At 42.0% G+C, this 72,089-nt stretch overlaps 1 protein-coding gene across 1 annotated transcript; it reads right to left on the bottom strand.

Moving 5' to 3' along the window:
• Positions 1-1,834: 1,834 nt before the first annotated feature.
• Positions 1,835-28,565, bottom strand: ISX (intestine specific homeobox). The gene is made up of 5 exons (XM_048048292.2): positions 28,230-28,565; positions 21,239-21,481; positions 7,855-8,006; positions 3,438-3,554; positions 1,835-2,764 (listed from the first exon to the last, which is right to left on the bottom strand). The coding sequence occupies exons 1-5, from the start codon at positions 28,396-28,398 to the stop codon at positions 2,519-2,521; spliced, it is 927 nt and encodes a 308-aa protein (XP_047904249.1). The 5' UTR covers positions 28,399-28,565; the 3' UTR covers positions 1,835-2,518.
• Positions 28,566-72,089: the final 43,524 nt, after the last annotated feature.

A 72,089-nucleotide genomic window follows, 5' to 3' on the forward strand; every position in this document is an offset into this window, starting at 1 on the left:
ACAAGTGGAGATGCCACACATTTCCTGAAACCTAGATTTGATGTTGGGTGGGAAATTCTGAAACTTCATAAATAAATAAGAAAGCCCAAGCAAAATTGTACTACATCAAAACAAAATCTCCAACTATTGGCACTGCAAGCAAAAGAAGGAATTCCAAGGCTTTGATTTTTCAAGATGAAGCTGATGTAGTTTGCTCAGTAGCTCTGCTTCTCACCCCTCTGTCCCAAAACAGGGCTTCCTTATGACCTCAGAGACACGAAGCAGAGCTTCCAAATTTTGGGCAGTCATCCTGCTGTGTAGGAACCCTGGCAGTGGGGCTATCAGACATATGGAGTGGTCAGAAAGTAAACAACAGTCTAGAAAAGCTGCTTGGTTTCTATTACAAGACTGGTGAAATTGAAACACTCCATATCCTAACAAAGATAAATTGACACATTATGATCATCCCCAAATCGTCCTCTATTCTACACAAATTAACCCCCAGGAGAAGCTGTTCCAGTGCTGGGGCTGGCTTGCAGGCCTGGTCCACTTGTGTGGAGAGTCATGCCCATATAGTCTTAGCTTTATATGACTACAATGCCAACTTCTATATTTAAGACAACCATTGAATAGGAACGATATGGAATAGGGAAACTGCAGTAATGCACAGTCTTCACCCAACTTAGAAGCCTAAGTGTGAGCACTTTTCCTTCCGTAAAGTGAGACCAGGGTGCTTAATTCAGGTGTATGTGGCTGCAATGCAGTCACCTAAAGTTGCATGAGGTGAATAGCACAGCTAATTCATGTACATTTAAATCAGTTAGGTAGGTAAACCCCTTTGTGGTTCTGAACTGTATCTGACTTGGCTTCTTTCAGATGGTAGATGAGATACCATGGATGAAGAAGATATAAAAACCCTAGCAAACCCTAGCAGGTGTAGAAAAAAGGTCTTGTGTAAGACCTGTAGGAGGTAAGACAGGGTATCTGATTTCTGCTGAATAGTTGTGGCCTGGAGAAATGAAGCCCGTATAGGGCAGGGTTTTGCTCAATTATTTTTTCACCCTGTAACAATCAGCTACTCACTAGTTTACAGTTCCCTCAAACAGTACGGGGATAGCTGGTACAGGGACAGCTGGTACCAGCCAGACTACAAGAAAGCTATTGATTCACTGTGATCTGCTATGTAACTAACAATTAGTGGCTAGGAGAAGGCTGAAGACCTGGCAGCTGCAGTCTGGCCAGAGGGATTTCTTAAGTAAGCAACCTATACAGTCATTAACCTACCTGCACTCCCGTGTGCACAGGACAGCCTCCCCAGCAAGCCTTTGGGTCACGATTTGCTTTGCATTTGGACTTTGTCACAAATGGCCACCCTTGCAAGTGATATGTCTAGGAGGGAGACCGCATTTTAATGGCTTTGCTCAGTGTGCAATGTGTGCTTTCCCTGTCAGTGTGCAATGTGTGCTGTGGCTGCAGGACAGAGGATGGTGCAACCCTTTGAAGAATGCTTTCCAACAGTGCTTCCCGTGAAAACCAGTGGAGGCCTCAGCAGAAGGAGGATTGGACCCTGAACAAGCAGAGGAAAACAGCCATATGTTGGAAGGAGATGAATACTATGTAAATAATAGGGCATACAGACATTTTGTAAGTGGGCAGGCCAACCTCATTATTGATCTACAATTAAGCCAAACTGTGGGGTCATACCATCCTATTATATCTAGTAGATTAAACTCAGTTAGGCTGTCTCTTTTTTGTTATTGTTTCTGAAGTATCTTTAGAGCTTTCTTAATTCAGGTCAAAAAATGAGAGGCTTCCTCATAAGCATTTTAATTAACCAGCTGAAGAACTCTTTTGCCCCCGGAGACCCACAGTACCAAATCCAGAGCTTAGCACTGCTACCCCTCTCAGAGTGCCATAAGTAAGCTCAAACTGTGTTTGCATCCCTTTATATATTCAACTCAAAAACACAGCCAGCAAATCAAACCCACACCCTTCCCTCACCAAATCCTTGGAAAAAACAGTATCTTAAAAATCTGATTTTTGACCTAAACATGTTCTTTGCCCCCTCCCAACATGACAACCAGCATGTCCAAGGAAAGAAACCAAAATTTACAGAGGAAAACCCTTTTGGCTGGACCTCAGGGCTACACACTCATCACAGGCATCTTCCCTGCTGCAAGGCATCGGTGCAATTGGGTCATCCTGTGTTATCAGGGCTGAGTAAAACCCCAGTCCTTTTTGCAGGACCACTCAGCTTGATGCACTGTCCTCTCAGGGAGAAGCTCTTGGCTGAGTGGTTTGGTTTCTACACAGCACGCTCCTTAGGTCAACAGGAATCTCCTTCCACGTCCATGGTGGCTCTTGCCCACGTTCACTAGGCTGCAGCTTCTTGTGGTGGCACTCATGCAGCAAGCTGGCCTCACGCCACAGGCTATTCATCGTCCCAGCATGCTTGTTTGAGGAGAGCACCTGCCCCCTGCAAGCAGTCACGGGCGATAACAGCATGCACCCCAAGTCCCCTGCTCCTCCATATCCTCCTCTATGTGGAGCTGGCGCAGATACTGCTCTGTTCCAACTTGTGGGGCAGCGGCGTGCTGTAGGTGCCATAGGCGGGGAGGACATTGAAAAGTAAATACGGTTTGGGGAATGGCAGCAGCTCCAGGTGGTGAGGGATGAAGGAGAGCATGCTGGGCAGCCAAGCAGTTGTCAGTTGCCCTTGCAGTGGTGAGTAGTATCCCACAGCAGGGACAGTAGCGGCGAGCTTTCTCGGCATCAAGCTAGGAGCCTTTCAAGAATAAAAACAAAGTCTCAGGTAAATCAATACTGACTTTTACTTAGATACAATTTGCAATCAACCTTGGCTGTTTCCCTGGTGCGCAGTAATTAAGAAGAAAAGTTTAGAAGAATAGACTCCCTAAAACCCAGTGATGTGCTGTCAGCCGGGGAGCAAGGCAAAATACTTTTTGTTCTAGCTATGGAAACACTCCTGTCAGGGAAATAGCCTGTGTGCCAGCCTAGATTAACTGCCCTGGAGTTAGCAAGGGTACGGGGCAAGGGCAAAAAACACTGATGACCCTAAGTAGGCTGGACATTGTAAAAAGATCTTGACTGCCTAAAGAAACACATCTTTGTGGTTACAAATGTCATATTTTTTCCTGTTCAGGACATTGCTGGTGGTTAAGATGTTTTGATCCAAAGCACGATTTACAAGCATATGATTTAGAAGTAAAATAGGGTAGGATGACCCTCATGGCATATTTACAAAATAGGTTTAGGAATAATACACATTTTAAAAAATAAATTTTATTTGACCATATTTGTTGGGATTTAACTTGATCATATCACCTTTTTGTCCTTTCCAGTCCTTCCTCTCTGGGATAGTCCCATGTGAAGAGGTAACCTGGTGAAGGATAGCTTTCTCCCCCTCACTGGTTTTATACATAGCCTCCAATACTTACTGTGATATCTGCCTTGGGAGCAGGAATGAAATCAACTTCTGTCAGATGCTGAAGGCCACCAAAGTTGCCATATTTTTCATGTTTCCTCCACTTGGCTCGCTGGTTCTGGAACCAGATCTAGATACAGGCAGAAATGAAAGGGCACAGAAATGAGCAGCAGATAAAGAAGGAACTACTCACATTCAATTAATTTTCCTGCTCATTAAATGACCTCAGCAAAACCAGAGGCTGAACCTAAAGGAAAACATGGGGTTTGACACAACACCTTTTGCATTTTGCATAACATGTGGGATCTCTGCACGATCATGACAGCCACTTTTCTCTCACAGAATCACAGCTGTTATTGAGCATTTGGTTTTGTTTCACTCAAAACTTTTAATAAAGATTATATATCATTTGATGTTGTAGCAGAGCCCTGTTTCTGTAGTAATGGTCTAGGTCCATCCCCCTCTTCAAGGAAAGACAGTAGGACAGTGTGCAACAGGTCTTCCAGGGATCTCCTTGGAAAGTAAATCCTTTCATGGTCAAAGCTTCACAGCAGTCAAGAGATATGGCATTATGATTTCCTTAGGAGGTACAACTTATTGCATGGCAGGACTTTGTCAACCTGCTCTCAAATGAATAGACTGGGAAAAGACCCACCTAGATGTTTGCTGGACTGCAATAAGCGTGTGTCACCCATGGAGCTATAGTAACAGGGTTCTTCTTGTATTTAGCTTGTAACATTCTGAAATTCATGTAAGGATCCTAAGCAAAAGACCCATGGGGATGCCACCTTCTGAGTCACTCAGCACTCTGTTATCTGCCATCTCTTTTGCTCTGGACAACAGACAACTAATTTTCTCGAGGGAGAGCTTCTTTGTCTTTCAGCTGGTTTGACTTGTCTGGCTTCTGGCTGAGGCATGCAAGCATTTACTGTGCAGCCACAGTAGTACATCTTGTTGCATTGCTGTGAAAGTTGAATTCCCCTTCCATTATAGACTAGCTGGCTTTGGAACTTGCTGTTTGAATGTAAACATTTCTTTCTTGGCAAGAGATTTAGATGAACACAAGGTGTTAGGGATCAAAACCATATGCTGCTGGTTGTAAATATATATGCATTTTAAATCCAATAATGAACAGCTCAATTATTTCTGCATCTCTTGCCCAGCAAGTAATGGGAACGTCAGGAGACCTCTGCCATATTGCTGATAGAAGTATCCGAGGTTACTGAAAGGACAGACCTTTTTTGCTGGGTTTGTATGTGTTTGACAACTGCTCAGTGTGTATGAACTATAACATTCCCTTTCTACCAGGTAGGAGTTATATAGTGAAACAAAACCATGAAATGAGTCCTCTTTATCATCGATTAAGTGATTGAAAATAGAGGGAGGTGCCAAAGCCAAAAATTCAACCTTTTAAGTGCTTCTTCCAGAGTCTGCATGTAGGATAAAGTCCTCACTTCATAGATTTTTATTTTTATTTTTTTTTAATATAGGCATAGCTGTGTTCAGAGCCTAAACTGCCTTTTCTGCCCAGCTGCTCCAAAAAACCCCCCTCCCCAGAATGATTTCTAAACCTGCACCCTGACTTCTCTTTACTGGGATTTAATCCTATTCCTCCCTGCTCCATCCACCACAGATAGCAACCTACTGATACCATTTTTTTTTTTCCTGCATGTTAGTAACCTTAAATTTTCCAGTGTTCCTGAGCTGTGGCACTGAGACAGAGAACAACATTCCCATGGGTGCTCATGAAAGTCACACTGGTGCTAAAGCCAGGGTCAATTGCTTCCTTAATCTTGCCTGAGATTTCACAAAAGACTCATTTGCCCATCACAGCTGTAGCATTAGCCAGGAGCAGAATGAGGGCGGGTTCTCAGCAAGTTGTATGAAGAAACAGGGGCTAAAACAGAGCACAGAGGGAGGGTGGTGTTCCCCGTGTTGTAGGAATGGCTTCTGTCTGTTGCTCTGTGATTGTCCCTGTGTTGTTCTCTTGCAGACACATAACCAATGACCTAGGGCACGCTAAAGAACAAGCCTTTTCCTTATTTACCAGTCCTTTATCTTCTTACCATTTCATAACTCTATCATTAAAGATTTTACTGATTATGCAGTTCACATTGACCTCTGTGTCAGCAAATGGTTCCTATGAGAGGCCTCCTTTGAAATGTCCTCATTTGCAATTGAACACCTGCTTCTTGTGTACTAGAACATGACATCTTGATCTGTTCTGCTGTCTTAATCCAAGAAGGATGTAAGACCAAGGCAAGGTCCTTACAGTGACATCCCATCAATGTTATTACCTCTATCAACCAAGTATATAATTAATCAAAAAAAAGATGAATTTGACAACATCTGTTTTCCATAAGCCAGTGTTGATCAGAATTAAATATATTACCATTTCTTTAATTCTTCGTGAGTAGGGACTCATATAAGCTTTATCACCATTTTGCCGAAATCAGTGTTTGGCTCACAGGTCAGTCATTATGTCGTTGTTCTCTTTACCCTTCTGAATACCAACACAACATTAACTTTCTGACAGGTCCCCAGAACTTCCACTGTGCTACAGGACTGATTGAATATCAAAACTGATGATCGAAAGTGTGTCTCAAGCAGCTTTTTAAGAACTACTAGAAGCAAGTCACTGAGATTCTGGATTTAAAAACGTAAGTCTGTAGCTGCTATTCAATATTGTCCTGATGGAAAGTGTCTCATCACCATCATGTGATACTGCCACCTTACCTGACATATTTCCAAGGACAGAGCAGAAATTATGACTGAGCATCTCTGCCATTTCTGCACTCTCCTTGACTATTCCACTATTTCTGTAGAGTATAAGATCAATGAAATTGTTCACTTTTTTCTTCTTAATGTACTTTTATTGAGTTTCTGATGATCCTTTGTTTTTCTGACCACATATTTGGCCTGTATACTTTAGCTTTGCTTATTCCTTCTTTTTATAACTTTCTGTTTCTAATGTTTACTCATCCAGCATTCTTCATTTTGAGTTGGATGTAGGCATGCATACATGCAAGGATATAATTCCATCTGTCCACTTAAATTGTTTTGTAGGAAACATAGCTTTGTTTCTTGATTGGGGGACACAAGCTTTTCACACAGTTGTGAAATGTTTCACATGGTTACCCCAATAGCTGCGCACTTTTTTGTTGTTGCTGTTGTTAAATTCTCTCTCTGAAGTCGTTTGACTTATAGCTGATTTTGGTTCTATGATTCTCTGATTTCAAAAATACCTAAGTTATTGCTATTTTTGAGTTATGTGACCAGTTTATCAGCCAATACAGAGGCAAATGCAGAACCTCTGTGTCAAGTGTAACAGTCTGGATAGGGAATTTGCTATCTGAAATTCAGACACGATGGGTTTTTTCTTCCTTGCACATCTCAGGTTGATGTTTCCCATGATAATTCCGTTTCTTTCGTTTCTTCTTTTTTTTTTTTTTCCCTAGAGATTAAAAATTATTTTTTACACAGAAGATGGTCCTGTTCTTTCATGTGGTTTGGCGCTCTGTCAGGAACACTGACTAGTAGCCCAGCTTGCGCTCCATGCTATCAGAAATACATTTTGCGTGCACTGATATTGCTAATGAGCACATTACATTTATGCTGCTCCAATTCTCCCTGTCATCTAACTATGAAGCAATATCACCACAGTTAGTCAATAGTCCCAGGCATGTCATAGTCAATAAACTGATCAGTGTTGAACTTTGATTGTTAGAGTGGGACATGTACATGGAAGTACACTGATGACTCCAGCATTATGGTGAGTACAGGAACTGTAAAAATCATCACAGCAGTGCCTGATAACACCAAATTCCAATACACAGTGGTATGTATATTTCACTGTAGCAGTTTTCATATGCATTGAACACATGGGGTCAATTTTGAGCTCTGTTAGCAAGGCTACATTATAGCTGGGGGAAACAGGGTTAGTTTCCATGCACTGAAATTACAGCCAGGGCATTTATAGTCCGTGATATCAAATTACAGAACAGTAAGAAAACATTTTCATTTGGGCAGTTATTTTAACTTTTTTGTGAACTTGTAGAAGAAGGATGTGGGTGAGAGTTTGCACTGAATTACAATGTCCTATAAAAGGTTGATAGATGATTAATAAATATTTTCATAAATGGCCATTCTGTTGCTACAAAGTCCAACAAGATGCTTATAACCATCTGCAACTCCTATTTGCTGTGCATTTAAGATGCTTAGAGCACCTGTTAACCCTTTGATTAATCCCATTTGGCTAATCCCAACTGGGTGACAAATACTTTTTTCCCTGTTTGTAAAAGGCCTCCTCCGTAAGGTAAGAAAGAGATCACATATTTCATTAGCATTGTCATTCATACATAAACTATTATGAACATACCCTGAATAAGGAACTGGTGCAATGAGTTTAGCCTTTTGGAGGCAGAACATACCTGAACCCTGGCTTCTGGGAGGTTAATCTTTGCTGCCAGTTGATTGCGAATATGGATATCCGGGTAGTGAGTCACTTGGAAAATCTTCTCCAGTTCCTGGAGCTGTTCAGCTGTGAATGTTGTCCGGATTCTCCGTTTCCCTTTCCTCTCAACTGTGCAAACAAGGAAAGGTGTATTGAATTTCATAGCAAATGACCACATGACCACAAGGAGATTCAGAGATGCAGCAGTTTCTGCAAATTGCTGTGCAGCTGGGATGGCATCTCCAACTCCTTCTAGAGATGTACTTACAGTAGGTGTACTTACAATAGGTGACTGTCTCTTGACCCAACAGTGAATGTGGACTTTAGCATTGAAGTAGAGAGTCAACAGTGTCTATTTGCAGTGCTAATTCCACTGATTCATTACATATGAGCAACTACAGAAACCTATGTATTTTAATCACAAAACCTTATGTATTTTAGCCACACTAACCCTGCAATGGTTTTGTCATCAACATCCTCTAGTGTTGCATGAAACTTTGACCTTTGTTGCTCATCTGTCACATGCACACAACATCTGTTGCTCATTTATAATCCATTATTAGCTATTTGTGAACAAATCCTTAATGTAAAGGCAATGAATGAGTGGATACTTTGTTTTGTCTTGGTGCTGTTCTCATGACTGTAACAAATCACCATTTTTCTTTCAGCTTATAAATTTTCCATGCCTATCTTTTCCTGTCATACTGGTTTTGCTAAGCTTTCCCCAAGCTCTGAGGAATAACACCCTCAGAAGAGTGGTTTGAATATCCAAGGTCATCTGCAGATATTTATTAAATAAAATAGAAATCTGTATTTTCCTTAGACTTAACATGAACTTTTCCACAGTCAGGAGGCTGTGAATCTTGTTGGGCAGTGGGGGAACAATGAGTAAATGGAGTAACTTTTGTCCATAGACAAACTGTGTCAGGTCTGCTTCTTCATCTTAGAACAAGATCCTTGTTGGTGTAAGCTCAGTTCTTTAGCATATTTGTATTTCTTGCAAAGTTGCTTGGGTTTACTACAGAGTCTGCAGCCTATTCGTTGTTTCCTTGTGCTCTCTTCCTCTGTTTGCATTAACTTGTTCATTCTTGCCTTAAAAGTTGAATCTGAGTTATTTCGGATAGGTACTGACTCTTTATGAGATTGAGATGAGTGATATGGTGGCTTTTAGATCACTGTTAGCTTCAAGCAGAAAAGCACTGCTGGACCTCTTGAGAGTGAACCACCTTACAATCAACAAACCCAACTTCTCCTCACCCCAGGGCAGCAGTAACTACTCTCCCATGTCACCTTGTCACCAGACATCTCCAGCTATTTCTTACCCAATAAGATTCTTTGACAACACTGCACCCATTCCACCCTACTGCCACACCCAAGCCAGTTGCTCCACCCCTACACTATACCCAACCTGATCTTGAATGTTGGAATGATTCATGGATGGAGAACAAGACAATTAGAAGAGTCAGCTTCAGAAGACATGTCGTACACAAGTTCAGATAAGATGAGAAATTACAAATATAAGTGAATTTGCTTGGTCTGAATTTGATCTTACCCCTAGATTTTATTCCACTGGCACTCCATTGATTTTGATTAATTTACTCCTCCCAGATGCCAGCAAGATCAAAGAGTACCCAAAGTGGGTGAACATTGTGAAAAGAACTAAACCACTCCAGACTAACTGATCTCCACTCTCTTTCCATACCATTCCTTTAGCAGTATTTAGGGATAGTCAGCAACTTCACTGACATGTAACAATTGCATTAAAAATACTACCTTACAAAGAAAAGTCACAGTATTCTTCAGACTACATTGTTGTGGTGTGGGAAATCTCTAAACACGTTTGTGCTTAAGAACTATAAGGCCTTAAAACCCACAGAACTGTGTATGGGGACCTTTTGGTGGTATGAATTCCTGAGAGGACTCTGTGACTGCTCTACTCCTTCAGCTGCTGCAGTGTGACGACACAGACTTTTCCATCAGCACCTACACTGATTTGAAAATGCCCTCCTACACTAAGGTATTTTATTCAGACCATGAACTATGTAACACTTGGTGCAAATTAGAATAAGGTCTGGGTTGATCTGAAATGATGCTGAAGGGTTGATGTCTTGCAGAGAGGAGGAGAAGGGAGTGGCAGAAATAAGTTGTAAGGCGACTGATCTGCAAAACATGGATTTCAGCCACATCTCAAGGCTGGAATCCTCTCTGATGCACAAATGGAAAATCTTCCAGATGACATTGGATGAACAGCACAAAATGTTATGCCCCAAGTTACATTGTTTGTTTGTTTGTTTGTTTTTCTACTGAGCTTGTAAAACTGCAGCCTGATAGGAATGTAAAATTCCAAATCCCTCCTGAAGTATTTGGCACTGACGCCATGTTGCTGACAAAAACGAACATTTTGAATAATTGCTTTTGGTCTTCTATGGTCTGATGACAGCTACAATACATACCACGTACCTAGATGCATACACTTCCTAATGGAAACAGTTACCCAGAGGTGGTTAGCTTAATCCCTCAAAGAGACTTTACACCTCTTCCCCCTGTAGTATTAGCATAAAGTATTCCTTGTTGGGGCTAAAACTGTGAAAAAGGTAACTAAGCACCTTAACCGGTGGAAATTGGGCTCTGCCCCAACCAGAAAATGACATCTTTCATTCTGTAATGGAAACTTAATTTTGACCCTGGTGACACAGAAAATAAGGAATAAAAAATTCTGCTCATTGATTTGGTAGGAAGATGTCTAGGAGACAATATATGGGAACCAGTAAGTTAATATATTCTGTTGTGAATATTTCCTCTTTTTTAAACACTTCAGATACTTTGAAAAGGAGACCAGCCATGCAAGAGTAACTGAGAAGCGTCATTTATCATAAACAGTGTCAATACTCTCATATCTCAGAAGCAACCTAATAAAGCTCATGTCCAACAGAGTTAAATCCATATCATTAGACTTTTCACTGGTTTATCAAAGTACTACTCATTAGACTGCAGCCCTAGCTTCAGCCCCAAGGGAAAAATGTCATTTAAATTGAATCTTGCTGACACCACTGGGGCAAAGATTTGAAATGAGAAATATTTTTGTGCATATATACTGGAGATAGCAATGGGCATCCTCTCCTTGAAGCTCTGATTACAAAGTTGCATCAACTTGAACCTTCACAAAATACGTCTATAAGAAAAGGGGCGTTTATTGCTGTATGGATTAAAAAGGGAAATATGGACTATCATTACTAAGAATATGAATCCCAAGACACTATGTCCCCTGTGGATATGATAGCGCTAACTTAGTTCATAGTGTCTCTTGTCTGGAAGATTTTCACCTCACACCTCTCTGTGGCGGTTGGCTTCCATATCCTCCTGGGAGATATTTTAGACAGGTAAGATTGAGTACCAAGGTGATATTTTGTCAAGTACATCATACCCTGTCATACAGTAATGAATATCTCTGCTATATTTGTATCATTACAACATATGGTATTCATATTTCTCTTTCACAGGGCAATTCATATAGCATGTCCAGACAAGTGAATTCTGCCCTGACCTTGCTCATGGTCTCAGAAATTGGAGGCGTCCTGTGATGTCCCACATATCTCACTGAATACTGAGCTGAGCTCCTGCCTCTTGCCAGAGTGGGAGACTGCTCCCCAAAGCTGGAAGAAGCTGCACTCTACCCCCAACATTAACAGAGTAGAGGAATTAACCTAATCTCAACTGTGACCACCTCCTTGTTCTTATAGTCCCAACTGTACATAAATACCTGGGATGCTGGCAGGGTTCATGTCCTGCCAGGTTTTGTATGTCAAGGCAGTCTATGTAACTTCTAGCAACCAGAAAGCCTTCAGAAGAAAGAGAACAGACCACACTACCTCCTGGAAGATTTCTGAAGAAGCAAAAAAAGACCCATGTATTTTTTTAATGTTTTATATTAGTGAACTGAAATATAATTTCACAACTATGCAAAGAAAGAAAATGTCTACATTTCAAAATCTGGGATGTCACATCAAATAAAAAAAAGCATTTTTTAGTATTCCATCAGAATACAGCAAATAATGATTTAGTCCAGTGTAAACCCTTCTGTCTCATACATTGACCAGACTCTCTAGAATTAAGATGACTGAGGCGGACCGTGATAGGAATGAAACGAATGCCAAAGGCCAGCTGGGTCTGACCCCATCACAGTGGGTACCATACAAACAGTAATCAGTATTTTTTGCCTGTAAATACAGAACATGACAGCCATCATCTGTATAATATGGAATAAAACCTAAAGGCAAGACTTTTAGTGCCCAAATCAGAGAATACTACCTGAGCTAAAAAGGAGTGGTTTACATTATCAGACCATACTAGCTGCAGGACTTCTCCATAGAAAGCATGTTCATACAAACTACAGACCGAGATGATAATGTAGATATTTATACTTGGCTACCAGCTTAAGAATTTCTGGATGCTGGAAGGACACTTGGTGCAGAGTTTGTTGAATTAATCAGCCTACATTGACTCAAGAAAACATCTCTAACGATCAACGTAATACTATCTCTACAGGGATGGGGTATAGAACAAACTCATTAGTAAAGATCATGAGTCTAGAAGGATCTGGAAAGACCACCCTACAAAGAATATATGAGAATGAGAAGACAAAGTCTATGCACAGCTGGTGTAAGTGTGAGAAGAAACTTTGGGCAGACGGGACATCTTATGGTACCTGAAGGACCGACATATTGCTTTTTGAAACATACAGTATTAAAAATTATGCTATAGATGGGATTGGGAATAGATCTGCCAGATCATCTGTCCCACCCAAAGGTGTCCAGGACTGGACAACACAGTTTAAGAGAGAATAGGCTCATGAGTTTCTGGTGTCTCCTTTCAGCATCTTTTGTATGAAAATAACCCACATAGCTCGGTGACAGGCAAAAGAAACTTGCTGTCAGTGTGCTCTTACATCTTCCACATTTTTCCTTCTTGGAAGGGCATGGTGAGCTGTTTTGTAGATAAGACTGTTATGTAAGGGAAGAATCTACACAGTGCTCAGAAGTGCCACTTCTACTGAAACCAGATCTTTCAAAGTTGGAACACATCAGATTAAACAAAATAAAATAACATGAGGTCAGGTACGGGGCCAGTAGAGACTGAAGGACAGGCTTTGATTTCAACTGGAAATGAAATTAAATTGCTAACAAAATAGACTCCTGTGACCTAATCAAGGCTTTTGCCCGTAGGAAATCTAGAAGAGTGCATTTTTTCTATAAGTAATCAGTCATTCTATTTTTGTTTCAAAAAAGAAAAAAGAAATCCAACCCACAAAACACTATGAAAAAAAGAAAGAATCTGGGACTGTATGTTAACATTTTGCCTTGCAAGATGAAACTTTCTCTGACTGTAGCTTTGATACTTTCCTTTGCCTTGGGACCTTAGCTTAGAGATCCCATAGCAAACAACAGCATTCAGAATTACAGTCTAATAAAGAATGTGGGTGGAAGATATAAGACTAGAAAGTGTTGGAAGTGTAACATTGGCTTTACAAACGTGGCTGTAGAGTCTCTGGGGAAATAAGACTCTCTGAGTTTCCTGAGCTATTTTCTATGTAAAAGCTGGGGATATTCAAGTGTGCTTTTATGCTCTGTGAAAGTCATTTGCAGGTTAGCTGACTGCTGAAACCAAGCCTGAAAATACCAGGCAGCTAGATATGTCAGCATTTGTAGATTCTTAGAGATACAGCTGTCTATACATTGCCTTATTGTTGACATTGGAAGGGCTAGATTCTTCACACTGATAAAGCAGTATAACTTCTTTAAATTCAGAAACAGGCACATTTGTCCTTTGCAGATCTGGCTTTATTACTAGGTCAGACCTAGAGCAAGTTGAAACGTTTGAACTTTGTTGAAATACTGATTCTTCTTAAAGGTGTGCAGTTAAAGGACGAGAACAATGAGTACAAATTACAGCAAATAAAATTCTGATTAGATAATAGGAAAAAATATTTTCACCATGAAGGTAGTTTGACACTGGAACATAGTCCTGGAGAGATTCAGAAGTCTCCAGCCTTGGAGATATTCAGAACTTGACAGGACAAATCCTATGCAACCTGATCTAAGCTGGTCCTGCTTAGAGTTGGGGTTGGACAAGTTGGTCTCTAGAGGTTCCACCCAATGTACTGTATTGTGTGATCTCTGATCTCCAAATATTCACGTGGACTAAAGTGTAGCAATGCTCCCCCCTGCCCCCCCTTAAAAAAAAGGAGGCAATTTAAAGCTTTAATACTACTCGTAGCTTAAGGAGTCTGATCTCTTGTTTATACCATGTTAGCTAAGCTTATTTTCACCACCCTCCATAACAGAGCTGCGAGGTATTAGAGGCATAAGTGAATCAATACTGAAGACTAGTACTTGTACCTGCATTTGCTAAGTAAAAGCTGTGCATCTGCAGCAACGCTGTGCTTTGGCAAATTCATTCTGGCCTGTAGCAGGCAAATAGCCTACACCTTAGGCTGCTGTGCCTCAGCTGCCCTGTGTGCCTGAACTAGCTAAATATATGCTACTTTGTGAAGATCTCTGCAATGCTGCAATTGCACCTCCGATTTGCACTTAGCCCATTAGCAGGCCAAGACTGTATGAAGCCTACTTGGTCTCAATATGAGGGGCATGTGCTGGAGGGATAAGGAACCAAAACCCCAAGAGAAGGGCTGGAAGTCAGTGCTGACACATCTCTGCTTTGAAGTATGTAATCTAGGTAGGTGAAAACTTGTGGGATCAGTTTATCTTTCTGCAATCCTCTTTGTCACTTCTGGACAGACACCCTCGCACAGCATCTGATAGCCAGATCCAAAGATTTTGCTGCTTCTTTGTCAAGAAGACAGAAAGCACTTACATAAGCAAGCAGTGGCTTTAGCTTCATATGCTCAAAAATATATTTTTCTCTGTGTAACAAAGATGACTGTACCATTTGTTTCTCAGAGAGAAACTCAGGAGCCTTGACAATGATCCTCATTATATCTGGCTGGGTTGTGTTTTTTTCCTTTTAGCCTTTTTAAAAGAAGTAACTCTCTCTCTTCTTTTTGATTCAACCAATTATAGATATTTGAGTCTCCCAGCTGGTTTCTTCCAGTGACTTTTCTGAGCATTGTTCTTCTCTGGTGACATTCTGCTTATGATGGTCAAGCCCATAGCAAAAACAATTGCAACTCTATAAAAGAGCTATTACAGCATGCTGATGGCATCAGGACAAAATGTGCTTGTCTGTGTACAGAGATGTGCCCGTGGCAGTCCCTCTCCTAGTTAAAGAGGTGGCTCATGGCTTTCAAAAGAGCTTGTGCTGCATTATTTACGTGGGAGTATAGCAGCGTGGCTAATCTTTATTAAAATGTGTTTTTTTTTTTTTTTTTCAGCCACTTTCAAGAGGAACTGGCATAGCCAGTGAGACTGATCTGAATTGTACATGTACAATATGTTCTGCCTAGAGCCTCTTGCTAGTGAAACGTAGCATTTAGCATCCAGCTGCTGGCCACTGAGGCATAGCAGAAGTCAAGGCAGAGCAGCAGGATTCAAACTGTTAAAGGCTCAACTTCCTTCTCCTCAGTCCGCAACTCTTTGACGAAGAGCTGTGTTCACCCTGGCGCAGAGTACAGTGCCTAATCACCTGACAGCAAGGCTGAAATGCAGAGAGGTGCAGACTTAGGCAGTGTGGGTTGGAATGGTAAAAATGACAGGCCAGAAACCCCTTTAAGCAAGCTGTACGGTGGTGGCTGCGGGAATTTCTTAGCCTGCTTTTCAGAGGAGCTGGCAGGGAGCAGAAGGCACACATGAAACAATTCACATGGGCAGTTTGTTGCAGAGGATGGTGCTCATCATCAGCCTGAGCCCCTGGTGAATATAACCCTTCTCAATCATCAGCAAAGAGCTGATGGTGTTTACAAATGATGCTGTCCTGTTGTGCATAAGTCTGGCACAGCCAGTGGTCTGTGAAAAGTCTGGAGGGAGCACACAGACTGTGGCTTGAGGGACCTCAACTGACAGGAGTGCGTGGTATTTTCCACCACCTGGTATCAGTTCTGTTCCCAGGCTAAATGACCTCCATGTTCATGAACTCCTTCAGGTCAAAGTGAATTTGGGGCAGGTATATATGTACTTTTCCCCACTCACCTACATCTCAGGTTTAAAACATACTTTCTGAGATTGCTCTGCCATTGCCAAAATTCACCTTAAAGATGCTCACAATCAGTGAACAATGAGAAAGCAGTGACCTGACTAATCCAATAATGGTTTTCATTGTGAAATACAGAAATACAGGTTCCCCATTGCTCTCCCCACACTCTCTGGTCAACCACCTTTGTCAGAAAGCTGAGCTTATTACAGGTTGCGCAGACAGGTGTTTTGTTTTTCTTTTTCTTTTTTTTTTTTTTTTTTTTTTCCCTGCTTTATTTCAGCTCCTTGTGATTACCTGCAAACCTCTAAACATGAATCAGGCATGCTTGTTTACATCCCAGCCTCAGAGTCTGCTCCCCCTCCAATAAAACATAATTCCATCATTATTTTTGTACATAGTCTCTGATGTTTCTAATTTCAGCATAAAGCATTTACTAATACAGTAAGTAAAAGGCTTGCCATCAATTTTAATGAACAGTAATTAAAAGCACTGGATCCTGGGGATGTAATGAAAAGTTCTCAGACAATTCCAGAGAAGTCAATAAGTACTTGCAAGACCTTTGAAGTAAACTTATCAAGATGTGCCATCAACTTTACAAGTGGTCACATTACATAGATTTGACTAGCAGGAACAAATTAACCTCTGGCTCCTGTGTAATATACCCTTCGGATCTAAAATTCCCAGGAAAGAAGGAGCTCTTGAAGAAAAGCATTGCATGCTAACATTCACTTTAACCAACCAACAAAACACAAAACAAAACAAAAAAAACAAACAAACAAAAAAGCACAAATAGAATTTATGATAGTCCTCAACTGCAAGACAACTTTTCTTGCTTCAGTGCTTACTTGTATAAGTCAGACTACTGTGTGAACGTAGTCTGAAGGGCAAGAGTAAAGGATTCAGGTTTAATGCCTTTCATTTAATATCCAGGGTGTGACTAAAAACAGTTAGTCTTCAAAGAGGGAGAAAAACAAAGAACTAGCCTTCAACAATGCTTCAGGTAAACCCACTAAATCAAGGTCAATGGTTCGCTGCATTTCTCAGTGTGTATAGGAATACTGCACTTCAGAGACACAGGACTGCAGGGACTATTCACATTAACAAACAGAAGACTGGTAAGACAGCTGATGGCAGCAGAATTATGTATATAGGAATTTATTTTTTTCCCCCCTGCTTTTCCTTTTCCTTTAGAATTGCTTCCTTTTTTGTTCAGGACAATGGGATGCTTTTGCCCTTTTTCTCAGTCCCATTGGTGTATTCTGGGCAGCCGATATTTATCTGGAATTGTGATTATACAGTGCTTCATTGTCTCTTGGGTGTTTTATAAATGCATTAAGTCAGCATATTGGGGAAAAGACTGTTCTGCAAGTGATAAACCATGCCATTTCACAGGGGTACATGGATTTGACCATATCATCCGCAAATGAACAGAACAAATGAATTTATGGCTTCAGAGAAAACATAAACACTAAGCTAAAGATGCCTGCAATTGGCATCAATGCAGAAGAGACATGACTTATACTGGAAGTTCTCCAGGACTGGGCTCATCTCCATATTTTCCATTGTCTTTATGATAATTGACAGCAGAATTTGTCAATATGCTTTGGGATCAAAGATACTATCATAATAATAAAACTATAAGAGTAGTTAAAAGACCCCAGTTAGCAATGAGCAGAGGATTTCTGCTATAGAAATATTTGACTGACGTTGACTCACTATGGCACACTCCTCTACAGTGAATAATGAAGATATGAGCTGCAGGAAATAACATTGTGCAGTTGTTCCCAGGCCCTGAAACCCCCAGTTCCCAGTGAAATTAGGAGCAAGCCCCATTTGTGGAAGCCTGATCTACCTTGTACTTGAATTATTGCCCAGAGAAGAAGTCCCAGAAGACTGGGCATCTGCCAGGATATTAAGCTGATGATGCTATCTGGTTTCTCCAAGGTACTGACTGCTCCCTGGCTGGAGCAAAGGACTGGAACCATTACCCATGCTTAACAGCCTAATAATAAAATGAAATAATTGCATTGATGGGCACACTCATCCACTGCCTTTGGAAGTAAAAAGTAAGAGCAGACACACACACAGATATGTATACAGCCAGACCCAGCACATGTAAAAGAATTGCCCATGACGATCTGAACTAGTATCATGGCAATCTCCATCAGGAGCTGCCACAGATCTGGCCAGCATGGAGCATGTCCTCCTCTCATGCTTTGCTGCTCAGCCGTGATGAACTGGTCAAGTCGCAAGAGTTTCACACAGAGCAGAGAGAAGGAACTAAAAGGAAAGTGGGGGCTCAGTATTTAACTCGGGCATTTACGTGGACATGTTGCTGTGATGCTGACCGATGGCCACAAGAGTTTGCCCTGTTTGTAAGTCACAGGTGAAAGTGTTCACATGCAGAATGAAGGCTTCCAAATTCAAATGGGAGCTTTGCAGAATTAAATGGCACCACAAGCATATCTCTAGCATACAAGGGCTTTTCTCTTTTTTATTTTTGCTTACAATGCAGCCTCTAAGTTCAAAGTGCAAGAGGCATTGCTTCCTGTAAATAGGTTGTGATAAGGGCATAAATCTATTTAGTTTAAATGACCCTGCATTTCTATACCACTTAGTCGCATAAGCCATCTTCTGGGAAAAACAAGTTTTTAGGAACACTGTAATGTTATAGGCTTGCCTGGAAGCATGCTCCAAATCCATGCTCAGGGTTCACGGTTGGGGTGCTCTTGCTGTCTTGAACCTCTTGCCCATGAAGGGTGTATAGTCATGACCTCCTCCTCGTCTTTCTCATCCTATCCAAAAAGCACCGAACACCAGCTTTCCTCCCTTCAAAGTGATATTGTTTCTTCTTGTTTTCTTCACTTGATTTATTTTGTTCCCTGAAAACTGTACACGTGTATGCTTACCCAGAGCCTAGTGCCCTCTGTCTCAATTCATGTATGTGCTTTATCCAGATAGAAGGGTGAGGGACTGATGTCCCCCATGTCAGAATTTTCCCCCACTGCTGAAGCTGGTGCCATTCCCCTGGGCACTTGTAAGCATACTCAGTGTGAACACAAGGCAGACCTTGAGGACACCTCTGTGGCATATGCTGTGGGTGTTTGGCACCACCAAGATGCCTTCTTAGAGGACATATAACCATCCCATAGCTACTATGCCAAAAGTATGCCTGAGGCACAGAGTTGCTAGGCATGGTAAGAGAAGTTCATTTGCTATTAGCTCAAGCTGTAAAGATTATAGACTGCTGCAGGGGATGGTGCCATCCCATCTCTCCTGGAGGCATTGCTGCTGACTATATCTGGAAAAGGTGACTCCAGCCTCAGCCAGAGGCACAAGAAAAGGAGCCACCTGCTCTTCTCCTCTAACATGAAGTGGAGGACTGCGGCTGGAGCTTATGATGCTGCAAAGTATTTTAAACCCAGGGCTTCAGCTCTCTGCTAAGAATGACACAGTGTGTGCACAGAATCTGAAACATCATTGTTTGTGCACTGTGGGGAAAATGCCAATCCAGTGTTTTCAGATCCTCCCTCTCCTTCAGCTAGTTTCTATCAAAGGCTCAGCAACTGTGGGAACCAGGAGCCTAGAAAACGGCAGATCATTAAACCTCTGCTTGGTTTCAAAACCCCACTGCCTCCAGAGAACAGAGGGATTTTGTTTAAAATGCCTTTAAAATACAAGTTGTCATTGAAAGGGCCCGTTCAGCTCAGCTCAGTTTTATGCAGGTAATTACGTGCTTTCCCCCTGTTTTGCTGATGAGGCTGGTACCAACCACTGTGCCGGTCACTGAAACTAAGTGCTGAGTCAGGACACCTGCCTTCTTCCTCTGACACCCTGGGAAAGTGGCCTCCCCATGGCTGGGAACTCCCTCCCTCATGAAATGCACTTCTTTTTAACACTCTCAGGCAGTTCTGTGTGGCAGAGACATGCTGCCCTGGCTCTACCTTGAGGATGCAACACATGATTTTGCCTGCTGCCATCAGCTTCCTGCAGCTTACAGGCCAGAAGTAGGCTAAAATATCTGGTTGTCTTACGACACTTCTCTCTGCATCAAGACAGACTTTGTCTTGTAGAGGAGGAGGTGACAGCAGCTCGTCACAAGACTCATGTATACCAAAGCAGCAGCTGCAGGAGCAAGGCTTTTCTTTCAGATGTATTTCACACAAAGACGTGTTTCCTCTGCCAACTTGCAGAGTATGGGCTAAGGAAGATGTGTGGATGTCAGTGAAGCCACCTGTATTTGCAGTCACATGAACCCACTAGGAGCCTTCAACGGCCTTCATTGAAATTACACTGTGCTGTTTTATCCTTTTCTTTTCTTTTCTTTTCTTTTCTTTTCTTTTCTTTTCTTTTCTTTTCTTTTCTTTTCTTTTCTTTTCTTTTCTTTTCTTTTCTTTTCTTTTCTTTTCTTTTCTTTTCTTTTCTTTTCTTTTCTTTTCTTTTCTTTTCTTTTCTTTTCTTTTCTTTTCTTTTCTTTTCTTTTCTTTTCTTTTCTTTTCTTTTCTTTTCTTTTCTTTTTTCTTTTCTTTTCTTTTCTTTTCTTTTCTTTTCTTTTCTTTTCTTTTCTTTTCTTTTCTTTTCTTTTCTTTTCTTTTCTTTTCTTTTCTTTTCTTTTCTTTTCTTTTTTTCTTTTCAGAAAGGAGTGAATCATAACGAACCATGCAGCAAAGATCTTACTACTGCTACCAAGCACCTGTTTTCTGAAGTGTAGTATTACTGTCCATATTAACCTCTCCAGAAACTCAAAGAACTTAAAGCGGCACTTGTCACATCCTACATGCCAGAGCTATTGCATATCGACAGTTTGCCTGTGTGCATGGTGATGACCTCTTCACCACCCGTGCAGTGGGTCCAAGGTGTATACAACGCGTTAAGCTGATGTGGCATGTTCAGCAGCCTCGCTCCCCACGTTGTGCAATGCCCATTTCCTGCTAGCTCGGTAGATTGCCACCCAAAGTAGGAGGGCAATAAACACCCAAAGCAGTCCCTGTCATTAAAACTGGTAGGATTTACAAGCCTGAGCTAGAGCTTAGCTCAGAGGGTGGGTCTCCATGTTTTCAATGACGAGACTGAAGAATCATCCCCCTGACTCAGGCAAGAGCTTAACAAGAAATACTTGTGATGTCTGCTGTTATGTATTGCCACGTAGTGCCATGTAAGATAACAGCTGTGGTTTGGGGTATTCTGGGAGAAAGTCTGAATCTAGAGGCACTCACCATGAAGCGGATGGTCCACTGGGAAATCACATAGCTGATCTTCCTCTTCATCGTGTTTTCTTTTGCCTTCTGGGTGTTCACGACCTGTTTCCTCACTCAAGAGGGAAGCTGGGCTGTCAGTAGGTCTCCTGCAGTGGGCTCCCTGCACTTTTTTTGCTCTGGTCATGGGTGTAGTACACATGGCAGGGAGAAGCATTTTATCCGAAGGTAAGTCATTCTCCGATTGACTCCTGCTGCTGGAATCTGTGAAGGACACAGCACGAGAAAGCTTTGATAAAGCTACTGTCATTAGGTGCACCTTCCAGTATGTGTGAAAAGAAAAGAAACATGAGTGTGGTCTAGATATTTTACCATTCAAACCTGATCATAGTTAAAATGGCCTTTATCTTCCTGTGTTGTGCATCATTGCCAGGATGACCCCTATGTTGCAGGAGCATGATCCTAGTAAACTTGCCCCCCACAATCTAAACTGCTCACTGCTTTATTCCATCTTAAAACTTTGGATGACCCTTGTGGGAAATTTTCAGAACGGGAGCGTAGAACTAAGCAGACAAAACCAAGAAACAAGATAATTGGGTCTGTGCTGCTTTAATGGGCAAGCCTAGAATTTGGTCTAGTTTTTCCCCTTGGATTTCTTTGCTTGGGAAGGCAGAGTAAGAGGCAACACATAAGCACAATAGACTTTTGCCACGGTCAGCACCAGAGTGAAGCTAATGTTACAGCGCGGATTTGTTTGTTATTAACACCAAAGAACATCAAGTTATTAATGGACTTCACTCCTGAGCAGTCACCCACATCTAGGCTCTGGGATTTGCAGCACCTAGGGCTATTCCCCTCTTCCTTCTCTCCTCTTATATCCAAATAACAGCTCTGACACTCAACAGATTGTACTGGTAGAAACTCCATTTTTAATACCTATTTTACTTCTGGTGCAGGATATAGCATTGGCAAAGCATCTAACTTTTTAGGCTTGTCAAAGTTTTATTTTCTGAACAAATAATAAGTTCTATTTCTAGCCAGCCTTGGAGCAATAATAATTATAACATCTGGAGACAAAGTGCCCAATTCTGCCCTCAGTAAAAGCCCACACAATAGGAATTGTACAGAGGGATTACACTGACATGAAGAAAATACAGTTACAGGAGCTCTGGAAATCAGCCAAAAGTTCATGTCAATGAGGAATGATTATTTAAATGTTATCTTTTCAATTTATCACAAATCTTTGGAGAAACTTCTAAACACAACTTCTCGCATCCAGCCATGCTAACTTTAAGAACATGGTATGAGCTCCACCTCTGTGTTTGAAGCATATTATGCAAAACGGAACTCATTTAATTCAGTTAGGATCAATTCATTTTGAGTTTTCTGGTGAGAAAAAAGGTAGAGTTTCAAGCAACATTCATGGGATAAAGAAGAAGGTAGACCTGGAACTGGTCACTAACTTGGGCCTGGGGTTAAATGATTTGCTCAAGAGCTTGAAGGATGTCAGTGTAGTGTAGGTTCTTAGCCCAGGATTTCTATCTCAATCTCTCATCCTTAAATTAAGGACTAGTTGTACTCCCTTTCTAGATGGGATGCTGTGAAGACGAATTTGGACAGAAATGACAGCGCTTATATCCTACAGTAATGAAGAAGACAAGGGTACCTGAGCAAGGTGTTTTTAGGAGTAGTCACTAAACCTTCTTCAGAATGACATTGGCATTTTCTAAGTTACAGAAATTTTTTTCAAGTCTTCATCCTTCATATACAACTTTTCCCCCTCAAAGTATTTCCCTGAGATACTTGCATACCCCAGTGATGAACACAATTTACATATGGACATGGATAACATTATTACAGGCTGAAGAAAAGAAAACAGGGAGGGAATCCACTGTCCCATGGGAATCCCAGTGGAAATCTGCCCTAGGCAGATGGGAAAATATCAATGTTTGCGTGAACTTGTAGAAAGGAGTGGGAGAATCTGTTGTTTGAGATCAAGGAAGTAAATTATAGTGATATAAACCTTATAGAGAGGTTGGAGAAATCAACAAAGTTTTCTGGAGAAGACTGAAGGTAGATGATACTGAGTTTAAAGCACAGACCTGAGATTTAAGAGCCCCAAGGTCTAGTCCTGCCCCTATTGCAACCTTCTCTGGTACTGGCTCTCCTCAACAAACAAGGCTCCTGTCTGCAGTGGCAGCTCTCTAGGCTAGCCAGTATTTTTCAGTGCATGTTCATATGGCTCCAGCAGAGACCTCTTAAAAATATCTATTAATTGGCATGGGGTAAGATTGCCTCCAGGGAATGCGGTTTTCTTCATTCCTTTTTGTTGTGGGGATGGTGATGACATTTCAGCCTGGCTCAACATGACTTATTTGTTACTGTGCGTACTGTTACTATGCACAGAAATTACTTTGACTTGTGGCCCAAAATGGTCTTTTTATTTTGACTTTCAGCTGTATAGGAAAGGATGGGAAATGTCAGGAAAGATTGCAAGATTTCTTTTTTGGAAACAGGAAGTTATTTCAGATGCTCTAAGCTCCATTTAAGCCTCTTTGTGTAATCACTGGAGAGAGACAGACCTGTTGCAGACCTCAAGCGTATGATTTTAAGGCCTTACTAAGGCTCTGAGCAAGGAAGAGTCTGTCACTGAGACATGCAAGCAGCTTTTTATTGTGCTGTTTTTTTTTTTAGGTGGTCTGTTTCTCCTTGTTATAGGTGGGGTGAATTGTTGATATTAGCCAGGTGGTATCTATTCAGTTATATTCCTTCATTTGTTTCCTCTTTTGCAACAAATGGGGGTGGAGTGTTGCTACTGGTGAAGTAAACAATTATCATATTGACACTTGTGTGTGAAGCCACAGTTAAATTCAGATTAATTTGCATATCCTTAACACAACAGGGCATAATGCAGACATAATAACATAATTACTGTATCTGTTACTGCTTTTACTATTAATTTCCCAGGTGCAACATCCTCATCCCAAGCTCTCCTTGCCTTGACAAAGGACCTCCTGTTGGTGGAACCTCACTGACAGAAACTGGAGGAGTAATGAACAATTATTTCAGATGTACTTTCAAGCACATCGAAATCAGGTTCCAAAGGATTTCAGAAGAAGGACCAATTCACTTAAAAGATGAGTGACTCATTTAGTGTACTGGCCCTTTTTCTAAAACAGGCTGCTAGTCTTCTCTGTTTATAATGAAGGAGTTGGCACCAAGAAGGAGACCAACACTTGTTGGGCATGCTTATTTGTGTCCCTTTCAAAGGCCATAGTTACTCTTTCTAGGCATTGTGACAAAAATAAGAGGGGAGAAACATAGGCTGAATACTAACATGTCTTCTTTTTCCCTGTTCCTTTTTTAACTTGGTAGGAGTCTCTCAAAAATTCAAAACTTTCAGTAGACTTCAGATCAACAGCTGCAGTTCCAGGTCATCTTGTAAGTCGCCTTTGTATAGTAAACTCACAAATGTTTAATATTACAACTGGGTTTGTAGGAAGACTACACTCCTTATTCCAAACCCCGTTGGAGATACCCTTAACAAAACAAGAATCAGGTACAGAGATCTTATTATATGTGATTGACTCCTATCACACCTTTCTATGAGTGGCTAGCACTGTACATCACATTCTTTTAGTCAAAGAATTGCATAATAATTTAGGTTGGAAGCAAATTATGAAGGTCATCTGATCCAGCGCCATTGGGTTGCCTTGGAAAAAGACTCCAGGTTAAGCTCTGTGTCCTCATTTCTGACTTCTGAATCTCCTGGTTCCACCCATCTTCTTAACATTCAGTGGCTAGATTTAGACTTTAGGACAAGTGTGGTCTTGGTCCCTAGGCTGCCTAGATCAGCAGACCATCTGGATGATCGTTTCTGGCCTGGGTATCTACTTCATGGAGCCATGGATACATGTATGGCTCAGTTCTTGCTCTCATGGATCACAACATGGCTCAGATACATAACATATAGGAGGTGGTAAATATTCTTAAAATCTGTAGTAAGATATGGCTTGGCCCTGGCCCTCAGTACTTCCTTCTTTGCTGCTGCTGAGCTGTTCTGGGAAAGCAGCTGGATTTGTATCCCATCTTGGAATTTCCAAAAAGTTCCCTAGCTCATTTCAGTTCCCTGACCTTGGCCAGCACTGAGTCAAATTAGATATAGCTAACTATTTACACAATTTGTTTAATGTCAGTGTTATATGGCATAAAGTTGAATGACTTTGATGAAATACAGCAATTAGCCCAAGATGTACTGCATAGGGTATTGCAGTTTTGAAATAAACCTTATCTGCAAAAACTGGCAATTCTGATGGGAAAGTAAAGAGTAATTAGCTTGGGTAAATCTTTGGAGCTAGTCAGAAACCAACAGTAAAAAAGCTTCATTTTCTTTTTCTTTCCTCTTTTTTTTTTTTTTTTATTTTAAATTTTTATTTTAAATCACTGATCAGTTGCAAAAGCAATGTGAAACAACATTTTGAAATATCTCTGTGGCTTTCCTATGTTTTCCCAGCTCTAGTGACAGCTAAGTGAATCTCCATGCGTATATGTTATTTTCATTAGTTAACATTTCACATTGCCTTAAGTAAATTAATCCAGCCTTGCTTTCTAGCAGGGGAGAGAAGGGTCACTATTCTCTTGTTACAGCTACTGTCTCTCTCTGGCTGGATGATGAAGTGAAGTCAAAGACAAAGCCTCGTTGTTCTGCCTGCATTGCTTTCAAGGTGGAAAACTGACTGTATTCTCAGGTGGAGCAGTTTGGGGTGAGACTGTCCTGTCAGTACAGCAATGCAGTCCCAAGAACCCACCATGTCCTGCATACAGTTTTGTCAGACCTTGTGTTTCGAGTGGCACATTTAGCTGACATACACATTGAAACAGAGCTGGTTATCTTCAACATACTGATCACGAAACAGAATTATTATAAAAAACCCTGTCTCTGCCATGCTTTTTTGTTGCCAGAGAAGAGTCTCCTGTTGTTAATATACATTTTTATGGTCCATGCTATGAAGAACACTGACTCTCTTTTCCATGGTGTTACGTCTCACTTTGGATCCAGTGGCACGAAGTGATGGCCATGGGCCCTATGGAAAGGAATTTCAGTTCACTAAATCCCACTCCCACAGAGCTCATGCCACCATTTCCCCCCACTAGGCAACCTGGCACCTGGGCTCCATCAGCACATGAGATCCGTTACGCTTGCACCAGCATCAGTTATGTCCCTGTCCGCTCCTACAAATTACTAAGTTCTATGTTTCAGGACTGTATTTAAAACATAGTCTAGATCTGCTGCCGTTAAGGTCTGATCTGCACTGGCAGATTTAGCAGACATTTAGGGGCTGCACCCCTCCAGCAGTACCAGTCATGAAACAGCTAAGCAACAACACTAACTGTGGTTTTCAGCAAACTTGTCTGTCTTTAAACTTATCCTTTCTTTGAACTGATGACCTTGAGAGGTCCCATTCAACCTGAACTATTCTGTGGTTCTGAGAAAATACAGTAGAACTCTATCCCTTTCCCTCATGTGCAGGTTTCCGTGGAAAGCTGCAGGTACTAGTTCAAAGTTGGCTGTTATATTCAGTCCCAGTGCCTGGGGCTCCCAGGCTGTGAGATGTGTTGTGGGTTTGCTCTGCTCCATGGTCAGGAGACAACTGCTGTACAGAGTGAGGTCACCCTGTGTTCTGGGGGAACAAGAAAGTGCAAATCTTGTGCAAAGGATGATTGAAGCAGCAGTAGTGGGACTGACCTCTAGACCAACTACTGTAACCAACCAAGAGCTCAATTTTTTTTAGTTTCCTTCCTTATTTAGGTCTTGTTTGCTTTCCAGTCTAGATCAGGATCCTGTTTGGAGCTGAAACAATGAGAATAAGCAGTGGCTACTTCAACCATCAGGTCTTTAGAAAAAGACTCCCTCCCTCACTACTGGTTCATCCATTTTTTGGGGAAATGGAGTGATGATCCATGAAGGATCTCTGTGTATTGCAAAGTGTAGCAATAAGCTTTGTCTCGTGAGTGAAAGTCTTCCATCAAAACTCCTGGTCATTTTTCAGTAACTGAATGTGTCTGGTTATATAAAACATCTCTGTTTCATGGAACATACAGATTAAAAAACAAAAATAAATACTAAATCCAGAATATGTTTGTTGTTGATTTTTGTTAAGGAAAAAAATAGTTTCAGAAGGGGTAAAAGTTCAATTACGGTTGAAGTAACTAAACTGAGGAAACTGAAGTCAAAAAGGTTAATGCACTTGCTGGTTTGCTGTAGTCAAAGTTATGTTAGTTCTCTACAAGTAGGCTTTATTTAGTACACGAAAGAACCTAGTGTCCCTGATGATAAGCAGAAATGATTAAACACAGATGCTTTCTCATGTCTCGTTCCGGTGATTGAGTTCTAAAACTCCTCAGCTACAGACCCTTACAGACCATTTCTCTTGCTTGAGGATGAGTGGTCAGATTTATCAGAAAATGATACAGATTTGGCCCTAATTCCAGACCACAGACAGTTTCACCTGATATAAGTGAAACTCCAACAGCTTCATTAAGTTGCAGCAGTTTTAGGTCAGCTTCCTGTGTTTGAATGCCCATCTTTCCTTGTGACAGTTTTTTTTTTTTTTCCTCCTTTAATAACAGAACCATTGTTTTGTAATGGGAAATATAAAGGATGTTGCATTTGTTTACAATAAGAACTCCTCGATGTTACTGAAGAGAGCTACCTGCAATGACTGCTGAGGTTGCATACGCACCTCTTCAATAACACTAGGGCTTCATATTGTACAAAATCCCACCAAAGGCTGGCAGAAGAGTAAAATCTACCACAAGGTTAAAAGGAAATTAATTTTTAAAGATGATTTCTGAGTATATAATGATTGATTTGTGCTTGACTACAGAAATCCAAAATTCCTGCTAAATTTAAGAATAAAAATTCTACGTAATCAAAATTTAGCTTTAGAGATTGAAAAACAAAAAAAAAAAAAAAAAAAGGAGAACATTTTTCATTATGTGATGTACTTACCAAAGGCCAGTGGTGATCCTGCTTTTAGGGCTAAAGATGTCTCAGCATAGTCACTTCTGGTCCTGATTTCACTGCTTGAGGTGGTGCTGGTAGAAGGTTTCTTTAAGATCTCCTCAATGGAAAAGGACAGGCTGGGCTTCCCCTGGCTGACACATTCACGGGGGTCCATTATCTTCCTGGCAAAGCAGCCACGGGGCAGAAAGTCCTCTCCTGCTCTCCGTGCTCTCGGTGCGCCCCAGGAAACATGCAGCTGGGAAGGTGCGCTCCTCTCCCCACTAGTGCCCAGCTGACCTGTAGGAGTGTCGGGAGGAGAAACAGAGGCAACCCAAAAGTAAGCACACTTGCCTGCTCCTCTCTTCTGGCCAGCTTGAGACCAAAAACTGTACTGCTGTATCTGGGGAAGGCAGCATCAGAAGGGGGGGGTGTGAAAAGTCTTACCAACCCCACCCACTCCTGAACAACCCCTGGTCAACGCAAATTTACAGAGCTCTGAGCAATCACATTGCCATCCCAGGAGGAGGTACGCTTCTCACAGACGCAGGTAAAAAATGCCCCAGGAAGAGTTGCTTCATGTTGGTAGATCCTGCTCAAGTGGCAGTTATCCTCCTTTACTGGTTTCAGGCTGAAATCTTTGACAAACCGTTTGCTTATGTACTATTACGGAGTTAAAAAGAAACAGTAGGCAGGACAAATACTTCTTCCTAGTGCCATTTACTAGCAAGGGAGACACCTCGTAAACTTCTCTTACATACAAGGAGTTGACACAGATGGAAACCTCCCTCACCGGCAGTTCCCAGGTTATCCTACAGTCACCCCCACAGTCATCAACCTTGGTTCAAATTCTCTCTTTTCCCACTCTGGAAACCCTTTGAACTTTCCAAACAGGTGCTTTTCAACATCATCCCATCTTATCAGTCACAAGAGAAAAAGAGAGGCCCCTTGCAACACACTTAGGAACAGGAATTAGTGGCCTCTACCTCCCACCTATACTCCTAGAGATAAAACATTATTTTCTTTCTCTCCTGAGCAAGATAGCTGGATAATCATCCCACCAGCAGTCAGGTATCCAACACAGGGGAGAAGATTTCCCAGAGAATGCTGATGAATGCCAGTAATTCATCTCATGAGCTACTTCTATCTTCTCATTAATTTTTATTTTGGGAAGAATACACTCCTATTCCTTCCCTCTCCCTGCCCCCACCTGATATTTTTTGCATTCTTCTGGGATTGCCCCTCACCTTTTAAATTGCTATGGTTGTGTCTCCCTCTCCTGCTGGTTCTCCTCTGTGCCTTTGTTATCAGGCTCTTATTATTGTATTGGCAGGCCCTGCCTTATTTGTCCAATGAACTGACAATTCTCGAGCTGATATCCCATCATATGACCTCTTCATGGAGTGGAGACCAAAATTACTGTGTAACCAGGGGCAATAAACCACACCTGATAAGATGAAAGGCTTTCGGCTTTTTCCAGATTCCAGATACTGGGAAAGGGGTGGGGGTGGGTGGGTAGGTGGAAAAAGAACAATGAAAGAGGTAAAAAAAGAAAGACAAACGGTGCAGCCAGTCATGATGAAGAATATTTAATTATCTGATTTTATTAATCAAGCTTCTCCTCAGGCGACAGGTTGGACAAATGAGTGTCCTTTACTCTGATGAAATGCAAGAGGTAGAGAGAGGGAAGTGTTTCTCTTTGTTCCCTTTGCATCCCTCTGCCTGGTGGCTCGCTGGGGCTGTTTGTGCAGAGGAGAACCTCACGCCCTCCCCATTACCTGATGAGGTGGCAGCTGCTGCATGGGCACAAGAGGCCTCATGGCCTTGTGGAGAGGACACCTTGCCTATTCAGTCAATAAGCACTGTTGCCTGTTGAATCAATATGCACAGAGGGGTGGTACTCTGGCGGAGGGCACCATTGCCATCCTCTCTTGCTTTTGGGTGCCGTCAGTGCCTGTAATTGTGGCTGGACACACACACAAAAAGGATTTCTTCCAATTTTCTGCTTAGTCTGAATGAGAGAGTGGGTAGTTTATGGGCTGGGAGGAGGTGAGCATGATATCTGTATGGGGAGGGAAGGGAAAAAAAGATGTGAAAGTACACCTTGGATGGAAACTGCCTATTTAATAAAAGGGCTTCCTCTTTTATTCATGATTCCTGATTCGAAAACCAGTTTGAGTTTCATGGAATACTATGAAAAAGCACAAGGAGAAACTTAGGACTTACTTTTACAAACACTTTATTTTCCCTACTCAGCTTGCCTTAGACACTAAAAAAGGGGCCACTCTTCTTGCTTTTAACTGCTCCCCATACAGTAATGGCTTAAAATCTTACTCAGTTCCCAGATGTCATGAGTCAAAGGTCCTTGACCCAGCCTCCAGTGTATTAGTTAAGCATATATGACAGTGCCTGGACTCTCTGCCTATTACTGTGCTACCTTTTATCAGGAAGATTTCAGGCACACGGCAACCAGCTTCAGGGACTGGGATCCTCTGTTTTTTTAAGCCACCTCTTCTGTCCATTTTTTCCAAAGGCCGCATGTAGGCACAACCTTGGAGTTGTCTGCTTCATTTGCCAAGTGAAGCCCAAGAAAGGACACGTTTTCCTTTGCCATGAAAAGTTTTGTCTTTGGTTTGTTATTAAAGCCTCTTTGTGTTCAAGGGTCTCATTTCTTGCTTCAGAGGGAGGAGGTGTAGGATTTTGGGGAAAAGTCTGATAGGTTCAAACACTCCTTATGAAAGGACTTGTATCTTTGGAGGTCCCTGGCTGGGTAAATCAGCCTACAGACTCAGTGCAAAATCCGCACCTCTTATCCCTCCTTGGTTATTCAGCTCCACTTTTGCCCAGTTAAAAACACACTGTTTTGGAAGGAAGAGGCGTAGCCTTCTGGCAGTGATGTATCTCTGAATGCTCACACCAGCTTCCAAAGAAATACAAGTGTCTCTCCATTAAAAAAATACTCTAAAGAAAAGAGAGTGGAGACAGACACACTCCAAGTTTTCATCTCAGTGAAATATCTTTATTCAATGATCAGACTGACAACACGTAACAAGTGAAACTAGGGTATCTCCATAGTCACAGAATATATGCTGCCTGTCTCCACTGCTGACTCTCTCTGGGTAGGCACCTGCTGAGACAATGCTGTAGTCCCCATGTCACAAAATCATACCTGTCTTACTTTGTGACTTTAAACCTCTTCACTGCTCACAGGGGCAAGTTGCTTTTCTGTGTGCATTTGAGTTTAAATGAGATGCACACACATAAATTTATAACTTGAAAGCTTCCTTATGAAGGCTTTATTTTTATTCTGTCTTATTGTATTGTTCTTTTTATTAAAACTGAAGGCAACGCCAACTGAGAAATATATTTTTATTCTTCTATATAGAAAAACACAACAAGCTCTGTGGTAGGAAATAGAATGAATAACTGACAACTCTTGAAAGGGGATTAGAAAGCATCAGTGTAATGATGCATAAATCCCATGTTTTGCATACAAAGGTTTCTTCAGAAAAAAATGCAGATTTGATATCAAAATGTTTAAGTAATACTGAAAGACTTTAACATTTTCATATTTTTTAATACTGAATTGGGAAAAAGTGATATATACTATTTCATTAACTAAAAAACTAAATACTTTCTTTCTTTGGAATGATTGCTATTTTGGATTTTATTTTCTTTGTGTGATAGTAAAATAAAGATGAGTGGCAAAAAATAGAAGCTTGAAATGCAAATGAACATTTTGCAAATTAAAATAGTTCAGCTGACCCCTTTTTCAAATGATTGAGTTGCTGAAATGTAACAAATTATTTATGTTCAAAACAAGAAATGATTTACTTTTAAATTACCAAAGAATGAAGAAGTTATTTTTCTGCCGAGTTCTAATATAATAGCTTTTGCAGTGTAGTTTGGGGATATTTTTGCATTTCTGCTTGACCTAGAAATGCAAATGATTTTCATTTGTTACAATTATTGTGCTACCTGTCTAATTTAGTCTATATAATCCTGAATGCAGGAAACACATCTTCCCCTGGGGCTGCTGAGCTCTGAAGGCAACTCCTCACCCCAGAAGGCAGCTGTCTAGAAGAAAATCATGCCGCGCTGATTTTGTCAACTCCTCCTGCCCATGACAAGTACATCTAGAGGTCTACAAAGCCTATCAGGTTTTTAAAATATGGCGTGCTTTCAGAAAGTGAAGAGTCCTGGATATGCTTACTCAAAATCAACTATCAATGTTTGGGAGCTTTTGATCCAATATTGCCTGCCTTGAAGAGGAAAACAAAGAGTATTTATGCTGTTGGACAGGAATGGTGCCTGTTCCTGCCCCACTGACCTCTTCTCTGCACAAAGACAGTAACAGGGTGATGTTCCACCTTGCACTCCAAAGCCTCTCCTTTAGCTCCAGCTTCTGTACGTGACACAGAGCTGGAGCTGTCTGGTGTTTATGCATTGCACAGAGGCCACAGCTCACAACACTTAATCTCTCAGGGCCTGTGTTCAACCAGCTATACAGAGCAAGTCTAAGAGCTCAGGCAGTCAGAGGTCCAGGTGAATAGGTGCACCAGCAGTTGCTGGCTACAGTGCAGCTGCAAATTGCCCATGTCACCTCTGGAGCCTCGCGTCCTTGTAGGTTGTCTTCCACCCTTTATGCCTACTGGACTCTGACAGACTCCCCCGTGACAGCTGCTGCGATCTTCTCAAAGCTCAACAGCTGGTAATGATCTAGCAGAAAGCCCACACAGCCTGCCTTCTGCAGTCCTTTTAACCTCAGATTTATTAGCCCTGTTGTCTCCGCAGATTTCTCAACAAGCACATAAATTAGAAATATTAATAAAAGGGACACTGTAGGTTTAAACTGATAACATTTATTATGTTTTTTTTTTTTTTTATGGCACAATTATTATCAATTGACATTTAAAAAGGCATCGTAATCCATCAAGGTGAAATGGACTCAGAAAGCTATTTATCCCAGGCCAAAAATAATAACAACAGAAGCAGAAGGACTGCAAGAGACAGCACACAAACAGTTTGAGTCCAGGTCACTGATTACATATTTTGGAGGTGTTTTTTAGCAACTTCATCCTCTGTTTAACCCATTCTCATATTTCATAATTGTGCTTATCCCCTGCCAGGCCCTTCAACTCCTTTATAGTGATTTTTCTCCAAAAATCTTTAGTTAATCCATGATTGGGAGCCTGGTTCTTTGCTTCAAAAAGAGCAGAAGCTGTTATATGTGGGAAGGGCTGAAGAGATCAAAGGTTGTCCTTTTCATAGCAATTCAGGCCTCTGAGCAGCAATTGCCATGGAGAACTGTCCAGCATGGCCATAAACTGTCTTTGATCTGTCTGCTGTTTTGCCGATGGAAAGTTAAAAATAAAGAGAGAATTTGCTTAATTTAGCCCATCCTTGCAAACATGGGAAGAACAGCCATTCTCTCCCTACCTGATTATGAAGGCTACAGAGGCTATTTGTACAGAAATAAGAGCAACCTGGAAGGAAGGAAGGAAGGAAGGAAGGAAGGAAGGAAGGAAGGAAGGAAGGAAGGAAGGAAGGAAGGAAGGAAGGAAGGAAGGAAGGAAGGAAGGAAGGAAGGAAGGAGGGAGGGAGGGAGGGAGGGAGGGAGGGAGGAAGGAAGGAAGGAAGGAAGGAAGGAAGGAAGGAAGGAAGGAAGGAAGGAAGGAAAACAGATTTTTTTTCAAATTGGTTGTAGGTTGCTAGTGAATGAATGTCCTTAGTGATGCATGAAAATGAACGTCTTGTGTCCCAGAACAGTTCTTCATCATCCAGATGTACAGAAGGCACTGAGTTCTCCCATGAATCACTAGCACTATGCTGGACTGCTGTTGTTTTGTAGCTGTATCTGCAATTAAAAAGTAGTCCTTCATGCATTTTCTACTATGTAGATGCCCAGCAGAAGATAATATTCTGAACAGTGCCATGTTGGGGTGTCCCATTTTCCATCAGGGAGGAGACCGGCACTTCCAAATGGGCTATTTTCAGAAAAATGCCTGAAATAAGTGCTCCTAACTTCCATCTGAAGTCACTTGTCTCTCTCCATTGTCAAGAGAGAAAGCCTCAACATGTAGTTTAGATTAATTATCCGAAAGTTAGGTGCCTAGAATACAGTACCACCTTCCCCCCAACCTTCAAATTCACCGTACAATTTTGTGATTGCATCTCTTTCAAAGAGTGAGACTGACCTTATTTTGTCCTGTATGCTTAGCTACATGTGCACTGGACTGTTTTGTTTTGGTAGACAGATTTTTTTTCAGTGTGTTTATATGAAAAACTGCACACACACAAAGTGAACCTAGTAGTAGGCGGATATCAATGAGGTTAAGCTGCCTACCAGTGTCTTGGTTGAATGGGAAATATTTACAGTATACTGTTGGGGTGCAGCTGCCAACTATAGTCATCATTCCTCAGGAGGCTGGTCCAGAGTCATTCACATTCTGGCTACAGGCATACGGAAAGTAGATTTCTTGTCCTAGGACTATTTCGAGATTTCAAGAGATGCTACTACAACAAATCAGTGTGAAAAGTCAAACTCTCAAGGGCTCTCCTCCACTCCCCCCCCAAACAACCAATAACCAATCAAAAAAAAACAACCCCCCAAGCTACTTTTTATTTTCAGTTCTTTAGTCTCAGCTCAATAAAATCCCTTCATTTTGATCATTATTAAAAGTTTTGTCTTGTTATTGATCTTTCAATTATATATTCACTTAATTTTTAAATAAAGATGTAATCTCAAACAAGGTAAATTAACCTTTTCTAAAACTACTGGAGCAATGTGTTTCAACAATCTGAAGGGTTTTCAAAATCTTTTTGAAAAATGAATAGTGAATCCAAACAACGCCAGCCTGGTAGTGTACTGTAGCACTCTGTGTGTGCATAGTAAATGCATGTGTTTGCTGCTGACCCAGTATCCTGGTCACTTCAGTGCAACTGGAAAATCAGCTGTTTGCCGAAAAACTAATTATGAATGCTTTTCCTAAAACATATTTATATTTTGTTATATTATATTACGTATGCTTTTCCTAAAGCAGCTGTCTGTCCTGATTAACAAGTGGCACAGTTAGCCACCTAGTCTTGTTACACAGTTAAATCCACACTGTTTTTCAAAGTCTTTTCCTCTATTTCTGTACCTATTTTCACAATCCAGCAGTCCAGTCTGTGAGGCATCCTGGAAAGCAGCTACAGCATGCATACAGATAATTTATGTGGGAATAAATACATTCTGTATTGCATGTATAATAGGGGTTTTGTCTGTCTGGGATGGTCACAGATTGCAGTGCGTGCAAGCTTGACAACCTTACCTTTCTCAACAATTGCTTTGATTTCTACAAGGGAAAAAGAAAAAAAAAAAAGAAAGAAAAAAAAAGTTATGTGCTATAAAGTTTCCAGACAGCTCTGATATCCTGTAAGGATTTTAACTAGTCAACACCTTTCACGATAGGCTTTGCAAATGGTTTTGTGAAACAGTGTTTTAGTTAACAGTAATTAATTCAATGTTAAGACAGATCCAATATTATATGATCACTGCTTGAACCATTTCTTCTCTCAAAGGCAAGCAGGAGACGGCAGCGTGTCCTGCAGAACAGCACATCTGGGCTGCTACAGACCAGGTGGGGACATGAAAATTGTCTTACATCCTTGTCCTCCATTTTAAGTTGAGTCATCCTCATGGTGAACAGATGTCACTGGGTGAGAAGTGATACTTTTATGCATCTGATTTCTATGCAAAGATTCTCCTGTAGTTACCTGACACAGTAAATCCCATGATTTACAAGCCAAGAACAACCTTGAATTTTTGTATATATGGGCTTCTGCAGCTTTGCAGGGTGGAAAAGAAACACAGAAATATCTACAGAAAAAAAGATCCATTAAATTAAAATCAGTTACAGGTGGGCCCCTAAAGCATTTTTTTTCAGGTGATTCATTCTAGAAAGCACAAGAGAAGCTGAGAGTTCTCCTAGCTGCTATAAACTTCACACTTCCCAGGGTGTAGACATGCAATTTTAAAGAAATGAATAATGGCTGACAATAACTCATGGTTATTCCTGTAGAATACCCTAAGCCCTACTTACTCCAACAAGGTGTAGTGCGTGAAGTGATTGTGATCCATGCTCTGCTGTGCCAAACAGCCTCTTGCCTGATGAGACCTTAAGTCTAGTTTCAGGACAAGCTAGGAGCCGGGATGGTTTGTACTGTCAAATTTCTCTGTAGGTCCTGAACAGAAATGGCAGGAGGGCATGAAGATGTGTCCTCAGAGCTATACAAAGGGAGTCCCAAGAGGAGAATAAGCCCTGTGTTGACAGTGAAGTGAGAGCAGTAGACAAAAAAGACTTGGGGAAGATATTGGGCAGGAGCATGATACATTGGCAGAACAGACTGGGAGATATTATCCTTGCAGCCTGTCCTGTCAACACATCATCCTTGTCAGTTCTAAAATTCAGGTCAAACTCCATGAAGAGAGAGCAAAAGAAATTGCACTGTAGTGATTCATTAGTTCTGCTTACAAAATTTGGAGAAAATGTGACTTCTAAATTTAGCCAATACATCAAAATTTCAGCCTCCGCCAGGGACAGTTGTGTCAGGCTGGCCAGATGGCAGGATGGCAAAGCAAGCAAACCATCCACTGAGGCCCTGCAACATCTTGGGAAAGCACAAGATATCTGTGTATAGACTAGAGAAGGAAAAACAGCATCTGCAGGTACACCAAAGGAGATGTTCATCCACTTACTGAGGAGACGATTCCTCCTTGCCTGTCAGTGCTCACCACTCCTGAGCCAGCCATCTCCCAGGCTCCTTCCCTCCACTTTGGTACCACTGCAACTTTACCCATCCTCTCCCTGGGGATTCTAAGAAAATGATGAAGTGCACAATATTCCTAAGCTTTCAGCGTTTTGTTTTGTTTAATGGGCTCCAGTGGGAGCTCCTATTAATCCACTCTGGAGAGAAGAGCTTTTGTTGTTGTTACTGTTATTGTTGCTGTTGTTTGCCCCCTTCTGCCTGAGGCAGGTCATGAATTATGTGTCTGATGTTTTTCCTCAGCCCCTGGACTTCCCTCTGATGTCCCACAGGGGCCCATTAAGAGCTTCCTTGCCACATCCCTCCAGAGAAAGGCCAAGTGCTGAAGTGGCAGAGGCAGGGGAAGAGGGAGGCTCTTGTGACTCAGAAAACTGGAGGATTTTTGGAGGGGTGCAGCAAGCCACCATTAGGATTTGAATAAAGGCAGGACATCTCCATAGCTACAAGAGCCTGTGTGGATCTGCAGGGGGACTGAGATGCACAACAAAATTAATTGTCTAATTACAGGGCAGAAGTGTGTTTTTCCTTCTCAAATTGCCTTCTGGATCATGGTATTTCCAATCATTTAGTTGCACAAGAACTTAAACTTCAAGGAAATGGATACTTTTGACCTGGAGCTGACAGCAGGCCCATCTGTGGATCCAGCCCACAAACTACACACACCAAAGTTTACTACATAGCCAAAGTTTAGCCCCAGCTGCTAAAGCTGCCTAAGCCTTTGAGGCAGAAAAAGCCCTAATTTTGTTCCCCTAAGTGACACCTGACATAGCTACTTTTGTGCATTTCAAGTGAATTCCTGCAAGAAGCCATCCCATCTTTTTCATGACCATGGAATTTTTAAATGTACTTCTGTATTTTCTGATGTGACAGTGACACAGACTATGAAAACTGTTTAGGCTACATAGCTGTTTTCCTTCCCTTCCCCTCGCCTCCCCTCGCCTCCCCTCCCCTCGCCTCCCCTCCCCTCGCCTCCCCTCGCCTCGCCTCCCCTCGCCTCCCCTCTCCTCCCCTCGCCTCGCCTCGCCTCGCCTCCCCTCGCCTCCCCTCGCCTCCCCTCCCTCCCCTTCCCTTCCCTTCCCTTCCTTCCCCCTTCCCTTCCCTTCCCTTCCCTTCCCTTCCCTTCCCTTCCCTTCCCTTCCCTTCCCTTCCCTTCCCTTCCCTTCCCTTCCCTTCCCTTCCCTTCCCTTCCCTTCCCTTCCCTTCCCTTCCCTTCCCTTCCCTTCCCTTCCCTTCCCTTCCCTTCCCTTCCCTTCCCTTCCCTTCCCTTCCCTTCCCTTCCCTTCCCTTCCCTTCCCTTCCCTTCCCTTCCCTTCCCTTCCCTTCCCTTCCCTTCCCTTCCCTTCCCTTCCCTTCCCTTCCCTTCCCTCCCCTCCCCTCCCCTCCCCTCCCCTCCCCTCCCCTCCCCTCCCCTCCCCCCCTCCCCTCCCCTCCCCTTCCCGCCTGTACTAAGAAAGAAAACTTTCTGTAGTAGTGTGCCAACCTGGCCTCCCTTCAAGTGCTCTGTCTGTCTGCTTTTTATCCATAAAATTACATACTGGAAAGTCCCTCTAAAGAACATAATCAGCTGAGGCTGCAGAGTCAAGTACTGGAAAGCTAAAGCAATGCCAGACTTAAGATTGCTTTTGCTCATACATTAAGTGACAAATGCATTAGGATGTACTAAGGACTTTTGGAGATGTTTGGACTCTTGTAGAAGGTGGAAGGATCTGTCTCACAAGCAGGACTGATAAATTACCTGAGAAGTGATTTATTTGCATGAACTGTCCCTCACCTGTGGTACCAGTATCCCTTTCCCTCTGTTGATTTTGTCCATTGTCTGTGTCCTCTACAACTTCCAGGAGGTACTAAAACCATAGTGTCTGTGGCACGCGACACAGCACTCTGCAGCAGACAAGGGAAGAGGAGGAGGAGGAGGCAGATGGGGATTTAGTTCCCTGGTTCAGACAACCTCTGAGAGGGATGAAAGGGCATTTTTCAGCCCAGAAGGCAGCAGAGGAGTTTTGAGCCTGACACTTCTGTTCAGGAGCTTCTAGATGGATCACAGCTCTCTGTGGTTCGTTCATGGCTTATTCAGTCTCCTTTGGTGATGAGCTGTCAGTCACTGCCAGCAAGGCACTGAAAAAGAGCTATAAAAGTAGTGCTATTTTCTGACCCTTTAAAGGTTTACATGGCCAACCCTGAGGAGAAAAGGAAAATTTACCCACAGCAGGTCAACAGAGGGCAGAGCAGCTGAACGATGCATGGCCAAAGTAAGGCAATGAGAAGCCCTCTTGCCTACCTAAAGGGAAATCTGGCTGAGGATGGGTGAGGGCTGTCAGGGGCAGCTGGTACAGATGCTGTCCCTCTTCCCTCACACCTGTCTAGACTACTGGCAATATAACAAGGTGGTGAGTTTCCTCACTGACTAAATACTTAAGCTTATTCACAGCTTATGTTGCCAAAAATAAAACTAATTTGCTGAAATGTTCCATTTAGTTCTATTATTATGGGAGTAAGCTTTGAAAAATGAAAATGTTTTCAGATTGTCAGTGCTCTTTTAATGAAATTTATGAAAACAGCATAAAGAAAAAGAAAAAAAAAAAAAGAAAACCCTTTACCACCTTTTGTATTTATTTATGAAAAAAGTCCCTTTAATTTCCCTTTAGCTTTAGGTACAGACCTTCCCTCTGCTGGACACTGACAGCAGACTCAAGCAGATGTTGCTCTATCCTTGACATGCAGGCTGAAATTCCATCTTTCCCTCATAGCCACGAGGTATAAAAGCATTTCTCAGTAATGAAAAGAGAGATGTTGTTGTCATCAAAGCAGAGCTGGAGCCCCAGACAAATACCCATGTATTAATCTACCATGGGCATCATGTAGATTTGTTCCTCTTGGCTCTTGCAAAAGCAGGTAGAGACTTGGATGTGCTTTAGCCACAGGAACTTCCCTGTGGACATCAGACAGTAATTGCAATACCTATGACTGGGTAAATATACAAGACAATTGTTGTCAGCTTTGTTTTTGTTTGTTTGTTTGTTTGTTTTACAAATACTGTTCTAAATTTGGTTTACATGCTAATACACCAGTGGTAGAGACAGGACAAGGTTGAGAATCAGTTCATAATTACCTATCACTTTCTATTTTGTTTAACAAGTTTCTTTTACTCACTTGAGGAACCATGAAGAATATGGAGTGCAAACTCACATTACTTCACATCTCCAAATCTGTCACCTTTAAATCAATGCTAGTTAATAATACAGGTAAGCTCTCACTTAACTAACAATAGTGATACAGGAGATACATCTAGCTCCTATTTCATATCCTGACACCGGTTGTTAGGAGTGTTGCTAAATACACAAAACTCTACTGCCAAGGACATTAAAAGGAATTTGAATGCTGGATTCAAGCAGCCTCCTGCATATAGCTGAAGATCTACAATTTCACTTAATCATTTAACTAAAGTTGAAACACTGCATGTCCAGAGCTCTGATAAAAGTAAAATAGAAAGTTCCTTTGATTGAAATGGCAGTTGGAAGAAGTTTGCAGCATATCAGTGCTTCTTCATTAATACCCTAGCGTTAGAACTACCAAATGCATCTGAAATATTCATTTTCTGAAACTGTATTTTAAACTCAAGCTTTCTGAAGATGCACAGTTTGGATTTGGGGTTTAAAGATTTTAATAGAGATATCACATTTCAATAAAAATCCACCTCAGGCACAACAAGCTAAATGGCTAATATTCAGTTAGCTCCACCTTAATATATCAAGGCTACGCAGCACTAAAAAGATTGCATGCATACACACAAACATAGTCATACATAGCCAAGAACTGTTTTCTCTTGGTAATGCAAAGTAATAGAGATACAGATGGCATAACACAATTCACAAAAAAATTGTAAGACAGCTGGCACTGAGTGTGTTTGAAATAGGGTAGTGAGCATACTGGGAGGATGTAATAGAGTAGAGGATGCGGCGAGAGACCATGTCAGTGCAGACATGCCCAAGCCAATGTCCAGCAGAGCCAATGTTCTCCATGTGACTGTGCAGCACCATGCAGATGACCTGTCTGAATGTACAAATAGTATATCTGTTCCTGTGGAGCACCCGCAGGTGACTCTGCACAGTTAAGACCCAGCCTGGGTAATAGGCATACAGAGAATCAATGAGAGCTGCAGCATAATCTCTTTATTTCCTGATTCACCATCAGAAAAGATACTCTCAAACTTCCACAAAAATCCTTCCATTAAGAAATTTTCACCACGTGTCACTGAGTTAATCACATCCAGAACACTTCAGTTCAAAGAAATTCAAGAGTCTCTGTGGACCCGCGAGACTCTACTTTTTTTTTTTCTTTCTTTTTTTTTTTTTTTTGTAACAAAGATCAGTGCAGCTTATATCTCTCTTCTATTTGCATCTGGAGCAGGGAGAAAGACAGACAAACAATGTCTTAAACGTCATGTCCAAGCTGGTTGTTTAACCTGACTTGAATCTGCCGGCTGGCAGTTTCTTTTTAGTGCTAACGGCCAGCTTCTCCTCCCACTTCTGTCTCCACAGTGAATTGTTGACAAATCTTTCCAGCAACCTTTTTAAAGACCAAATGCATACAAAGTGTTTTAGAGTGAGGAAAAGAGAGACAGTGAGAGAATCTACATGGGCTTGTGGCTGTGATAACTGCAGTTTGAGAGTATTTTTATTTTCTTCCAGAGAGAGAGAGAGAGAGAGAAGGGGGGTGGGGGAGAATGACTACAAGCATGTGCTTAGCTACCTTCTGCATGACAAAACACAGCCAACAAATTATCTGCCTACTTTTTTATGTCCAAGCAACCAAGATTCCTGCCTAGGGTGCTGGCTTAGTATCTCTGGACCACAGCTCAAGTGCTGGACTTCAAGTGCACTGGAGACCTTTACATGTGGAGGAAGCCAGGCTAATGCACTTTCTGCGTTGCTAATGTAGGCTTAGTTCATGGCTGAGAAAATCAGTAGAGTTTGACTCAAATTAATAGAGTACAGTGGGAACATTTGAGGGTACACAATCAAAAGGAGTGGATCCATTTGCAATTTGTTCAGTGTACCTGAATCTCATGGTGACTGGCCTGAAATGCTAATCAGGTCAGGTTTTGCCTTTTTGGCTTATAACTGCAAGTTTTACAAGGCTTTCTGAACGAGGATGATTTAATGCCTCATTTGGCACCTGAAGTTTCACCCACACCAAACAGTGTATGTACTACATCAGAGGAAAGGGGAATGGCTCAGTGTCTGCACAGCCCCTCCTCAACATCATGGCTGCGCTCAACCTTGCAATAGGTCTTCTCTACACACAGCTGAAACATGTAGCCTTCAGACCAATAATCTGCAGTCACAAATACAGATTGGAAGCTGTGGATTAGGAAATACGCCCCAAATGCATGTGATGAAATTTTCTACTAATGTGGGGACTGCAGATGTATTATTCACTGGATTTGTAGTCTGTGTTTGCTTAATTCTCCTAAATGTAGCTTCCACCTGGACTCCTCAAGGCACTAGGCTGAGATTACAGAGCACTTTAGCACTTAAGAACCCCCTTGTGCTAGGTGTTGTACAAATACAGAACAAGGAGACACTTCTGAATGATGAGAGGTGCCCAGTGAATGTTATGAAAATAAAAACATTCCAGAAATCTTGTTATGTCTTCATGCTGCCTCTGGTGGAATGGGCTGCACTGAAATGAGCTAACCCATGGCTGTAGTCAGACCATTTGTATCTGAACTTCCTTCTTGGTGCATCATGTCAGTGCCATATACTGCAGAGATGTACAGGCTAGCTTTAAACACGTGGGTTCATGCAGGTAGTATTGTGCTGAACTTTGCTTTGCTGAGATGCTGTTTCTAAGACCCCTGGCAACATCTGGGTTAGCACAGTGTCCCAAACAGGATACTTAGGTTTACTCCAAGGAGTGTGCCTAGTGAATGAGTTATCTCTTACAGCATTGGCTCTTGTACGAACACACAATGCTGCCCAGAAAGAGGGAGGTGAACCCTCAGTTCCCCATGCCGTCTCAGAGCAAGTGAAGAATAAACTAGAAAGCTACTACTTTTTTTTTGGCATTTCTCAGTCTGCACTGTACACCATAGACAGCTAGTCTGCCAGCAGCTAACAGCATGCTAACAAAAGCCCTAAGCTCTGAGTTATGGTAGAGAAGTTCCCAGGCAAAAGAAACTACGATGGTAGGGTCCTGGGCTCCCTGTTCATTAGCTATTCCTCTTCAAGAGCTCCCAGTTCCGTTTTCTCCTCCCACCTCCCTTTGGGAAGAGCAAACAGGATTTATTTTTTTCCTGTAAAAGTACTCATCTCCTGCTGCTGCTGGACACCACGTAAGTTCTACAGCATTGTGATGGCGCCACAGTTTGGGAAGGGATTAGAGCAGTGAGTGCAGCAGGGTACCACCGGCATTGTTAGCAGGAGCTGGAATCGGGAACTGTACCACTGCCGCATTCCTCTCCAAAAGCTTCAAACTTTAAGCTCCGGGAGCGCATCCTGCACTGCCCGTGCACTCTGGGAGCTTTATCTCGCAGCCATCCGGCCCCCTGGCCAGGCAGCCTCCTTCCCTCCCGCCGAGCGGTCTGTTTCCTGCTCCCTCCCTCAGTAACACCGAGGCGTGGTGTTACCGTGACCGCGCCGAGCCGGCCACAAGGCGGCCATGCCCACCGGCGGCCGCCAGAGGGCGCCGTGCGCCCGGCCGGGCCCCGGAGCGGCCGATGGGCTGGTCCGCGCCCTGCCGCGCCCAGGCGGGGAACGGGGGCGCCGGGGGGCCGCGGGTCTCCGCCGGCCGCAGGGGCGGGAGGAGCTTGTCCGGGAGGCGTGGGCGGGAAGCGGAAAATTTCCATGTCGTCCCCCGCTGGGGCCAGGAGGCACGGCTCTTGGAACGGACAAAGACGGGGAGAAGGTGTGGATGAGCGCTATCTAGCAACTTCTGGATGTCTCTAGAAGGAACAGGGGGCAGCCATATGGCCTGGGTACCCCAAAGAGAGAGGGTGGTATGGGGACTGTCAGGGTGTCCCGGTGCTTTAACAGGTTAGGAGGTAGGGGAAGTTTCATGGCAGCTGCAGGTGGTTGGTGTAATTCCACAGGCACTACTCAGCATGCCACTAAACCCTCTCTTTCAAAAGTAGTTGAATAGTGATTTGGCATAGCCGGCTGCTGACATAACATTATTTACAGCAGTCAAAACTAAAACTGTTTGTGAAGGCTTGCAGAAGGAGCCTGAAATACTGAGTGATTGGGTAATAAAATGGCAGATGAAATTCATTGTCAATAAATGCAGACTAATGCATATGGAGGAGAACAACCTTAACTGTATGTGCACAGTGATGGACTCTAAATGAGCTAATACCACTCAGAAGACAGATTTTAGAATCATTACATATAATTCTTCCTAAACATCAGCTCAAACATAGCAGTGGTCAAAAAGACAAATGGAATATTAGAAATTATTAGGAAAGAAATGGAGAACATAGTAAAAAACATTCTTTTTGTTACCATGCAAACCTGTGCTGTGTTCTCATCTTGAATGCTATATGCAGTTATGGTCTGTCAGGAAAAAAAAATAAAGGCAAAAATATCTTGAGGTAGGTGTGGAAAGGACAGAATTAGAAACTTCATAAAGAGGGTGACAAGGTTGACAGGAGAGAGGGAACAATTTATTAAACAGCATGTTTAGTAGAAGAGCCATAGGTACTCAGGAGACAATGAAAGTGTGGAACTCATTGCCCTGGGAAATTTTAAAAGCCCCACGTGTAATTAAATTAAAACAACAACAACAAATAAAGCTGAGGACATTAGGCCAAACAAAGGCTATATTTTTGGAGTGATGCAGGTACAATTACAAGCTCAGGAAGTAGTGTAGTTTCTAGCTCCTGGAAATTTATATTGGGATTGGAGTAGTCACTATATCCCAGTACTGCTTCTAACGTTCTCTCTGATTATTTTTTCTTTTCTTTTTATCTGTTGGGCTGCACAGACCTTTGCTTTGAACCAGCATGGCCATACTTATATTATTATGCTACAGATATAGAAATATTTTGGTCCTAAGGAAAACCAATGGCAGAATTCATTGATTTAAAGAATAGGGAAATCAGTTCTGCCACTAGCTGGGTCATGTCTCACTGTGCGAGGTGTTGCATTGATTGAAGCAAGACTGCTGGCACAGCATGAGCAGCTTGTAACAGGTAGCTTTGAGCTACACAGAAAGTATCAGTGACTAAGAGGGGGATTCATTTCAGCTAACTTTAGCTGGTGTTAAGAGCTAGGTGCTTATTCTTTAGGCAGCCGAGGTACTTCTTCCTGTCGCAGCATTTCCACAGTACCAGATTTGCCAGAGGAAACAAGGACAAAACACATATCATGTTCCCGGAAAGAAAAGCAATGAAAACATTAAGAGCATAAGTCACCTCTCCTGCTTTTCAACACCTGAAATAAGAAATTGATATGGTGGGGTATGGACATCTTGGGGTAAAGACATGAAGTAAGAACTTATTTTCCCCAACAAAAATAAATGTGACACTTTGCTCTTGGGATGTAACAGAGTAAAGATGTAACAGATGTCTCAGAGACAGGACAAATGAATAAAAAAAAAACAGAAACAGCATTTGCATTAGAAACATAAATATTTTAGTTTGGTACAGGACTACAGAATAAGTATCCCCCTTTAGGCCAGTGGTGAACTGCTGGAGAGTTGCAGCTGCTTTTCCTAGCCAGGGTTGCATCCCCAGAAAGAGCTTCTCCTAGTAAGGAAGCAGGAAGTAGTACTCCTCAGAACTGGATCCTAACTACTAGAACAAGCGTGATTTAGATTAATAGTAGACCAAAGCAAAGCAGAATGTTGCATAAGACAGTACAAAAGAAAAGATACTTGTCAGGAAGAAGTGGAGTAGGTCTGGGGGTTGGTAATCAGGATCTGTTCCAAGGATATTGAATCTCTCTTTTTTTTTTTTTTTTTTTTTGTAATTGCTTATGTAGTGGCTGGTCTCCAGTTCTTCCCCTTGTAGTGAGGCTTTTTTTGTTTGCAAGAGAAAAGCATAATGGATCAGACATTTGAGTAAGTAATGAAAACCTAGCATATTTGTTCCAGAAACAATTAGGAAAAATGGCAGACAGCATTTTAAAATCCTGAAAAACTTCACAGCTTAGAAATGTTTCTCCCATTTTCTCCAAATCTCAAGCCTTATTTACTTTGTTTTTAAATGGTCATTCAGTAAATTTTTGTTGTTGTTTGTTTGTTTTGGGGGAATATATATATACTTATTTATGTATTTATAAGCATAAAGGAAAATAAAGGGATAATCTTTTCAGAGGTGAGTACATAGGGCCTGCCAGTCAGCTGGTTTCTTTGGTATACACAGTTAGTTCATATTAATTATCATGTATTGCAGTGGTGCTTAGCAGCTGCCACTGAAATTGAAGTTCCCTTGTGCTGGATCTGTAAAAACATGAAGGAAGAGTCCTAGCTTTGAAGCCATCAGAGCTTAACTAGGTAAGAGAAGCCATGACAGTAAAGAGGAGACATGCCTCCACAGTTTAATTTCTTTGACTAGCCTTTTAATTTGTAAAGGAACATCCACCCAAAACAGTGCTTGATTAGAAATCTCTGGCCAAGATAGTGCCTTGAAACAGCCCAGGGCAGTACCTACCACACAGCGGCCCTAGAACAAGCTCCAGATCCAGAAAATCCTTACAAATGGGGTGCTGTGCCTGTACCAAGTCCCTCCTGTGACCCAGGCCAGTATGGGAGAGCTGACATGCCGGTGTGGTTTCCACCTCTACAGCAAGTCTGTGGAGAATTGGCAGAAGCACTATCATCCATCTTGCCTGGAGTGATAAACATGCACCTGAACCTGCCTATGTGTCCCAAATGAAGAAGTCCTCTGTACGCCTTAACCACAAATGTGGTCACATCTAATTGCATGCCATCTACAGTGGAACACAATCTCTAGGAAGAAATCATATTTTTTTTTTCAGTGTATGTTGGTTTTAGCTACACCTACTGTTTCTATATGTTTTCTGGGTATCATGTTCTTTTTGTTAAAAAGGAAAAAAAAGTTGCTATTAGTGCTCAATGTTATTTCAATATGATGGTAATGCATGCATTAACAATGCATAGGTAGATTAGATATTTAACATTCAGTTGTAGTTCTGGCACAGTTTGAGGGCATGAACTGTAGCCAAGAATATATGGATTCTTAAAACTGTTTCCTGTGCTAAATCTCAGCATCAGCCTGTCCATAAGTAATGAGAAGAAGGACGATGTAAAATAATGGTATTGTTCAAATAGTGTCACCTCTCCCTCCCCCACATTTTTTAAAGAAATGTATTGCAAACATTCATAATGAACCTGGCTATCTTTCTCATGTTTTCCTTTTTTCCTCATCCTGGTGGAATCAGTGCTCTATATTACTCTTTAGATTCAAGAGATTATAGCAATCTTCTCTGTTTTTCATTAGTTGAGCTGATTCTGTGCAAAAGCTGTTTAAGATTCATGAATGATTTTGCCTCTGCAAAGAATAGGAATGCAGCTGAGGAAAAAAAAAAAAAAAAGGAGAGATGTCCAATATTCCATTTTGACCATGGGATACTGATGAGAAACATGCACACAATTAACTTACAGTGAAATATAACAATTTATTCCTTCAAGACTGTTTCCACAGACTGTGGTGTGCTCAGGTCACTGCACCCAAGCCATTTGCATGAGCAGAGTGTTGATGCACAGGCATACTCATGCTTTACTGGGTCTCTGTGGAGGCATAAGCTCCCAGCTTATGTCCATACATTTTTCCCAAGCTGGGACTGTTTAGGTCTGTGGTTTCTGCTGCTAGGCGACATTGTTCCAGGCTAAAGTTTCTTATTTTCTCATCGCAGAAACCTTGAAGACAGGACAAATCTCCTGTTCTGTTGGTTGTTCATCCTGAAAGCGGGAGGGAGATGGATCTCCTGTCTGCCCACAGGTCAGCTAAATAGGTGATCCTGCCTGGGGCATGCTGTATGGGTGTCTGGCCAACTCTCCATACTCCAGCAAAGGGTGGACTTGGCCTTGGTAATTCATAGGCCTCATGTCTGCCTACAGTTCACACCTCTGAGTGGATGCAGAGATCATTTTATCTAAGTAATAGTAAGCCTATTGTCATAGACATCTCATAGCAAGAAGAACAGAATAAGTAAAAAGATTCCTACTCTAGTGGGCTTATCATGCTTAAAGGTTCCAGTTACAACAGTCCAATGTGGTGCAGTTCAGTACAGTGCCTTTCAGTACAATGCCTTTGTGCCTCCTGATCCTCCAGGCAATAGGGGAGACTGATGTGAGTGATTCACATATTCTGGATCTGTTCAAGAGACCACCGCTCCCAGTACTGTGTAATGTCTGCTTCTCCTTTGAGGCCTGTTTGTCAAAAGTGTTTGCAAATAACACAGGTCCGTCCTCCCTCCAAGCTTTCTCATCCTATTTCTGTAAGGCACTTGGAGCAGGAGTGTAGCACTGAACAGATAGTCTGAAGTATTACCTTCAGGCTTATGTTTAGGCACATTCATTGCTTTCATTACTTCATTACTTCCTTGGATCAGGGCCTTAGCACCCTGCAGTCACCAAGTGAACAGCCCTAATGTGAAGCCAGTGCCAGCTCTGAGTGGCTAAGCAACAGAACTGGCACATTATATTGATGCTATCTTCTTCATTAAGAAAGATGATTCAAATATCATTATTTCTTGAAAAGCATCCAGCCTGTGAAAAGATTCAGACACTGTTGATCAAGTTACCATGGATTTCTTTTGAGACATTCAAGCTATTAAGAACAAGAATGTTTTGTCTGAAATGCTATACAGAAACCTACTGATAGAAATAATCACTTGCTAGCTGTTACCTTTCATCTTTTGTACACGAGTAGAAGTTTACCATGTTCCTAATTAAAGTGAATTAGATGAATTTGTCCTAGCAAATCAGGGCATTCAGAGCATAAATGTTTTCTAGAAAGGGAAGAGTGAAAGGGTCTTCAAACAGTGAGTCCAGAAGAAAAGATTGTGAAGATGGACAGACATGAGTCATAAAGAAGGGGTACTGTAGGTGTCCTTCATACCTCTGTTTAATGCTTTATCTTCTTGTACAAAGGAAATTAGTAACATTGTACCACAGGCAGTAACACATCTTCATTTGAGAACATAATTTATTGGAACTTTTTAAAGAACCACTCACAAGTGCATATAATGGGAATTGAAGCCTTTGAGGCACCCTGGAACATGTAGGGTCTATCAGCCACATAAAGGTCATTTCTACTCTCTAATCCCACTCTGGAAAGCTTCCCAGATAACCTCTGGAACACAACTGTAACTATAGAAGTAATTATTTTCACTATGTGTTGCCAATAAAACAAAAGAGGGACTGATCCCCAAAATGTATATGGGCTTTGGTTCTCATTTACAAAAAACTCTTTTTACAAACTGTGGTAGCGTAAAATTGATGAAGATATGAACAAAATTTAAGGAAGTGGGTAAATGGGAGCAGCTGCTCTCCAAGCTGTGGCTAAGAATTTATGTGGGATTGGTAAATGCTATAAGCAGACCTGCAGACCCATCAACCCTCCTCCCTTTAAATCTATCCCTGATGTAACATCAAGGAAAAATGTAAAAAGAAAATAATATTTACTTTCACCTGAAGGTCCTACTTCATTGTAGGGATAATGGGAATAAGAATCAACGTCTTCACACATGAAAGTGATACTTGTTACTGTAAGCCTTTGCCCTGTCTTCCTCAGGGTTATGAGGAGTAACTGTGCCTGGTAGCACAATTGCAGAGTCTCCCTCTGAAGCTGTCTGAGGTTTCGAAATTGTTTCAATCCTTCCCCAGGTTTTGAGAAAGGTTAACACAAATATCTCCTCTTTAATTTTTAATCTAGAGGACACTTAAATGCTGAAACCGAGAGAAGCCCAGATTTCACTCACCTCTCTGAATGCAGCTTGCTCTGGGGCAGAATACAGTCACTTTTTAACAGGCTGTAACAAAACTGCTTAATTGGCTGGGGCAGGACAGGAGGTGACTTAAAATGTAAGAATGACTCCTTGGTGAATGTTCCCTCCCCCTCTTTGTGCTGGGGAAGAATCAGTAACTCTATTACAATTCCTTGGGAATCAAACAACTGCAGAGGACAAGCTGAGGCAGAGAAAGAGGAGTCACATTTCTGCACGTCACAAAGGAGATTTAGAGATTCATTATTTAAGCTCGTATCTTCCCACTGGGACTTGGGGAGGATTATGACCTGCCCTCACTGAGAGCAAGGTGACTTAGCTAATTTCTTCATTTTGTTTCCCATGGACTGCACTTCCTCCCACACCCCAGCTCTCCAGCTTCGTCTGCTGATTTTAGTGGGGGTTCCCAAGCTCTCTGCAGCAGGGCTTCACTTGATGAGGAAGTTGCTGGTATGCTTCATGCATCACTGGGCCTAGTTCTGAAAGGACAAGAATGTGGAGATTGGGTTGGCTCTCACATGGGTCCTACTATTTTGACATGTCACCCTTTTGATACATTGCTAATAGCAAACACTTCATGGCAGCATCTTCAAACAGCTCGTGTTGGGGAAAGGGGAGAGAGGAGAGAGTCAACCTGTATCATCTCCTAAATGAGAAGGGATACAGGATTTGCTGTTCAGTCACGCACTGAAAGAGAACATGTGGTACAAACGACTTGTGCTACACAAAGATAGTGTATCTGATGGTTTTGGGAGCTGTTGAGCTTTCTGGGTTATGTGTACCATCCAGGTAATGCTGCCACACTTCTGACTGGGATTTCCTGGATGGGAACATGCCACATGTGAGGAGCTAGGCAATCCCTTGTGTTATCACATCTGTTATATCTCAGGTCGTGGTAGAAGCAGGAAAATCATGAGATCAGCATGCCAGGCTTATGGGGATGGCCAGTACAGTGTCCTGCTGCTTTGTTTTTTGTTTGTTTGTTTGTTTTCTCCAGCACCACAAAATAATTAATTAGATGTGAACTGGCTTTTTGCCTTTGTTCTGCACCTGAACATTTTAGTTCTCCTCCTCCTCAGCTCCCAAGCCGCTGCCTGCTGGCTGTTCATCCTTGCCTTTCTGCCCAAAGAAAGTGGCTACAGTCACTGCTGCCACCTCCTATTTAAACTGATTAGACTAACCCGGATGGTTTTACTTGGCACAAAGAAAGAAATGCTGACACTAACCTCTGTGTTGTCTGGTTCAAAAGGATGCTTAGCTGTAGGGGAGGGAAGGGGTAGGAAGAGGAGGACAGGGGACAAAAGAGATGAGCAGTTGAAGTAGTAACACCTAGCAGCACAGCTGGATCTGAAGGAGGATGTCTGTCCACAGCCTCTGAAAGCAATTAGACTGAAGCCTTGAGTCGTCTGGCACATCTGAGAATGAGCGCTACTTATTTTTTTTTAATTAAATTGGGATTTGGATATTTATTCTCATTTCCAGATTATAACATTCATGGGCTTGTGTGTGCTGTGTTAGGGTTGAAGATGAGTTTGGTTTAATTACTGGTAGCAACCCCTCCATTAGATGCTATGTATCACATGAGAAGACAGTGATGGTGATTTCTAAGGTGAGGTGGTACTTCTGCTGCTTTTCCAACAGTCTACGATGCTCCAAACCAAATCATCTAAATTCAAAGTGACATGGAATTTCTGAAGAGTTCGTCTTTGGAACCTGTTTTTTTTTTTTTTTTTTTTTTTTTCTTTTTTTTTCTCCTGCTTTTTGCATAATCCTTCCTTTACTAAGCTGCCTTAGGAGTGTTGTGCTGTATTCAAGAATACTCATGCCAGGGCATCCTGAGACTGTGTGAAGTACAGCAGCCTTAAACAATGTTTCTTCAAACACTTCTATACATGTTAAATTGTGCATATATGTGGTGAATTGTTTCTTCACTATTTATGATACCCATGTGCATAGTCTTTTGCCCAGCTTTATGAACTTTTCACTTTCTTTTTATATTTTGTATATTTTGTTTATATTGTATATTGTTTTATATTGTTAATTTTTATATTATTTGTTTTTATATTGCTTAGGACTGGAGAACATGATTGCAGTTTTCTATTAGATAAGAGCAATTTACCAAAATCTAAACATTTTTAAGGATATATTAAATTAATCTACATCATCTTGTGTGAAATTGCCTTGGCGAGCATGATGGAAATGTTTTGGTTAAGCTTTATCAAACCAATTTCTAGCTCTAATCTAATAGCTAAACTGCACAATTTTGATTTTTAATATTGAAAGTTTATCTCAGCCTGCCATACAAAATTGAAATGGCAATCTTTATATATATCTGATAGTTGTCCAGTTTACCTGCAACTGTAGTCAGACTGTTCAAGGTGGAGCAGACTGTCCCAGAAGGGATCACACAAAATAACTACAGTGGCTGTTCATTCTGCCACTGTTTTGGACTCTGATGCAAAGGGGGCACATCTAAACTGTACAAACCAAGACAGGCAAGACAATTGCTTGCAGGTTCCTTAATACCCTGGGAAAGGGGATATTAATTTCCTGCTGGTCAATGCAGATATCTCTGCTGTCTCTTCAAGATGCCATACCTGATTTTTTTAGTGTGGTGTCTGGTTCTGCCAAGATGTACTCCTTCCACAGCTTCAGGCATGGTGACGTGGGCAGCTTTTACCCAGCCCTGCAGGCATTGATGGGAAGCTTTGTTGAAAAGCAGTTAAGCAGTCTCATACAGAGCACATAGCAAGACTTGCTGGAGGCATTTGGAGAGCTTGACCATGCACAGAAATCTGTCCCACCACCACCTCCAATCTCTGCCATCATTTCTGCCTTCCCCCAAGCACAAGGCTGAAGGGTCAGTGCTATATATCATTTATAAAATTAAAAAATGGGCAATGTTTTCTATAATTATAACACTCTAAGCCATTCTTATCATTTACAATACAGCTATAGTAAATGATTTAATTGTGTGGCACCTCTTTGCCCCTCACAGCAAGTGCATAACACTTATTAGTTTCAACAGGAGTTATGTGCACATAACTGCAAGAAATGAATATACCCCTTTGATTACAATAAGGTTAGAAGCAGCAGGAGTCCATTATGATTAGCAGTAAAATGAAGAATTTTTCATAAATCATAAATGTTTCTTTATAATTTCCATTTCTCCTTATCCTTTTTCTCTGTGTGCTTCTAAAAATTTTTATTTTTCTCCTAATTCAAGCACTTTGCAATTGTCGCAAAAGCTGTGATTCATTATAAGCCAAAATGAACTTGCTTTTTTTTTTTTAATTTCCAAAGGATCAATTATACCTAAGAGAAAAGGAAAAAAAAAAAGGCTAAGAACAAGTGTATTAAAATTACTCTATAATATTTGCCTGATTTGACTTTCTGCTTCTCTTCCCTAGAGCTAGATCTGACTTGAATGTCACTTTGCATCCTTGCAAAGTCTGCCATGTGCTAAAGTTCCCATATGCTTAAATGGCAACGGAAGCACTGTTAGTGTCACCTTAACTTCTCCAAAGCAGTGTAAGGACTAGAGGGAAGAAAATGCTACTGGTAGCTGCACTTTTACAGCTGTTATGACAATATCTGCCCAAGGTAGTACTTGGTAACGTTTTTTTCTTTTGGTTGTGAACCTCTGTTCTGGCAAGGTATTTTCTGAGGTGAAGATGGTATGGGGGGGCTGTGTCTTTTAGTATCCGTGCCTTCTGGAGGTAGGACAGTGTGCTAGGCGGACTGCAGCTCTACTATGTCAGGTCCTGTATTTCAGACATATCTGCATAAAATTGCAATTCAGGCCAGTGCATATGCTGTGCAAACGGCCAAGAATTACATCCTTCTTTGACATTACAGAAGGCATTTGTGCTTGGAGAACAGGGAATTAAAGATCAACAGAGAAAATCTTTGACACTTCAGGTGGAGTTACATATCTCAACAAAGGATGTAGCATTTCTCTGCTGACATAAGCTGTTTTTCCCTAGAACAGATTTGGAACGATATCCTCTGGTACTATCTACTGACCAGTCATTAGAAAGGATTGTTAAGTCTGTTGCCATTTTTGTTGTTTTTTCATAGCTTCTTTGGTGCTGGCTGAGATAGTGCATCAGACATATTGGAATTTGTATCTGGTTCTGGGATGTAGTCATCCCATGTTTCCAAAGGACCAAGATACCCTATGGAGTAACTCTGCTGCCACAAGGAATCACACTATATCTACCATTAAAAAAATATAAAATAATTCCTACCAAGTACTACATGCGTTCATAGCAACAGAGCAACAAGAGCAACATCAACTTGGAATAGGTGAGCTATCGTGACCAGAGGGTTAAAACGTGTGTTCAGCTACATGGATGCAAACATACAGACATAACCTTAGGAAACTAAAGTGAAATCCTGCTGTTATTAACTGTAGCTGTTACAAGTGTATCCAAGATATCTGTCCACATATTGCTGCAATTTTACACTATTTATCTTATCACTCCAAGTGTTCTTCATAAGGTTGACCACTTCCCATTCAAATCATAGTTTTTCCATTGACTTCAGCAGGTGTTAATTAAATCTTGTGAGTAAATAAAACAATTTAGCCAGAACACTGCAGAATGAAAATATGATTTCAGTCAGTTTGAACACTAGAAAGATGGAGTTCGGTGTGAGGATGAATATTTGCTTCCTGTGGTGGTAGGATTCCTTCTAAGAGGTAGAATGGTAGCTTTCTCTTTGGAGGTGAAGGCACTGTTTTTTTGCTTTGCTGTTAAGAGTTGCTCTTCTAAAGAAGCTTTTGCAACACAGCAGAGATCTTTGCCCGAGCTGAAGAATATGGTTAGTGATGATGAGGTCTCCTGTTTAGTGTAGAAAAAGACATGAAAAGCTCTTTTACGTTTATCATTGCTTAAAATTCTACTGGGATTATAGCAGAATGATCCCATGGTGCAATCAAGTAAGCCAGTGCCTTATCGGTTCTTCTAACACCTGCAAACACTAATACCTTTATGCTTCCTGCACTTCGGTTTTCAGAAGTGAACAGAAAAAAAACCCTGAATTTTTATCATTTTGCTTCCTGCTTAGTTACTTTTTTCTTCCTAGAAGACTTAAAAGCCTGGAATCAAAGCACTAGATGCAAAATGGTATGTTATTTGTATATTTATAAAACCATATTATCAGGTATTAAAGTAAGTGACAACTAGCACTATATTTAAGATGGCAAAACATTTTTTATTATAAAGTTGTTTTTTCTTATATTTCTAGCTTGTGAAACATCCACCTTCTAGGCTAAAATTTCAAATGCTTGGTGAACAGTTTTGAAAAGTTTACTTATAAAGTATTCAGACCATTTCCAACTGAGAATGAGAAGCAGAATACATTTCTCCCATTTTCTCTTGTGACCCTTTTAATCAACTGTTATTGGCAAAATGGCTGATACTTGAAAACTGTGATTTGCCATGGAAATAGCTGCCTAAGTCATAATGCCCAACTTCTTTGTGAAGAAAATTGATTTTTATTTAACTGTTATGAATGTTTGAAAAGCTCATACCAACCATGCATTGTAAAGGCTTAGTCTTTTTTATTTATTTTTATTTTGCCTTACAACCCTGATCTTAGAAAGACTTACACAAATGCTTAACTTTACATGCTCTGAGCAGTTCCACTTCTTTCAGCAGGATGACCACAACACATAAAGCCTCTCTGAGGAGCAGGTCTTTATAAAATACTGTTACATGCTTATTTTCTAATTATTGTCATACCCTGCCTGTGCATCTCAATGCATAATGGCCTGGCTACAGTTCAAATGCTGTCGTTGAATAATGGAATCATAGAATGGGTTGGGTTGGTTAACAATTTAAAACAAGTCTGAAGCACCCAGACTCCCAGCAAAAGAAGCACACTTCTTAGGGTGTACACATTTCTCTTGTACTGTTACGATCTACGGGAAACATGCCCAGTGCAATGAAGGAGAGTACTCCTGAATTTCATTCTGATCTTTTTCATGATTGGACTTCATAGCCTTCTGCCATTTATGGCCTCTTTTTGCTGCTACTCTGAACAAGTGTGGGATCTAAAAGGTGAGAGCTGGAAAGCTGCAGTTTAGGATGCAGTCTGGCTTCACTAAGTAGCCATCCCTCTCCTTGTTCCTGAGGAAGCATTTGGCAGTTGATTGAAAGATGAATATTTGCAATTCCTACTCTGAAGCTGGAACACTAAGTTTTTGGCAAGCCTGGCTGAAACACTAACAAAGGTGTCCAATGCCACAGCTATTAAAGGTGATAAGGAGGCCACCTACTGCAGGAAAAAGGCTGGAAAAGCCTTTTTATGGGGCATTGCCTTCTAGTCTCTGAGCAACTCTTGCAGGTATCTGCAAAAGGAGGTGGAGACAAGAAACACTGAAAGGTAGTTAGTTAGCAAGGATTTGCTTAACAGCAAAACTGAAGAGCTTATGAGTGACATTAGTACATATTTCTTACAAAGAGCTCTAGAAGCACCTCCCAGAGGGGCTGTTGGAACACTGTCACTCACTTGGGTGACCCGAGCAAAGGAAAGACAGGTATGGGCTCTGTACGTGCTATATCCTCTGCTGTTTTATGACACTTCCTGTAGCAGCTGTTGACTTGCCTAAGTGGGACAGAGGTGCCCGAGCCAGCCGTTTGCCATCTGGGTATCTCCATAATGCAGTAGTGCATTGAGATGCAAGCTCCAGTCCTTCATTTGAGTCATATTAATGTGACCAAGCTATTAAGCTCTGCCTCAGGGAACCATTACCTAATGTTTCAACAACTGTTTAGGGTAAAATGCCAAGCCCAGATATTGTCCCTACCCCAGCAAACGCTGTAATCACTGGAGTAGAGAGCAATGGTCCATTGTGCTGTTTGACCTGACGATTAACTGTTCCCGTCTGCCTTGTGGCCCATTTTGCATATGGGCTGGGAAAGCCTTACTTATGGGCAAGTTGTTCAACTCAAATGAGTGCTGGGAAAAGTAGGTATGAATCTGTCTTTACTGGGCAGGGAAGGAAACTCAGGTTTTCCACCAGGAAGAGAATGCGCCAAATATGGCTCAGTGCCATATTCAGGCTGCTCTGCATATTGCCCCCCTCTCCCAAAAGCCATAATGTTCGAGGGCCCTTAGGACATGTTCTGGATGCCAGTCTGAGGACATCAGCCCAAATGTTTGGTGCTGCTGCTATGTCTTCTCCCAGTTCTTGCCTTTAGGGACACCAGAGACACATGGCTGTATTGAGTTTATGTGGCAAGGATTTGGTAGCTGGGGGCTGCAGGGGTGGCCTCTGTAAGCAGAGCCCAGAAGCTGCCCCATGTCAGACCAGAGCAAGCTCCAGCTGGCTCCAAAAGGGACCTGCTGCTGGCCAGAGCCAAGCTAGGGAGTGACACTGGGCAGGCCTCTGGGAGAGAAGATTTAAGGAAGGGAAAAAAATCTGCTGTGCAACAGCAACTGGGAGAGAGGAGTGAGAAGCAGCCCTGCAGCCCCCAAGGTCAGTGCAGCAGGAGGGCAGGAGGTGCTCCAGGCACGCAGTAGAAGTTCCCCTGCGGCCTGTGGAGAGGCCCCTGGTGGAGCAGGCTGTCCCCCTGCAGCCCATGGGTCCCACACGGAGCAGATCTCCACGCTGCAGCCCGTGGAGGAGCCCCCGGTGGAGCAGGTGGATGTGGCCTGGAGGAGGCTGCGGCCCATGGAGAGCCCCCGCAGGAGCAGGCCCCGGGCCGGAGCTGCAGCCCGTGGAGAGGAGCCCACGCAGGAGCAGGGGGTCTGGGGGGAGCTGCCACCCGTGGGGGACCCAGGTTGGAGCAGTTTGCTCCTGGGGGATGGACCCCGTGGTACGGAGCCATGTGGGAGCAGGTCTTGAAGAGCTGCTGCCTGTGGGCAGCCCCCGCAGGCTCAGTTCGGGAAGGACGGCATCCCGTGGGAGGGACCCCACGGGGAGCAGGGGCAGAGAGGGACCGTGAGGGAGCTGCGGAGATGAAGTGTCAGGGACTGACCGCAGCCCCCATTCCCCATTTGCCTGCACCACTCAGGGGGAAGACGCAGAAGAGGGCGGACTGGGGGGAAGGTGTTTTTAGTTCTTTTTAGTTCTCATTGCTCTAGCTTGTTAGTAATAGGCAATAAATTATATTAAATTCCTTATGCTGATTCTGTTTTGCCTGTGACAGTGATTGGTGAGTGATCTCCCTGTCCTTATCTCAACCCTTGAGCCCTTTTCCATCATATTTTTTCCCTCTCTTCCTTTGAGGAGGGGGAGATTGAGAGCAAGGTTGTTGTGGAGTTCAGCTGCCCAGGGTGAAACCACCACAATGACAGAGCCAAGAGTCAAGAGCCCTGTGCATATTATGCCATCCCTGACTCACATAACAGCTCCTAGGAAGGGATGGAGGGGATAGAGAGGGGTCTGTGCAGGTGAACTAGGTAGGTACATGATAGGATTGTGCTGGGCACAAACACAGTTCATTTTTCATGATTTGCAAATGGCTGTTGGTGATCCATTTCTCAGTGCCTAAGTGGAAGCAAAAGGGTATGTGCGTCACAGTATGTATGCTCTCAGCTTGCACTGGGGGAAAGTGTCAAACCAATTCTCCCCTGTTAGAGGCAGTCAGAGAGCTCATGGACAACAAAGACAGCTTATCTAAACAAAGATGCGGTTGTGTATTGCACACATATCATTTTATCCAGGAGCTATTATGACTCAAGCTTCCTTTTTTTTTTTTTTTTTTTTTTTTTTTTCAGCTGATGGCATCATTAGAAGGTTTCTGCTCTGAATTAGAACAGGAACCCTTGAAGGAATAATAGCCTCATGATTCATAGCCTCCTGTTATTTATTTGATCTATAAATTACTTAATCCCATTGTAGAGAGCTCAGGGTGAGGCTGGGGGCTGGGTGTAGTGCAGAGGCTGCCAGTAAGCATTAAGGCCTTGGATGGTGGACTGGCAGGGGCTCGGGCACGAACACATAGCTGGACTGCCTCTCTGGGGCGAGCTTTAAGCTAAGTGGCAGCTTTGTTTGGTGCTGGGGAACTTGCTACCTGCACCTCTTGCTGGTGTACATTTTCCACCAACTTTGAAGAATGGTGAGGTGAGCTGGCCTCACTCCAGTTGAATTTAATCACTCCTAGCTCCTCTAATATTTCATAGCCTTGGTGGTTGTAGAAAACTGTCATTAAACATGCAAAAGCAATACTGACGTTTACTCTGCAAGGAGGGAGAGAACATATGGAGAGAGCCCACGCTTCGTGCACTGCAGCACTTCAGAGACTGGATTAGCATCTCTTTTTTCAGTTGCTAGTCTGGCCTGGAAGGTTTCTTAATTGACTAGTGTTGTTAGCATGGCAGAAACATCAGTGTGGTATTCTGAATGCAGCTGCAAGCATGATCCTAATGCAATTTTATACCTTCTGATGCTTGATTTCTAGTAACTTTCGGTACATTATCACCAATATTCAGCTGTTGACATTGTAAGTGAGGTCACACCTGTTACCAAGATGTCTCTTTATTGGTGACTCACAGTTTTCCATCACTACATCCTCCTCTTGTCCCCCATCCCAGCATTCAGTGGTTGTGTAATAGAGCATTTGCTTTTGTGGCCTTACTCCCTTACTCCATGCCATATAACTTAGGTTAAGAGATAAATACTGCCTACAAAAGCTCCATAAATAATAGATTCTTTTTTTTTTTTTTTCAGGAAAAAATCTGTTTTCAAGTACAATTCACAGCTTTTACATAACAGTAAACACTTCTAGGAATGCCATTCTAAGCAGAATGGGAGTGTCTTTCTTTAGCCCTAGTCCTGTGTTTGCAGCTTGATTTTTCCTAAGTGGAAAACACTAAAGTGAGAATGTAAGTAGTAAATAATCATTCTCCGCTAGAGGGAATTATTGCAATGAGTATTTTAGAATCAGTGCTTACAGCACATACTGTACTATAAACGGTAGGAATGGAAGGGGAAAAAAGACAGTTATAATTGACCTATGGATTTTGCAGTTTCTTCACTCTCTCTTTTTTAATAAATATATACAAGTATGCATATATATTGAATGTACTGAATTATTGCTTCTTCATGGCTTCCTCTAGCACCTTCCAACACTAGAGAGAAAAAGAAATGCCATGAGCTCGAGGTATCTTGATTTTAGGAAAGCCATGGGAGAATCCCAGGCTTGCACATATGCTCTTTAGTTTCAGCATCCTACATAGCGCTTCTTGGGGTGATGGAAATGGTGTAGGTGTAGTGCCACTGCTTTTGGAGTGAGCTCCGTAACTGTGTTTGATGTTAGAATAAAGTTGGTGTTGGATGGGTTAGACTTCATCTGCATCTACAAGGTGCACTCTGCATCTGTGCAATTCTGTTATTCACCACTCGTTTCCAGAGCAAAAGAAATTAGGGTTATTTTTTTGATAGCTGACTTAGAAACTCAAGGTCAAGTTCTGCTGCTTCTTTGTAGGGTTTTATATCACATCCATTGCTATAGCCTCCAAGCAATTTTTCATGTCAAAAAAAAAAAGAAGCCACTAATCTCTTATAGTTTATGGGGCATCTGACAATTTACTTTTTTGGGGTCATCACTCTTTATGGATAGTTGTTCTGTTTGGAGGGAGAGGGAGTGAAGGAATGAGGTAGGAAGAATAAAGGTTTTTGTATTGTTGGGATCACTGATGGCAGTAAAGTCCCCTCCAAGGCAAGCATACTGACATCCCTTAGAGGCCTCCAGAGTGGGAGTGCACTTGCTCCCCACTTGAACAATTTCCACAGAGACTTCCCTTTGATCAGAGCTGTTTTGTTGTCAGTTCTCAGAGGCATCAGCTCAGAAGAGCCCGGCTGTCACCAGGGGTCACAGATTGAAATTTGGTCTTTCACGGAGCAGGGATTCAATCCTTCAGCTTCTTTGAAAAATAAGACTTTGAATTGATGTCAGAGGCTATTCGTGAGCTAAGTAAAGGACTAGAGCAGAAGCTTTGCATGTTTGCTGCAGCTTCAGACATACAGAAAGCAGCACTTTATATGAGCTGGAATTGAGTGGCATCCTTAAACTGAGGTCCAGATATGGCTTATTCTAATAATCCATGCTGATGCTGATGAATGCATATATTGTGTTAGCCATATCCTACCCCTGGGAGGAAGAGAGAAAGTTGCCTTGCAAGCTGAATATGGAAAACATGCATTTTTAGAAATTAATGTAAGTCAGTTGCCCAGGCTTAGTGAAAAATTTGGCTGGGCTCTGGAGCTTTGCACCATTCTTGACAAATGGACTTCATCAATGGAGCCACCCTCAAAGCGCATTTGGCCTTGAAATGCCAGCAGGCGGGGCATTTTATTTCAAAGCTGTATCAATTTAGTGAAACCTTCTGTCTCCAGCCTGGCTTGAACTCTGCAGGTTACAAATGCTCCAGCTGTGGCAGTGGATATATTACTGGAGAAGCAGCGTATGTGGGTTGGATATAAAAAGGGGAAGAGCTACTTTGGTAAATAGAGAGTGGGAGGGATGGTGAGAATGACTGCCGTGCCTTGGGGTGCTGGACTGTCAGACTGCACCATACGTTAGGTGTTGCTGGGCATGGAGAAAACACAGCAGAAGGCAAACATTCATATAGTGTTTAGGTGCTTCTGGCTCAACAAGTGATCTCTGTTTAGGAGCCAGCAATCAGTCCATGCGCTGAGGGGTATTTGGATGCAGTCATGAGCACCAGGATAGCTGGGGTTGGTTGGAGGAAACAGACCAGACACTTTCCTAAGGCCAACTACTACAAGATTTTAAAGGCTCGGTGGAGAAAATATTTCCATTATTATAGCTTATGTGTGTGGTTACCCAAGGGCAATTCTGCCTGGGAAGCCCTCTCTGTATCTGTGTGTCCCTTAGAGGGTAGGTGCCATTCCAGGCTGAATTGTCTCATGGGGTAAGCATGGGTGGCCCACAAGTGGGAAGCAGATAGTGATAGATTTTGCCCTGCTTCTCTCTGACCTCCTGGTTCCTTCCACTGGTTGGTTCACAGCCCGCATTTGTAGGGATGAATGCAAAGAGATGGAGCAGGTTGTAAGGAACTAAGTGGTGAAGTGTCACAGTGTGGTGTGGGGAAAATAACAGCAGGTGTCCAGTCCAAGGAGAGGATGGTAATCAGGAACAGCTAAAGGCTGGGCAATCCGAGACCTCTTCTCAGCACTGGCTGTGGAAAAGACTGCAGAAAAAACTAGTACAGGGAATGTGAGAAAGTGGTGATGTTGGTGTGGGTCTTTGTGCAGAAGAAGTGCTGAGGGAAGACAGATGCAAGATGAAAGAAGAGCTCCAAACTGATCTGATCTCTTGTTCAACACAAGACATAGGCTTTCATGGGGAGACTTCTTGTGGAGTCTGGCATCTCATGCTGAAAGCAGCTTTTACAGAAAGGCATTCAACCTGACTACCATTTCCCTGGGTATTTTGTTCCAGTGATTAATCATCTGTGCTCCTAAGAAGCTGTGCCCCATTACTACATTGGATTTGCTGGGTTTCACCTTCCGGTAATTAGTTCTTGTTATGTCTCTCTCTGCTAGATTAAAGATCCCTTTTGTAGCCAGTATTTTCTCCCCATGTGGGTAATTATACCCTGTAGCCACACCGCTTCTCAATCTTAGTTTTGATTAACTAAAACAGATTGAGCTCCTTGAGTCTTTCCCTGAAAGGCAGCAGGCTCTTCTGTTCTTCCTTCACCTCCAGTCCTTGAATTATATTGGATGACTCTTCTCTCTGTCCTGCCCAGTTTTGCTATACCTTTCTAACAAATGGATGGCAGAACATGACTCAGTGTTCTTCTGTCAGCAGTACTCAGTGTGGGACATCAGCCATGCCATAACTTTTTTAGTATTTTTATAATAAACAGTATGCTATCAACTTTTTTTTTTTTTTAATAAAAACCAGAAAGAAGCAAGCAAACAAAAAACAACCACTTTGAACTCTGAACTCCTGCAGAAGTTCAGATATCAGTTGTGCTTGTCCCAAACAGGTCATGTTCAGCTCTTTGTCTGTTATGAATATTAGTACTTTGGGGGATTTATTCTATGGTTGATACAAACTTTGTAAGCTTCACATAAAAATCAAAGGTAGTTTTTATTGTTGTTGTTGTTTTGTTGTGTTTTAAGTAGTCCAGAAATCCAGATTATTACTTTCTTAACTGTCAATAATTTAGTCTTCAGGTTGTGATATGAATTGCTTAAGCATCAGACAGAAATAAGTTTGCTCCACGATATTAACAGGAATAATTCAAACACATCAACTGTTTTCTATTTCACATTCGTTATACATTAGATGTCGTCTTATCGCTTTTGTTAATACATTACCATCAAATAGAGGTTGTCTAGGTGCAGATGAGCTGCTCTTACAGACACATCATTATTTTTCAGGATCCATTGCCTTTGGAGTACTGGATTTCAAGACTTTAATGTTATACTAAACCGAAAGGCTTATGCTGAGGTATGAACATACAGGCATCACAGTGCATGTTCTTCAGGTAAACCTAATCTACAGCAGCAATCACCTAATTCTGATATAATTAAAAATAGACAGACAGGAAGACAGAGAGAGAAAAACATTCTAACAGATCTGTTGTTGATGACACACACTGAAGGAAACATCAGAATAAACAGATTTAAGCATGGTTAGGAGCTTAGATCATATATTATTTCTTACTGTTTATCACACAAAAGGAAAGGCTTTTTCTGCCAAGCTTGTCTGATTGCTTGTGATGAGATTTGGAGGGCTGCCTTTTGAACAAATGGAGGTTTTTCTCTTCAGTGATCCCAGTCTGGGTGCCTAAACTGGGCATCAGTGAAATGTGACACAAAGCTTCTTTGATCACTGAGCAGGCTTGTGAAGGAAGGTGAGATGAACGGTTTTTGAGAATGGGTGTGAGAGGCACTTTTGCACGAAACAACAACAAAAAAGCTGTCCTGTGCTGTACACTAACTGTCCCATATATGGCATAAAACCATCAGGAACTGGGAATGTTTTTTCCAATGTCACTCTCCACGGAGGGGCACAGAGAGATGGGAGCCTGTTGCAAGGCGGTCAGTGTGAGCCATTTCTGTGCTGACCCACGTGAGCACAGCTCACAGCTGGAGGTAATACCTGCTCCTAAAGGGTGCCTGCAGAAAGATGGAGCAAGCAAAAGACACCCCCACTGTACAGATGGCGAGCTGACACACAGATGGCAGTGGCTGAAAAAAAAAGACATAATGGCACACAAGAAATGTATGGTTGAGCAGGGACTTGAGCGTGGTGGGTCGTCCAGGTCCCATGCAGGGGCTGCTGCAGGGGTAGGAATGGCAAGATGGTAGCAGGGACGGGGGGCTGTCAGGGACAGGGCGAGTGTCTCAAATCAACCCCAGGAGTTGAAACAAAGTCAGCAGTGGGAAGGGACTTAAGCTGGACCACCAATAACACACAGATCAAAGCAGTGCTGTACTTAATCAGTTTCGATGCTGCCTTTGCCATAAGCCAGCACCAGTGTATGTGAGACTCATATGCTCCTACCTGCCAGCCTCATGAGTGCTTTTATGACCACAATCAGCTCCCCTAGGCCGTCAGACACAGTTGTCTAGAATAATCATACAATGGAGGGTACAGGAAAAGAAAGAGAAAGAAAAGAAAACAAGGTAAAGAAAGGAAATGAGAAAGCACTTTGATCAAAGCCTTTTATGGATAGGATTTATTATTATTATTCTAATACCTTTTACCACAGCAGTATGCCTTTCTCAGGCAGAAGATGCCAGCTGGGACAAAACAGGTGCAAAGCTGGTTCACTTTACAACGTGGATCCTTGCCTAATAGGGGCTGAACTCCAGCCATCAAATGCATTTCAATTAGATGCTCAGTTTTGTCCCTGAAATATCAGACAACTCTGTGATTCAGCCAGCTAGGCACATCTTCCAAGCAAAGCCTTTTACACTGCTATAGGTCTAAGCAGACTGTGCCAGGACCCACTCCCATCCTTTGGCTAGTTCATTGCTCCCATAGGAAACAGATTTGGGGAGGGAAGTACAAACACTACAGGGTTTCTGCAGAATAGCTTTGGAAGAAGTCCATGCCAACCCCTATCTCCCCAGCCACTTCACTCCAACACAAGGAGCACTAGCATATAAGAATTTCCATACTTCATTCTAGTGAGTTGAGAAACAAACCTGAGTTTCTAGGGCATGCTCCAAAGACCATGACTGAGCATCAGCAGTTTCCTTGGAGTCTAGAGAGGGTCATTACTGAGAGGCGTATTCCTGGAAACTGAATTGGATTTTGCCAGCTCAAGCTATCTCAGAGCACGGGGAATATTGTCAGTAATAGTTCTTCATCTGGAGCCTGGTATCTGGAGAGACTGTTGCCTCAACCATTTTCCAACAAGCAAGAAAGTGATTGTCAACTGTAACAACATCAGGCATGAAACAACAGAGTGCAAGATGTAAGGAAACAGCATCTGGGTTTCATGGTGACTAAAAGAGAAGTACTTTTTTGGCAGGATTCAAGTGACCCTGCAGAGCCAAGGGCAAGACTCTCAGGCAAAAGCTAGTGGACAACGGTAGCAATATCATTAAAACAGTTTCTTATCAGCTGACCTTACCTTCCTATCTGCATTGTCTCTCCTAGCTGAGTGACGCTTTTCCATCAAATGAGGCCAGGAGAAGGAAGGGGGCAGAAATGGCCAGGGCTGCACACTGCACCTGACGCAGAGTTTTCCAAACTAAAATGTCACATCTGCTTCTGGGTAGAAATGGGTATCATTATCTTTTTTTTGCAAATGATAAATTCCAATAGCTTTCCTTAAGTCACAGAGCAAACTCAGGCCACAGCTGAAAAAGTAGTAGCTTACATTCGCTTTAATTGCACATTTTAACTGTTATTAATAAATAATACTACTAAGGGGGAACCTAGATGTCCTGGCTGCAACAAGAGATTTGTTATGGTACATTGCAAGCTAAGTTTACAGCAGAGCTGTAATCATTCTAGAGCCAAGTAGATAAGATGGAAAAAAGGAAAAATGGTATTTTCGTATTGAGACCTAGCTAAGGAATGTCCTGCCTAAAAGCAGTTTTTGCGTAACTGAAATTTTGCCATGAGAAATTTCAAGTTTGACAAAAAATTCCTCTTTTCCACTGAGAAAATGGAAATGACAGCTCTAGAGCTGCCCGCCTGGCAGGCGTTTGTCAACTTTGTTTTCTGTCTTCAGGGAGGCAATGGCATCAACAAGAGCCATTCTGACAGGCAGAAAGTCAGCAAGCCAAAAAATAAAGTAATAAATTCTGTTTTAACTTTTCTAAAGAGTGTGTGTGTGTAGGGGGGGGGGGGGGGGGGTGACATTCCTCCCTGGAATTTCACTTCTATGGAAAGCATTTGTATTTAATTCCTCCCTTCCAAGTATTTGGGGAGAACAAAAGCATCGAGCTTTGTGGGTGGTGCAACAGCTGAAGTGCTGAGACACATACCATATTGCAAGCCAGGATTTCCTCAGTGATTGTGGCTGCTGAGCCTGACCCAAGCTTTCATAAGAGTTTTTGAGCCTTTACCTAAACACCAAAAAATCACATTTTAAAAGTCAAACTATTGAAATAATTGAGTAATTTAGATCAGAAAGGACACTTCTGAGTCACCTTGTCCAAATCCCCACTCAGAGCAGGGCTGACATCAAAATTAGATCAGGTTGCTCAGGACCCTGTCCACCTGAGCTTTGAAAACCTCTCAGATTGCACAGCCCCTCTGGGCCACTGTTCTCTAGTGCTTAACCCCTCTCACAGTGAAAGTTTTCCTTATAAGAAATTGAAATTTCTGTTGTTGCAAACTGTGACCTCTGCCTCTTGCACTTTTGCTGTACATCCCTTTTAGCAGTAGAAGATAGCAGTTAGATCCCTTTAACCTTATCTTCTCCAAGCTGAAAACAAACAAACAAACAAACAAAACCAAACAAAAAAAAACAAAAAAAAAAAAACCACAGGTCCTTCAGCCTCTCCCTATGTGGCTCCCAACCATGTAGGTGGTCCTCCATGAGACTCTCTCCAATTTGTCTCTATCTTTCTAGCCCCAAATTGGATGCACCTCTCCAAATGCAGCATTGAGGTTGTCAAATAGAGGGGAATAACCACTTCCCTGGACTTACTGAGGCAGGGCTGTTGGATGTACAGAAGGTGGCTGGAACGGCACATGCCTTTTAAAAGGGATGTGGGTGGGTGTGCAGGGACCAGGAAAAAAGGCCTGATTCCAAGACAGTGCCCAAAAGAAAAGTCCTTATACTGCTATAAAAGGCCTTATATTGCTATAATATGCAGAATGGAATTGCAAAGGCAGCAGTAGAAGCTGCATTGCTCTGGATGTTTTCAAAAGAAATAATTCAGGCAAAATTGGAGGGGTGAAATATTGGCTCAAGTACCAGACATTCAGAAGTAGTTGTAGAAATGAAACCCTCCCTTCTGGTACAGAATACTACTTTAGTGCAGGATACTGTGTAACCAAACAAGGTTTATCATGATTGCTCCAGTCCAGTTAATCTTAACCTGATTTAAAGGTGTGTAATATAACAGGGAGTGGAAAAGTAGCATCACTTACCAAGTCTATCGTTCCCTGGAAGGTTAGCAGAGACTACTCACCACAGCTTATGTTCTCCGCTCCTTAGTTCAAAGGAAGTTCTTCACAGTGTGGGTTAAATCTATGAACTGTAAATCTCCTTATGGTGTGCATTTTTGGCCAAAGCTATACAAAAATGCCTTGGTGGTTTGCTAGGGCTGAGTGCACCAGCCTTTTCTCAGTAGCCAACCACTGACTTACGAGCGTGTCCAACAACAACAAAGGAAGTGAAGCCAAAAAAAAAAAAGTACAGGATTGTCAGAGCTGTTGTGTCAATGTGGTAATGATGAGAGCCAAGACAAGTCTTAGTAAGTGGAAGGGTTTGCAGTGTGAGGGTGATAACTAGCATAGGGGCAGTGAAGGCGAATGTCCTCAAGACAGTGGTGTGATCAGGGCCATGTATGGAACATACTGTGCTCTCCCTCCCTCTTTCTCTTTCACCTTTCCTTCTTCCCCCCTCTCCCCAGAGAAAGACAAATCTAACCAAGTGTTTTCATAGGAGCACTGCCAGTAGAGACCCTGGAAGGACAAGCCAAACCAGCTCATCCCTGGAGTACCCTGAATATTCACACACTGCTTTTTGCTAGGCTGAGCAATGAGGAAGAGAGAGCAATCCATTACTTAATCTCGCTGCCACTCTGAGATTGTTCCCTGCAGTATATTTTACAATGCTTTGTCCAGGCTGGTTTTAAAACATCCAAGTGATGAGACTTCCACCAGTTTACTTGGGGGAGCTGTTTTACAGGCTAACAGACATCACCATTAGCACTATTTCTTGTCACATGCATCAGCAGCTCTCCCATAAATAACTGCTAACACTACAGCTGCTCTACAGGTCCAGGGAAGGTAAAGGAATGCTACTACAACCAGAAGGAGACAATATTCAAATGAATAAAGGAAAAAAGGGGAAAAACAAAGGAAATGTCTGTCTCCTCCAGGAAAGTATGAGGAAAGTATGGTGTTTAGTTGGGTTACAGGCACTTGAAAAGGTGTCAGTGAAATAACTGGTTACCTCCATGCTCATCCCTGAACAAAAGTGAGTTAATCTGACAGAGCGTATTCACAGAGGGTTGCTGAGTTCAGCTGTTCCAGGATCTCATACAGCTGGCTAGACTCCTCCATTCCCCTGTGAGCCCATCCTTTACTAAATTACCTCACGTGTATCATAGAGTAGAAGTCTAACTAGGAAAGTTACTGCAGAGCAGCTTAGAGTCTTCCCTGTTATTGCCATTTCACCTATGGAAATGGACATATGACAAGTGAGTAATGTCTTTTTTAATGTATCTTAGACTACTCTATTGAAAAGTCATTTCCTGCTGAGCAAATTCTCCTTCTGCAGAAGTTGGCACCTGACATGACAGGTGAAAGCTTACAGTCCTGTATGCAACAAGGTCTGCAGTGTACTGCATGAAGGAAAAAAATGCATCCTTCCTGGCGCCTACTGGCACATCAACACCTTTGGTAAACCACAGTATATTCAATACTGATAGTGGCTGTGGCATCAGCAGATGATTTTCAAAGTTCCTTGCTGCAATATTTCAGTCAAGGCCTTCACTTGTGCCCTTTTGCAAGTAACTCAGTAGTTTCACCGGGGCACTGCCACCTCTGCTTCCTTTGTTCCTTGTTAGTCCATGTATCTCTGAATGCATCCTGCAGATGGTATTTCTCTTAGAATACAGCCTCTTCGTGAAACTATTAGCAGGATGGTGCATACAGCACCAGTGATAATCTCACTGAATGACAGACACAACAGCTTTAAAGACAAGATGATGCCTCCCTCACAACAGCAGCGTGCTCTGTAGGGAGAATTCAGCAAATACAGAGCAGCCCATAGTCTGTGGCTTTAGATAGAGACCCCGTCTGACCTCAGGAGTCTGTTCCCTCATCTGATCAATGCAGAATGGTTCCTTAACTCTTTTCTTGTAACGGGACCAGTATAGTTGAAACAGTCCTGGAGCAATGCTTCCCCAGGGGTATTCCTCCACATCCTACTAGAAAGGAAGAAGTTTTTTCTTAACATTCAAACTTAAGAAGTTTGCCTTCTCTAAAGTTCATCCTATTATGCAATGCCCCATTGTACTAAGCCTGCACAAAGTCTTCCTCTCTTGGGATTTTCCTTGAATTTATTTAGAAGTGATTATCATATCTCCTCTTAGTTGTTGCTTTGCCAAGATGTACATAGCTTGCTCTTTTAATCTTTCCATATCAATCAAGCCTTCCTGCTACCTAATAATAATTGTGCCTCCTCTCTGAACTCCCTCCAGCTTTTCAATATCTTTCCAGCTATGTGGTGCTCAGAACAGCACACTAGATGCCAGCTGCATTTGCAGCTGTGTAGAGAAGGCGCTTCGTTCATCTGCTGTGTTGCAGAGCATCTCAAACTAGATTGCCCACCTGTCCTACTGTCTTTCATTGCCACACTTTCAAGAGCCAAGGGAAAACAGGCTTCATTTCTGGAGACCTGTCAAACCAGTGGAAAGTCTCTCTGGATGTATTATGCCATGATTCCCCCTAAGAATTGGTACTACACTCTTCAATGAGCATGCGCTGCCTATTTCTCAGGGGGTGCTGACAACACCATTCTGAATATGGATTAGTTGCTGCTCTCTGTTTTGGTCAGGCTTTTTGTGGCAGCACCATCAGAGCTACAAGCTTCTGCTTGAAGCAATGATGCAGAGCATCTGCAGAGAAAACAAAAATTGTTTTGACTTTTTTAAAAGCTGTATGCCACACTTCAAAATCTTTTCTAGTTTACTTATTTACTGCTTATTCTAGTAAGAAATAAGTCTATGATTTATGCTGTCAGAGCATTCAATTACCAAGCCAAATTCTCAAAACCATAAGCATGTGCCCAGGTTTCCATCAAAATATTTCTGGTATGATGTAAAGAATTATCACTGAGAATATACAGAAAAGCATTGTGTATACTTGTACTACTATTTAGGGAGCAGTTCTGTATTAGGGTTGAGAGAACAGCAGATGTCTTTGGCTTCTTCAAGCATTGCAATCTATCAAATAATTGGTCTGTCAGAGAAGTGAAATCTTTGTCACTAATTGTAGGTCATGTTAGAAAAAGAAAATCATAAACAGAGTTGTAGGCAAAAGAGAAACAGAAGAGAAAAATGAGACAATGACAAAGAAAAGATGGGAAGAGCCTTCTGGTTTGCTAGCATCTGAGCATGAATAAAGGGCGAGATAAAAGAAAACTATGAAACCTGAGATAACAGAACAGAACAGAACAGAACAGAACAGAACAGAACAGAATAGAATAGAATAGTTCAGTTGGTAGGAACCTACAAAGATCATCAAGTCCAAATGCCTGACCACTTCAGGACTAACCAAGTGTAAAAGCCTATAAAGGGCAATATCCAAATGTCTCTTGAACACTGTCAGGCATAGTCATGCTAAAGAAATTTTTCCCAATTTCCAGTCTGAACATCATGATGCAGCTTTGTTGCCTTTCCCATGTATCCCATCATTGGTCACCTCCCTCTCCTTTTGATATCTTCGAAGAAGCACAAGCAATATTTAAAGAAGGTTTAAGAGTTCTCCATCTTCACAGTACTGGAACCACCAGAAGCAGACTGTTGCCACAACATGGGTAATGAAATACTTTGTCTTATGACAGATTACACAGTGTGATATTCATAATCAATAAACAATTTCTGCTGGGTCACTTTGCTTTTTTAGGCTTCCTTTCAAACTGTTAACAAACAGTTAGCATTCATCACTTGAGGTCTGTAATTAAGACTGGATGCATTTCTGAGAGATAAATTCTTGCAGAAGTTAGAATACCTGGCTTCTTGGACGAATTAATTTATTTGGCCTGTATTGTGAAGAGAATGAAACTAAATGAACAATATGGCCTTTTCTGGCCTTAAGATCCCAAACAGTTCTTTCTCATTATTTTTCCTCAAAATATTCCAACAAAGATTTAGAAGTTGCATTACTTCATTTTATTTTTTAAGAACAGTTTTCAGTGCTTGCTCCTCACTTTTCTCTGAATGTTTTTTCCTTTTTATTCATCCCTTCTAGTATTTGAAATCCCCCCTTCCTCCCAGCATTGAATGTGAATTTCATTAATGTGCTGTTTATTTTTCTTCCAGACCAATTAATGAGGGTGATAAATGAGATAGGACATAACACCAATCCCTGTGGCACCCCAGTAGTTACCTCCCCCAAATGAAAACACTGCCATTTATCATTACCATTTGCTAATGTTCTTTCCGCCAATTTGTAGACCCTGTGGCAGTACTCCTACTGAAGCCGATCTGAATTAATTATTCAAGTACGTTCATGGGAGATGCAATATCAAATACTTTATGGAAAACGAAAATGCAGTATACCAACTGAATTGTCAGTAGGCACTACTACTTTAATTCTACTAAAACCTTTTATATCTCTTTGTGAAGATTTATTATTTTACTGTTTGTATTTTAGTGGTGCCAGAAGGACCCAACTGGGCTGAGGACCCATTGTCGTATTTATTACTAAAATTTTATCACCAGCCGTTTAGTGATTCT

The sequence above is a fragment of the Anser cygnoides genome, chromosome 1 (assembly GCF_040182565.1).
Source record: "Anser cygnoides isolate HZ-2024a breed goose chromosome 1, Taihu_goose_T2T_genome, whole genome shotgun sequence".
NCBI lineage: Eukaryota > Metazoa > Chordata > Aves > Anseriformes > Anatidae > Anser > Anser cygnoides.

Coding starts and splice junctions, on each gene's coding strand:
- ISX (XM_048048292.2), bottom strand. CDS start 28,398: ATGGACCCCCGTGAATGTGTCAGCCAGGGGAAGCCCAGCCTGTCCTTT. Junction 8,007..21,238: donor AGTGGACCATCCGCTTCATG/GTGAGTGCCTCT, acceptor TTGTTTGCACAG/TTGAGAGGAAAGGGAAACGG. Junction 2,765..3,437: donor CTCCCAAGGCAGATATCACA/GTAAGTATTGGA, acceptor TATTCTTGAAAG/GCTCCTAGCTTGATGCCGAG.